Source organism: Bos grunniens, chromosome 10, assembly GCF_055505025.1.
Source record: "Bos grunniens cultivar Pamir isolate PY7600 chromosome 10, Bosgru_T2T1.0, whole genome shotgun sequence".
Lineage (NCBI taxonomy): Eukaryota > Metazoa > Chordata > Mammalia > Artiodactyla > Bovidae > Bos > Bos grunniens.
In genome coordinates this window covers 78,828,439-78,900,527 of record NC_141174.1, presented here as the reverse complement: position 1 = coordinate 78,900,527, position 72,089 = coordinate 78,828,439, and the positions used below count along the sequence as shown (strand labels likewise).

At 39.6% G+C, this 72,089-nt stretch overlaps 1 pseudogene and 1 gene segment (V, D, J or C); both read right to left on the bottom strand.

The window, feature by feature from the left end:
• Positions 1 to 36,913: 36,913 nt before the first annotated feature.
• On the bottom strand, positions 36,914 to 37,605 carry LOC147365065 (T cell receptor delta variable 1-like). The segment is given in 2 exon segments: positions 36,914 to 37,242; positions 37,454 to 37,605. Coding segments are annotated over 2 exon segments (363 nt in total).
• Positions 37,606 to 53,523: 15,918 nt separating this feature from the next.
• LOC147365064 (T cell receptor delta variable 1 pseudogene) lies at positions 53,524 to 54,170 on the bottom strand (annotated as a pseudogene).
• Between the last annotated feature and the right edge of the window lie 17,919 nt (positions 54,171 to 72,089).

Genomic DNA, 72,089 nt, shown 5'->3' with positions numbered 1-72,089 from the left:
GACACCTCTTTGTGCAATAATTCTGAGCTTCCTTTCCAAGGTAGCCTATTACGTGCCAGCCAAAATCATTGCATGTAAGATGTTACAAGAAAACATGAAGATACTTTTTGGCCAACCCAATATTTGTCGTTTGAAGTCAATCATTTTCACATCTGGTAGGCAAAGATGAAAAACCAGCCAGTTGTCCCGAATCTTCTCTCTCCTTTGATTTCTGCGTTGAGACTTTTACTGACTTTGGTTGAACAATGGCAGCCCCTATTGTGACTAGCGTGCATGCGTACATGCTCAGCCTCTCAGTCTCTGAAACCTTTGGACTGTAGCCACTCAGGCTCTTCAGTCCATGGGATTCTCCAGGCACATAATACAAGTGACTAGGTTTGCCCGCAATTTAATCCATGATCACTAGAGGGCGGCAAGGAGCCCAGGGTAAGCGTAACAAAAATTTAGCAGGACACCAGCTGGCAGTGCTTCCGCTTTCATTCTTGCTACGCAGTTGCTGGAGCCTGATTCTCTGGGAATGCAAATAGTAACATTAAGATAAAGCAGTCACAAAGGTGTGACATTTGAGTTTTCAGAGGTGCACCATGTAAATGTTTCGAGGGATAGCGTCACAGCAGAGAGGGCAAAGGCAAGAGGCACAGGTCTTGATATAGGGATATGCTTGGAGTGTTTAAGGAGTGAAATCTCTTCTTTTCCTGTAGCCTCTTGTTTTTCCAGGCACACTACAACTAATAAACTTGCTAAAGCATTTAGCACTTAACTGGATAGTGGATGATTTCCTCATCTACTAATCCTGGGGCAATTTGTACCTAGGTTTACCATCTTCTTTCCTAGTTGCCTTTAGTTTCCAGTTTAAACTAGTATAATGTCACCATCACTGAGACATCCAGCCTCCCTGTCTTAGATCCAAGTGCTTCTCCATACCCAAACTTTCTCTTCAGGAGCCCTCTAAGATGGTACACTCTGGAAGACAATAAAAGTTCGGGACGCTTTTCACAGTTAGAAAAGTTATGTCTCACTTCTCAAAGATTAAAAGAAATGGAACCTGTCTTATAGGGTTTTAACACTTAAATTAGGTAATGAATTGTAAATTCACCCATGCCTTACTATATTATAGTAAAGCTCAATAAATATCAACTTTCTTTATTCTACTAAAGAATACCTTTCCTTCAAAGTCCACTTCTGTGACCTACTTCCCCCGCCACACACACATCAGTTCAGTAATGGAAGCTTCCAGGATATTTACTTAATCACTCACTTTCCTGGAGATAGTCATTATTTTTCCTTATCCTTTTGGTGTCATATACATCTAGCTACATTGATACACTCAGGCTGAAAGGACACGGATGGAACAGATGAGGTTTGATCTTTGTTTCTGTAAAAACAGTAAAATCAAGGTCATATTGCATGTTTACTATGTATTGGATATAATATTTCTGATTTCGATCTCCAAAATTTTGCTATTCTTATTAGCTATTTTCTCTTCTTATTGATTTATGTGCTTTTAATATATCCTGCATTTGAGTCCTTTTTCAGGACTGTGTATTGCATACATAGCCTTCCAGTCCGGCCTTGACTTTTCCCTGTCTTTGCAGTGATTTTTAACAAACAAAAACAACTTTAAAATATACTTGTGTCTTCATAAGAAGCTCTTGAAACTTTGATGTGTTTGTTTTCTTAGAAATGTTTACCTTTTGTGACTGTTATTGCCTGTGATAAGTCAGGTATCATTATTAATGATGTTTCCCAGAATATAGCATATCAATTTCCCCTGAGTATTAGTAAGAGTTTACCCACTAAAATAGACACTTGAATTTGTCTTCAATGCTTTGCAAACTTCTGCCAAAACCACAGAGGTGGACTTGCAGAAGTCCTTATTCATCTTTATTACTTTACATATAGCATTGTTCCTGAATAAGGAGCTTGTTTTATATGAAGTTAAGTACAACAGTGAGTGGAGATTCTTGCTATGAGCAGAGATTATAGAATAGGTAATGCAGGAGGTAGTTATAAATACCAGTTACGACCTTGTGGCCATTTGCAGTAACAAAAAATATAATAGTTATGAAATTACTTTCATTTTATATGAATATATTTATGTATACATTAACCATTTTTAACTTCCATCTCCAGTTTTCCTGCCTGTAGTAGCATAAAATGTGTTACTGCTACTGCTAAGTCATGTAAGTTGTGTCCGACTCTGTGCGACCCCATCGACGGCAGCCCACCAGGCTCCTCCGTCCCTGGGATTCTCCAGGCAAGAACACTGGAGTGGGTTGCCATTTCCTTCTCCAATGCATGAAAGTGGAAAGTGAAAGGGAAGTCTCTCAGTCATGTCCGACTCCTAGCAACCCCATGGACTGCAGCCTAGCAGGCTCCTCCGTCCATGGGATTTTCCAGGCAAGAGTACTGGAGTGGGGTGCCATTGCCTTCTCTGATAAAATGTGTTACTGCAAGTTAATTTTTATCTCTTTGTAGCTCAGTAGTCAAGTTAAAGAATTCAATGGATCCTCTGATTCAGCTATCAGAGGGAAGAGCATTTAGGGGTCTAAATGGATAAATGAACTTGGTATTCTCTTTGAGGGAGATAGGTTGCTTTGGTTGATTGAAGAAATAATTACATCATGTTGACAGGAAGCATAATTTTCCTGTTGTCCTTATTAAAAAGTAGTGTTGTTCAAGGAGGTACTGATGAATACTTAGTTAACAAGGAGGGAAGTTAACTAGTTAAGGTATTATGGTAGCTTTGTACTGTTTCACCTTAACTATCTGGAAATCTATTTCCTTGAATTTGCTTCCCTTTTATATTCTGGGTTAGGCTTGGCCATGAAAGAGATTTGTATAAGTTTTGGAAGGTACTTGTGATGAAGTAGCCATATTTTTATGTTCCGCGGGTTATTGCAGAGCTCCAGGGACTGGCAATACATAATGTTGCTGGTGATCTGATAGTTCAACTTATTATTGACTCATAACTCCTCTACCTCCCATCAGATCTCTTACTCATGTTCTCTTTGTATTGGACCAAGTATGCATGTAGCATGATGGCAAATGGCATCCACTTCTCCTGAAGGCCCCCCACCACTGTGCAACTGAAGGAGGTAAGAGACGGACAAGTTTCAGTGTGTCTTGTGGGTTCTGTTGTCCTCATACACTTCCACACATGTCACAGTTTCTCCATACTTATGTCCACATCCAACTTTCCTTCACAAATGTTACTCTAGTTGACTTACACTGAATTAAACTCAACACCAAATACAAATTAACCATTTTTATGGACTCTTCCACCAGCTCTACCTGTTGCCTGTGTTCTAATCCTTATAACTAATCTCTTACTCTACATCACTGGTGGTTCTCTTTCTCTAATTGTGCCCCGACACAAAATCTGAGAGGAGAGGACTTAAGGAAATTATTTTCATGACGATTTCAGCTTCTAGACCCAGATTTGTGATGTGAGGATCTTTAGGTGAAACTGCCATTTTATATTCTTTTGGGGCAAGTTTTCAAATTTAGACAACTTTATACATGCTCTGGATGGTTGACTTAAAAGTCAAAAATTCAAGATGAGAATATAGGAGTAGAAAGTTACCCTGGACACCTGCTTCCAAATGACATGGAAGGAGCCTTCTTTTAGTATTAAATCTTCTGATCCAGACCACAGATGAAACAAGCACAGGACTATCATCTCTTGTCTGGGGTCTGCAGGTGTGTATTTTGGCGGTAGTCCTGCACCGGGGGTAGGAAGGGGTGGGGTTGTGGGGGAGGGGGGTCTTCTCTCTTATCCAGCTCAGAAGTTTTTGTTCAGCTTTTCCTGTCACTTCAACCACTGTGAGTTCCCAGAGAGCACAGAAGTACTTTGCAGAGTCTTCCAGCTTTAAGGCTGAGATAATGAGGCTGATGGCTTTATGTGATTTCTGAAAATTTATGGAGTAGCGGCCATCCCTTGCATTCGGGCTGTAAGAATTCTGACCAATAAGGTAAATCATCTCTCCACTGGGAAGCTGCTTATACCAAAAAATGTTATAACTGTTCCAACTTGTCTCATACTGACAGTTCATGGTGGCTGACTTCCCAACTTGACTGGATATTTCTGGCTGGTCTTGAGTAACTTTCTGGGCCACGCCAGATCCTGTGAAAAAAATCAGAAAACAGAGATGAAGCAGTGAATAAAATAGTGTAGGAATTAGACTCATTTAGGTCTCCAAAAAGAAAAACCAAACTGAAATCCTAAGATGCCTGCTTTTCCCCAGTCCTCCTTTCCTCCCCAAGTCCCTGTGAAGCTCCACGTGCCTGTGTGCAGTCCTTTCACCCTGAACATGCGCACCCATGCTTGGAAGCCTCCCTACCAGAGAAGGTGAAGGCCAGGAGCACCCAGAGCAGACTGGAGAGCGGCATGAGGCATGGAATCCCCTGCTCAAATGTGCTCAGTTCTGCCTCAGGCTGAGAGTTCAGTGTCTTTGAGTGCCTGGCAGCACATATACATAGTAACTGGTTCCTGTGTCACTCTTACAAACAGGAAGTGGGGTTTGTCATGTTCATAGGTAATGTGGTCTGTGCACAGATGGGGAAAAAAAGTGTGATTCACCACAAACCTTTACTTTGTCTATTTTTTTCACCATAATTAAGTTACACTGAGTCTGAAAAAAGGGCTTCCCTGATAACTTAGTTGGTAAAGAATCTGCCTGCAATGCTGGAGACCCTGCTTCAGTTCAAGCCTGAAAGAGGACTTTGCAAAAGCAGTTATTAGTAAAGATATGAGCTGAGGGGTATTGAAGAACAAACAAGTTGACATTCATTGATGATTATTCAACAGAAAAATTTTGCCATCCCATCTAAAGTAAGATTTGTTTTTAAAATTGTTATTGGAGTATGGTTGATTTACAATGTTGTGTTACGGCAAAATGAAATGTCCATGGACAGAGGAATGGATAAACATGTGGTACATATGTACAATGAAATTGTTGTTGCTCTTTAGTTTCCAGTCCCCTCAGACTCTGTGACCCCATGGACTCTAGCCCATTAGGCTCCTTTGTTCATGGAATTTCTCAAGCAAAAATAATGGAGTGGGGTGCCATTTCCTTCTCCCAGGGGCTATACCTGACCCAGGGATCGAACCCACGTCTCCTGCTTGGCAAGCAGATTCTTTACCACAGAGCTACCAGGAAAAACGCAAAATGAAAGCACTCAGCCATGAAAAAGAACAAATTAATGACATCTGCAGCAACATGAACAGACCTAAAATAAGATGTAGTACGAGCTATGAACTCTTCTTGTAATCTACTTACTTACTGGTCATTCATTTAGCCTACGCTTACATTTCTCCATCCAAAATCTAAATACTCTATTTAAAAATTCACAGACTTTGGTCTTGGAGAAAGGCAGTCTTATCCAAAATTTTTGATAAATTTTTTTCTGGGTTTTAGAGCTCTAAAATATTGTTAAAATACAAATGATAACCTGATACCTCAGCTTTATATGCACTCTTTTTTATGCATAGCTCTGTGAAATTTTGTCACAGGTGTAGGTTTTTGTACCACCACTAAAATCATGATACAGAATTGTTCCGTCTCTCTAAAGATAACCATTTTTCCTGCCCTCCCCATCCCTGCAACTGGTGATGACCCCTAGCAGATGCTGATCTTTTCATCTCTATATTTTGTCTTTATGAGAACTCTATATAAGTAAACTCATACAGCATGTATACAATCATAAAAATATGTTAAGTGTAATCATCTACCATGTAGTCTTCTGAGACTGACTTTTTTTTCACTCAGCATTGACATCCATCTAGGCTATTGAGTGTATCAATACTTGGTTTCTTTTAATCACAAGAGACTGTGTCTAACTTATGATGAATCAACTTAGGATTTTTGACTTTCTGGTTTAGAGAAAGCTATGTATGCATTCGCTAGAAACCATACTTTGAGTTTTGAATTTTGATCTTTCCCCATGCTAGCAACATGCTGTATTACATCCTCTGATGGTTCTTGGTAGCAACTGTGAGCTAAGCTCTCAGTCAGACCCAGGAACAGGAAGGTAAACAACTGATCCACTTACAGCCATTCTGTTCCCGTACAACCGTTATGTGTTTCACTTTCAGTATAATACCTTTAAGGTAGGCCAGGCGAGGCTCTGACTCACAGTAGGGTAAGTATATTAAATGCATTTCCCACTTACTGATATTTTCAACTTAAAATGGTTTATTCAGACTTAACCCTATTGCAAGTTGAAATAGATCTATAAATTATATTTTATTGTATGAATGTTCAGTTCAGTCACTCAGTAGTGTCTGACTCTGTGACCCCATGGACTGCAGCAGGCCAGGCTTTCCTGTCCATCACCAACCCCTGCAACTTACTCAAACTCATGTCCATAGAGTCGGTGATGCCATCCAACCATCTCATCCTCTGTCATCCCCTTCTCCTCCCGCCTTCAATCTTTCCCAGCATCAGGGTCTTTTCCACTGAATCAGTTCTTCCCATCAGGTGGCCAAAGTATTGGAGCTTCAGTTTCAGCATCAGTCCTTCAATGAATATTCAGGACTGATTTCCTTTAGGACTGACTGGTTGGATCTCCTTGCAGTCCAAGGGACTCTCAAGAGTCTTCTCAAGCACCACAGTTCAAAAACATCAATTCTTCGACGCTCAGCTCTCTGTATAGTCCAACTCTCACATCCACAGATGACCACTGGAAAAACTATCACGTTGACTAGACGGACCTTTGTGGGAAATGTAATGTCTCTACTTTTTAGTATGCTGTCTAGGTTGGTCATAGCTTTTCTTCCAAGGAGAAAGTGTCTTTTAATTTCATGGCTGCAGTCACCATCTGCAGTGATTTTGAAGCCCAAGAAAATAAAATCTGTCACTGTTTCTACTATTTCCCCATCTATATGCCATGAAGTGATGGGACTGGATGCCATGGTCTTAGTTTTCTGAATGCTGTTTTAAGCCAACTTTTTATTCTCCTCTTTCACTTTCATCAAGAGGCTCTTTAGTTCTTCTTCACTTTCTGCCATAGGGTGGTGTCATCTGCATATGTGAGGTTATTGATATTTCTCCCAGCAATCTTGATTCTAGTTTGTGCTTCATTTAGCCTGTCATTTCGCATAATGTACTCTGCATATAAGCTAAATAAGCAGGGTGACAATATACAGCCTTGACATGCTCCTTTCCCGATTTGAATCAGTCCATGTCCAGTTCCATGTCTAGTTCTGTTGCTTCTTGACCTGCATACAGGTTCCTCAGGAGGGAGGTCAGGTGGTCTGATATTCCCATCTCTTTCAGAATTTCCCACAATTTGTTGTGATCCACACAGTCAAAGGCTTTGGCATTGTGAATAAAGCAGAAGTAGATGTTTTTCTGGAAGTCTCTTCCTTTTTCCATGATCCAGTGGATGTTGGCAATTTGATCTCTGGTTCTTCTGCCTTTTCTAAAACCAGCTTGAACATCTGGAAGTTCATGGTTCACGTACTGTTGAAGCCTGGCTTGGAGAATTTTGAGCATTACTTTGCTAGCATGTGAGATGAGTGCAATTGTGCAGTAGTTTGAACATTCTTTGGCATTGCCTCTCTTTAGGATTGGAATGAAAACTGACCTTTTCCAGTCCTGTGGCCACTGCTGAGTTTTCCAAATTTGCTGGCATATTGAATGCAGCACTTTCCCAGCATAATCTTTTAGGATTTGAAATAGCTCAACTGGAATTCCATCACCTCCACCAAGTTTGTTCGTAGTGATGCTTCCTAAGGCCCACTTGACTTCGCATTCGAGGATGTCAGGCTCTAGTTGAGTGATTCCACTATCATGCTTGTCTGTGTCATGAAGATCATTTCTTATATAGTTCTTCTGTGTATTCTTCCCACCTCTTCTTTACATCTTCTGCTTCTGTTAGATCCATACCATTCTGTCCTTTATTGTGCTCATCTTTGCATGAAATGTTCCCTTGGTATCTCTAATTTTCTTGAAGAGATTTCTAGTCTCTCCCATTCTATTGTTTTCCTCTATTTCTTTGCATTGATTGCTGAGGAAGGCTTTCTTATCTCTCTTTGCTATTCTTTGGAACTCTGTGGGACCAGTAAAATGACTATCAATAAAGTTTATTCCGATTTTATGAAAAATACTGGCATTTCTCAATTTTTAGAGGATGCAAAGTGCACCTTTTCCCTGTTCGCTGAAATATAATTGTTTATACCACATGAATGGCAAATTGTCACTTTCTCAAAAAAATTTTAAAAGCTCCTTGTTTTGTGAATAGCCATTCTAGTTTCAGACATTACATTATAATAGAGATGTCCCCGTAGACACAAAAATGAATTACAAAGATATATAAAGACAACACTCTTTATGATACCACAGCAATGGAAACAATTATTTATTAATGGAAAGTCAATTAATGACAGAATGTCTCAGAGTACTATATGGGCATTGTAAAGAATGAACTGGACCTCTTCCCAGGTGGCACAGTGGTAAATAATCTGCCTGCAGTGCTGGAGACAAAAAAGACCAGGTGTGATCCCTGGGTCAGGATGATCCCATGGAAGAGGAAATGGCAACCCACTCCAGTATTCTTGCCTGAAAAATCCCTTGGACAGAGGAGCCTGGCAGGCTACAGTTCTTGAGGCTGCACATAAAAGAAGCCTTTGGAACAGGAGAATTATTTGTACTTTTCTCACTTGTAGGTTGAGACTAACACACTGGAACCAACATTTTATTGATACAAGGAAGAACCATGACAAATTGTTCTTGCTTCTCACTTTATTTCTGTGTTGCAATTAGGATTCTTAGCAGCCATATAATTCTTCTCAGCCACATCAACCAATGAAGCACCACTTCCTTGTCTCCTTTTATCTTTTCTTTATCCATCTTCTCCTCTTCTCCTTCCCTTCATTTTCCTCATCTCTTACTGCTCTCTGACTCTCCTTCCAGGCGACTCTAGATTTGCTCTCCTGACTGCTCCCCCGCTGTGTACCCTCTTCTGGCCACCAGAGAGACACTGCACAGGTGCAGCCCCGTCTGTCCCAGTGTGCCTCTCTCAGGACGCAGTAGTACACAGCAGTGTCTCTCAGGGTGACCTAGGGCAGGACCAAGGTGCTGCACTTTCTGTTGGAAGCTGTGTTCAGAGAGGCCATGCTGCTGTTCATGGTGCTTCATAAGTCATGAATGACGTACTGTGGACTCTGATTGGTATTTTGCTGAACCAATGTATATAGTCATTTCCACCAATGGTATAGTTATTACAAGGCAGATTTACCTCTTCTCCTTAAGCACAATCCATGGAGCTGGGCTGGGTGGTCTTAGCATCAATCACAGTCCCTACATGGTTAAGAAATCAAATTAGCTCCAGAGCACAAATCAGTGTAATTGTATGGATCAAAGTCACAACCCTCCCATAATCCCTACTCCACTAACCCCTACTCCACTGTTTCTGTTTATGTCCTGCAAAAATATTATTGGTGTTCATTATTGGACTGCAAGGAGATCAAGCCAGTCAGTTTAAAAGAAATGAACCCTAAATATTCATTGGAAGGACTGATGCTGAAACTGAAGCTCCAATACTTTGTTCACTTGATGACAAGACCTGACTCATTGGAAAATATCGTGATTCTGGGAAAGATTGAAGGCAAAAGGAGAAGGGGGTGGTAGAAGATGAGATGGTTAAACAGCATTACTGTCTCAGTGGACATGAATTTGAGCATACTCCAGAAGACAGTAGAGGGCAGAGGAGCCTGGCATACTGCCATCCATGTACGTAAAAAGTGTATACAACTTAGTGACTGAACAACAACTTCAGTCTTAGAGACCGAAGATGTGGCAAGAATCAGAGATCCATAGGCTTTGTTCCATAGGTGGTTGGCTCAACAGACACAGATTTCCTACAACCTGCTTACTGCTAAGGACTCGTCTCGAATCATGGCCATGATTTAACCTGTCATGTAGAAATCTGTCCTCTTTAGCAAATCCACAGATAATTTCTCAGTTCCATCATTATAATGCTGAATAAAGCACAGGGAGAGGAGTAGAGAGCAAATAACTTTGTGGCTCTTTGCCCTCAAGTCATCCCTTGTAGACAGAGAACACTCACCCAAGGTCAGAAACACAGTTACTCCAGTCACCAGCCTCATACTTAAAGGACAGTCTAGGACCATGGGCTCAGAGCTCAGGCTTGGGTCTGATCCTTGGCTTAAGGAGGTTCCAGAGAACAGAGGCAACAGCTGTTAGTAAAGACTTACAACGAGTGCAGATACCACTGTGTTGTTGCCAGGACCTTCTCAGCCAATGATCAAGCATTTCCTTATCTAGGTCTTCCTCCCCTGTTTTAGTCATGTCCCCAAAAGATGGTGAAACATTCCCAGCTCACTGTGCAATCATCTATGAAGTTTAATGTCTGGTTCTGGCAAAAGAACACCAATCACAGTGATGTGTCTATGCACAACCATTGGTCTATCATTTGTTTCTTAAGAAACTGGCTGATGCTCCAAGAAGCGTGTGGAATGCAGTATTTAATCCCAGAAAAATGCACTGAGCTCTGTGTTGTAAGATGATGAAAATTCCCATCCACGTTTCAGAAAATCTTTGGGAGGTTCAAAAGTAGGATGTAGTCTGGGAGATGGAAAGATTAACATTGAGACTAAAAGCTACACATCCTGGAACTCGGAGCTCTTGTAAGTGTTCTTGGAATCATGCATCTGTCACCATCTAGATAGAAAATTTTCATGCTCTGTTCTTAATATACTAACTGATTGACATAGATGGTGTTCACCTCATCCTCCTTGAACAGTGGTCCATAATCCTCATGTCCCCTATGCCAATGCTTGTGGCTGTTGTGCAGCAAGGATGCTAAGGCAGAGGAATAGACAGAAAGGCAAACCAAGTGGGGTTCAGGTGGAGATGAGTGTGAGTGGTAAAAAAAAAAAGTTGGAGGCTGGGAAAAAGATTTTAAGGAATAGAAAGGTGAAGGGATAATCAGAGCAGGGAAATGGGAAAGCAGTGTTTAGGGCGGTACATGGAAAGGGCTTAGGCTATTGGGCTAAGACCCCCTGAATCCTTGACCACACACATTGAACAAGGAATAATAAAGCACAAGTTATTTAAAGAAGATGAAAGCATGTCATTTTTCCTTTTTTGGGCACATCAATGGAAAACAAATTTCCCTTCCCTTCTCCCAGAAACAGTTTTCAGATGAAGCAGCCCCGTCTTGTGACTGAATAAAAGAACTGGAGAGCTAAACCCAGACCCAAAGTCAACAAGCAACTATTTGAAAAGTTCCTCAGGTTTGAAGGTAAATAGGCTTCTCAGGTAACTCCCTGATGGTTCAGTTGGTAAATCCCACCTGCAATGTAGGAGACCCTGGTTCCATTCCTGGGTTGGGAAGATACACTGGAGAAGAGATAGGCTACCCACTCCAGTATTCTGCCCTGGAGAATTCCATGGACTATGGTCCATGGGTTCACAAAGAGTCAGACATGACTGAGCCGCTTTCACTTTCACTTCAGGTAACTCTAGAAAAGAACTCACCTACCAATGCAGGAGACTTAAGAGACACAGTTTCAATCCCTGAATTAAGAAGATCCCTGGAGAAGGGCATGGCAACCCACTCCAATATTTGTGCCTGGAGAATCCTTTCGACAAGGGAGCCTGCTGGGGTATAGACCATGCATTCACAGGGTCAGACATGACTGAAGCGACTTACCACACAGCACGCACATCTTACATGTAATACCTCTGTACTCATCAGTATTTTCTTGGTCCTAAACACTCTATAGAAGGTTTTAACTATCTTTGACTGCTTTATTGCAGTCATATGATTCTCACTTCTTGATCTCTTTAGTTTTCATTTGTATCCAACATTACCATATTTAAAATTTACTCAAAAGCCCATATAATTCAAATGTTTATAAGAGAGGTTGGTACAGACTAGACACTCAAGAATTATCTGTTTGCTGAATGAGCCAATGGATTTATTGAATTTAATGAAAATGTTATGTTGAATACTGTTTAAATTATTTAAATTAAGGGATTTGATTTAGGTTGTACCTGAATGGCCTATTGGTTCTCCAGCCTTTCTTCAATTTAAATCTGAATTTTAAAATAAGGAGCCCATGATCTGACCACAGTGAGCTCCAGACCTTGTTTTTGCTGACTGTAAAGGCTCATCTCACATGCTAGTAAAGAGATGCTTAAAATTGTCCAAGCCATGCTTCAGCAATACATGAACCATGAACTTCCGAATGTTCAAGCTGGCTTTAGAAAAGGCAGAGGAACCAGAGATCAAATTGCCAACATCCGCTGGATCATCGAAAAAGCAAGAGAGTTCCAGAAAACATCTACTTCTGCTTTATTGACAATGCCAAAGCCTTTGACTGTGTGGATCACAACAAACTGTGGGAAATTCTGAAAGAGATGGGAATACCAGACCACCTGACCTGCCTCTTAAGAAACCTATATGCAGGTCAGGAAGCAACAGGTAGAACTGGACATGGAACAACAGACTGGTTCCAAAAAGGAAAAGGAGAACGTCAAGGCTGTATATTGTCACCCTGCTTATTTAACTTATATACAGAGTACATCATGTGAAATGCTGGGCTGGATGAAGCACAAACTGGAATCAAGATTGCCGGGAGAAATATCAATAACCTCAAATATGCAGATGACACCACCCTTATGGCAGAAAGTGAAGAAGAACTAAAGAGCCTCTTGATGAAAATGAAAGAGAAGAGTGAAAATGTTGGCTTAAAGCTCAACATTCAGAAAACTAAGATCATGGCATCTGGTCCCATCACTTCATGGGAAATAGATGGGGAAACAGTGGAAACAGTGTCAGACTTTATTTTTCTGGGTTCCAAAATCACTGCAGATGGTGACTGCAGCCATGAAATTAAAAGACGCTTACTCCTTGGAAGGAAAGTTATGACCAACTAGGTAGCATATTGAAAAGCAGAGACATTACTTTGCCAACAAAGGTCCGTCTAGTCAAGGCTATGGTTTTTCCTGTGGTCATGTATGGATGTGAGAGTTGGACTGTGAAGAAAGCTGAGCACCAAAGAATTGATGCTTTTGAACTGTGGTGTTGGAGAAAACTCTTGAGAGTCCCTTGGACTGCAAGGAGACTCAACCAGTCCATTCTAAAGGAGATCAGTCCTGGGTGTTCATTGAAAGGACTGATGTTGAAGCTGAAACTCCAGTAGTTTGGCCACCTCATGTGAAGAGTTGACTCATTGGAAAAGACTCTGATGCTGGGAGGGATTGGGGGCAGGAGGAGAAGGGGCTGACAGAGCATGAGATGGCTAGATGGCATCACTGACTCAATGGACATGGGTTTAGGTGGACTCCGGGAGTTGGTGATGGACAGGGAGGCCTGGCGTGCTGCAGTTCATGGGTTTGCAGAGTCGGACATGACTGAGCGACTGAACTCAACTGAAAGAGTTTCTCCATCCTCGACTGCAAAGAATATAACCAATCTTATTTCTGTATTAACCATCTGGTTATATTCAAGTGTAGATGGTCTCTTGTGGTGTTGGAAGAGGGTATTTGCTATGACCAGTGTGTCTTCTTGGCAAAACTGTATTAGCCTTTGCCCTGCTTCATTTTGTAGTCCAAGTTCAAACTTGCTGAGATAAGTTTGCATTGCTTCCTGAGTTTGCATTCTAATCCCCTGTGATGAAAAGAGCATCTTTTTTGGGTGTCAATTCTAGAAGGTACTGCAGATTTTAATAGAACCATTCTTCATAGATCTCTTTAGGTTCCATTTTAACCATAGTGTCACCATCACTGAAACATCCATTCATCCTGTTCTGGGTCAAGTGATTCCTCATACCCAAATCTTCTCCAAGGAGCCCTCTAAATGGTACACTCTAGATGACAATAAAAGTTTGAGACATTTTTCACAGTTTGGAAAGTTATGTATGTCTCATTTCCCAAAGATTACAAGCATTGGAACAATAAAACCTGTCTCATAGGGTTTTGATATTTAGATTAGATAATGAATCGGAAATGCATTCTGCAGTTCCTGACATATAGTAAGTTCAGTAAATATTAACTTTCTTTATTCTACTAAAACTTGCCTTTCCTTCAGTGTCCAGATCTGTGATCTGCTTTCCCCCCACCCGACCCACACCGCCCCCCCCACCCAAACAACATCAGTTCAGGGATGGAAGCTTCTAGGACATTTACTTAATCTCTTATTTTCCTGGAGACAGTCATTATTTTTCTTTATCTTTTTGATATCATATACAACTAGCTACATTTATACATTGATCCACTCAGGGTGCTGAAAGGACATAGATGAAAGGGGTGAGGTTGGATTTTGGTTTTCCTAAAAATAGTAAAATCAAGGTCATCTTGCCTGTTTACTACCTATTGGATATAATATTTTTGATTTGGATCTCTAAGATTTTGCCACTCTGGTTAACTGTTTTCTCTTCTTATTGATTTATGAGCTTTTAATATATTCTGCATTTGATTCCTTTTTCAGAAATGTCTTTTTCATATATTGCCTTCCACGCTGGCATTGACTTTCCACTCTCTTAGCAGTAATTTTCAACAATGACAGAAAAAAAAGCAATTTAAAAATATACTTTCATGCTCATAAGAATCTCCCTTGCAAGTTTTATTTGTTTGGTTTCTTTAGAAAATTTATAAATTCTTTCCTTTGTGACTGCTCTTGCTTGTGATGATAGTCAGGTATCACTCTTAATGATATTTCCCAGAATACAATGCATCAATTTCCCATGAGTATTAGCAAGATTTTTTTCCCACTAAAATAGACCCTTGGATTTGTCTTCAGTGCCTTTCAAACTTCTGCTAAAACCATACTGGTTGACTTGCAGAACTTCTTATTCATCTTTATGACTTTCCACATAGCAATGCTCCTGAATAAGCAGCTTGCTTTATAGGAAGTCAAGTACAATAGTGAGTGGGTTCTTGCTATGATAGCAAGTGGTTCTTGCTATGATAGAGAGCTTATGGAATGGGTAATGAATTGAGATAGTTATAAATCCTAGTTACAATCATGTGGTCATTTGCAGTAACAAAAGCTATAGTAATTATAAATTATTTTAATTTTATATGAATATATTTGTGTATACATTAACCATTTTTAACTTCCCTCTCCTGTTTGTCTGCCTATCATAACATAAAATATGCCACTACAAATTAATCTTTATCTCATTGTATCTCAGTAGTTAAGAATCAGGATTCAGTGGGAGAGTGTGATTTAGCTAGAAGAGGAAAGAATCTTAAACAGATAAATGAATTTGGTATTCTCTTTGAAGGAGACAGCTTGTTTTGGTTGAATGAAGAATAATTGCATCATATTAACAGGAAGCATAGTTTTCCTGTGGTCCTTATTAGAAAGTTGTGGTATTCAAAGAGGTACTGATGAATGCCTAGTTAACAAGGAGGGAAGTTAACCAGTTAAGCTGTTATGGTAGGTTTCTACTGTGTCAACTTAACAATCTGAAAATCTATTTCCCAGGATTTGCTTCCCTCTATTGTTCTGGGTTAGGGTTGGCCATGAAAGAGATTCGTGTAAGTTTTTGAAGGTACTTTTGGTGAAGTAGCATGTTTCTATGTTCCTCAGGTTGGTGCAGGGCTCCAGGCACTATGGCAATACATACTGTTGCTGCTGCTCTGATAGTTCAATTTACTGTTGACTTAAAACCCCTTGACCTTCCACCAGATATCTTACTCATGTTCTCTTTGTATTAGACCAAGTATGCATGTAGCATGATGGCAAATGACATCCACTTCTCCTGAAGTTCACCCACTACTGTGAGCCCTAAGGAGGTTAGAGACAGACAAGTTTTAGAGTGTCCTGTGGGTTCCATTGTCCTCATATATTTCCATACATGCCACAGTTTCTCCATGCTTATGTCCACATCCAACTTTCCTTCACAAATGTTACTCTAGTTGACTTACAGTGAATTCAACTCAATTCCAAATGCAAATGTAACAGTTTTTATGAACTTTTCCACCAGCTCTACCTGTTGCCTGTGTTCTAATCCTTATAATTTATCTCTTACTCTACATCACTGGTGGTTCTCCTCTGATTGTGCCCCAACACGAAATCTGAGGGGAAAGGACTAAGGAGATGATTTTCATGACAATTTCAGCTTCTAGATCCAGATTTGTGATGTGAGCCTCTTTAGGTAAAACTGCCATTCTATATTTTTATGGGACAAGTTTTCAAATTTAGACAACTTTTGCACATGTTCTGTGTGGCTGATTTAAAGTCAAAAATTCAGGAGGAGAATATATCAGTAGAAAGTTACTCTAGGCACCTGCTTCCAAATGACATAGAAGGAGCTTTTATTTAGAATTAAATCTTCTGATCCAGACCACAGATGAAGCAACCACAGAACTACCATTTCTTGTCTGGGGTCTGCAGGTGTGTATTTCAGCCTGGGTTCCACAGCAGCGGGGCTCTCTCTTATTAAGCTCTGGGGTTTTTGTTCAGCTTTTCCTATTACTTCAAGCACTGTGAGTTCCCAGAGAGCACATAAGTACTTTGCAGAGTCTTCCAGCTCTAAGTCTGAAATCGTGAGGCTGATGGATTTACGTGATGTCTTAAAATTTACAGAGTAGCGGCCATACCTTGCATTCTGTCTAGAAGAACCCAAACCAATAAGGTAAATTATCTCTCCACTAGGAAGTTGTTTGTACCAAAAAATGTTGTAACTGCTCTGAGTTGTCTCATATCGACAGCTCAGTGTGACTATCTCCCCAACTGGACTGGAAATGTATGGCTGGTCTTGAGTAACTATCTGGGCTACACTGGATCCTGTGGGGAAAATCAGAAAACAGAGATGGAGCAGTGAATAAAATAGTATAGGAATTAGACTAAAAAAATCGAAGCTGAAATCATAAGATATTTGCTTCTCTTTTAGAATACCTACCAGAGAAGATGAAGGCCAGGAACACCCAGGGCAGACTGGAGAGTAGCATGAGGCATGGATTCCCCTGCACAAATGTGCCTAGTTCTGCCTCAAGCTGAGAGTTCAGTGTCTGAGTGCCTGGCAGCGCATATACATAGTATCTGGTTCCCGTATGACTCCTTCAAACAGGAAGTGGGATTTGTCGTGTTCATAGGTGACATGGTCTATGCACAGACAGGAAAAAAAGTCTAGCTCACCACAAACCTTTCTTTGTCAATTTTTTCCTCCACAGGTAATTAAAGTAGGCTATGCCTGAAAGGGGGCTTTCCAAAAGCAATTATTTTAAAGGTTTGAACTGAGTGGAACTAAAGAACAAACAAGTTGATTTTCACTTATAATTATTCCACAGAATAATTTTGCCATCCCATTTAATATAGGATTTTTGTTTGTTTGTTTGTTTTACATTTTTATTGGTGTTTGGTTACAGCAAAATGAAATGTGCCTTGACAGTTCAGTTCAGTCACTCAGTCATGTCCGACTCTTTGTGACCCCTTGAACCGCAGCACGCCAGGCCACCCTGTCCATCACCAACTCCCAGAGACCACCCAAACCCATGTCCATTGACTTGGTAATGCCATCCAACCATCTCATCCTCTGTTGTCCCCTTCTCCTCCTGCCCTCAATCTTTCCCAGCATCAGAGTCTTTTCAAACGACAGAGGAATGAATAAAATGTGTTACTTATGTACAATTGTTGTTCTTTAGTCACTAAGTAGTGTCTGACTCTTTGGATCCATGGACTGTATCCTGCTAGGCTCCTCTTTCCATGGGATTTCCCAGGCAAGATACTGCAGTGGGGTACCATTTCCTTTTCCAAGGATCTTCCTGAGCCAGGAATCGAACCCATGTGTCCTGCTTGGCAGGTGGATTCTTTACCGCAGAGCCACTGGGGAAACCCCACAATGAAATTGCTCAGCCATGAAAAAGAACAAAATAATGCTGTTTGTAACAAAATGAGCAGAACTAAAATAAGATTTAGTATAAGCAATGAACCCTTCTTATAATCTACTTATTTATTAGTCATTCATTTAGCCTATACTTACATTTCTCCATCCCAAATCTAAATACTCTATATAAAAACTCACATACTTTCGGTGAAAGGCAGTCTTATCCAAAATTTTTAACATATTTTTTATAGGTTTTAGGGCTCTATTTGGTTTTTTCAATACATAAAACCATTTTGACATAAAATGATAAAATATCAGTCCTTCTAACTTTCAGAATCTATTCTCTTTTTTATGTTTGTATGAATTTATAACAATAATAAAATAATTATTCTTTTGAAACTTGATATTGAACCTTATTTATCAGACTTTAAGGAGGATCAGGATATTCAGTCCCGTTCCTTCCACAAGTAGAATTGTACTTCTTAGATCATGAGTCTTAGAATTGTCCTCATGTTATTTTTTCTGTCTCACTGGCCCAAAGTGTTCAGTCTCACTAGTTAGTTGCTTGTTATTTTTTGGTTTTGTTAAGTAAAATTAAGATAAGCATGCCAGTTCTTTCTGTGCCAGAATACTATAATGCACTCCAACAAAACTTGGTATCTACAGACTCCAAGCACACACTATACCTCTACAGCACAGAAGGCGATGGCTGAAATTTTGTAAACTGTTGCCTGTTCATTTGAATGTAGCTGTCAACTTTCCATTTGGTTTTACCATTTTAATGGATGAATTAATATAAAAGAACCAAAGGCAAAAAAATACCAAAGAAAAGAAAGTACAGACAAGGTCTCTAAAACAGTGCCAACTCCTTGCTTTTAAGTTGCTTGAGTGGTGGTGTTAATGACTGATGCATGGAGGAGAGTGCACGATTAGTTGAGACATCTCCTCTGTCCCATTTCATCTCTGAGTGTTGACAGGCAGCTGATATATGGTTTGCATTACCAAACCTAGTTGTATTTAAGTAGAAGAGATCATGAATGTCCACAGCAACTGGGCAGCAGCATGGTATTGTATATATAGGCATATATAATAATAGATATTATATATATACCATAAAATTGATACTGATAAAGTATTACTAAAATACAGATGATAATCTGATATATTAGCTTTATATGCACTCTTTTTTTATGCATAGCTCTGAAATTTTATCACAGGTACAGGTTTTTTTTTTTTTTTAAACTTTACATAATTGTATTAGTTTTGCCAGGTTTTTGTACCATCACTAAAGTCATGATGCAGAATTGTTCCATCTCTCTAGAGCAAACCACTTTCACACTGCCTCCACCTCTGCAACTCATGATAACTCCTAGCAACTATTGATCTTTTCATCTCTATATTTTGTCCATTCTCAATATATATTGAGAATGCTGTATAAGTAAATTCATACATTATGCATGCAATTGTAATAATATGGTGTGTAAGCATGTATCATGTAGTCTTCTGAGATCCTTTTTTTCACTCAGCATTGAGATCCATCTAGGCTGTTGCATGAATCAATAGTAAGTTTCTTTTAATCACTACAGACTGTCCCCAACTTGTGATGAATCAACTTAGGATTTTTCAAGGTACAGTAGTGAGAAACCTACATAAGCACTCACTAGAAACTATGCTTTGCATTTTTAGTTTTTATCTTTTCCCATGCTAGCAACATGCTGTATGACCTTCTCTAGTGATGCTAGGCAGCAACAGCAAGCTGAGCTCTCAATCAACCCTGGGATCATGAGGGTAAACAACTGATCCACTTACAACCATTCTGTACCCATACAGCCATTGTGTTTTTCACTTTCAGTACAACACCTTTAAATTAGGCCAGGCAAAACTCTGATGCACAGTAGGTTAAGTATATTATATGCCTTTTCCACTTACAACATTTTCAACTTAAAATGGTTTATTTAGACTTAACCTTATCGAAGTTGAGATAGATCTATGAATAATATTGTACTGAATGGGTGTACCACAGCATATTTATCTATTCACACAATGAAGAATGTTTGGCTGGGTTCCAGTTTTTGGCCATCACATATATAGTTTCCATGAATATCCAAGTACAAATTTTGTGTAAGCATAAGTTTTTCATCATTCCATTATAAATGCCCATAAAGGAGTGTGATTGCTGAATTGTAAGGTGAGTGAATATTTAAGTTTATGTGGAACTGCTAAGCTGACTTCCAGAATGACTGTTCCATTTACCTACCAGCAATGTATGAGTGATCCAATTTCTCTACATCATTGCCAGAACTTGGTATCATCATTATTTTTCATTTTAGCCATTAAGAAAGATGTGGAGTGGTATTTCATTGTGGTTTTAATTTACATTTCCCTGATGGTTAATGATGTTGAACATCTGTTTACATGCTTATTTCCCTAACACATGGCTCTTCCACAAAATGTCTGGGTGAACCATTTTCCATTTGGACTACTTCTTTTCTTCCTGCTGAGTTAGTCATTGTATTCTAAATACCATCCTTTGATGAAAATACATTGTGAAAATATTTCCTGCCATTCTGTGGTTTGTCTTTTCCATTCTGTTAATAGTATCTTTCACAAAGCAAGCATTTTTACTCTTGATGAAATATTTTAATTTTTATGGATTATGCTTTGATGTCATGACAAAAATCATTTTGTCCAACACTTGGTCCTGAAGATTTTTTTTTTCAAAAAGATTTATAGTTTTAGATTTTACACATGGATGTATGGTCCATTTTGTGATTTTCCTCAAATTTTTGTGTAAGGTGTGAAATTTAGGCCAAGATTTAGTTATTTGCCTAGGAATATCCAATTGTCCCTAAATCACTTGCTCATAAGACTATCATTTCTCCATTGAATAGTCATTGCACCTTCGCCAAAAAAATCAGATTTCCCCACTTTCTTATATCCCCACTTGGGATGAACAGTAGCATTATCCTGTTAATGATTTTTTTATTATCTCTTTTTATTGAACTTTTTGTCTTATATTGGAGTATAGCCAATTAGCAATGTTGTGATAGTTACAGGTGAACAGCAGAGGGACTCTATCCTTTTAACACTGTAGTGTCTATTGTTTACTTTTTCATTCTTTATATTTAACGATAAAGATGTTGGCTAATAAATCTCATTGACTGCATAGCATGCCACAGTGTTTCAGGAGCCCTTTAATATTTAAGGATATGACAGGTACTGTTCATTGTCTACAAGTAGATTTACTTCTTCATCCTTACCAGAATCCCAATATTCTGTTTGTTAGCAATGTTCCTAGAGAAAAATGCTTAACTTCCCCAGACTTTCATTGCTTGGGATCAGCTTGAACTCTGTTGTAATCAATAAGATGTAAGCATCTTGAGCGATTTATCACCCTTTCCTATTCACTAGAGTTTTCTACTTTTCCTGATAATGCCAAATGTCAACGTGTTGGTACCTTGATACTACATGCGTTTCATGTGTGCAAAGTCACTTCAGTCATGTCTGACTCTTTCTGACCCTATGTACTGTAGCCCTCCAGGTTCCTCTGTCCATGGGATTCTCCAGGCAAGAATACTGGAGTGGATTGTCATGCCCTCCTCCAGGGGATCTTCCTGACCCAGGGATCGAACCCGAGGCTCCTGCAGTTCCTGCATTGCAGGTGGATTCTTTACCACTGAACCACAAGTCCTGATACCAAAGATCAAAATCACACATTTGTACCTCAGATAGATGAAAAAGACAAATGACACATTTCTCATCTATGATCTATTAATAGAAAGTCAATGCTTACACATGGTCAGAAGTCATGCTTGTTTCACAAATGTGTTCTTACTTAAATATTTCAGTAGCAGAAAAGGAAAACTAGAATGAAAGCACCTAGAAATTTTAGTTTTAGTTTATTGTCACCTTATAACTAAGAATTAATAAGAGGTCATCATGTATCATTTTAGTTTTTATTGGAGTTTTATATTCATATAAGAAAATGTAATATAAGGGCCAGTTCACTCAGCATGGTAAATTTTCACAGAAGCAACACCCTTATAACCAGCACTCAGATCAAGAAACAGAGCATTACCAGCCCTTCAGAGCTCCCTTTATGATACTGACCCATTTATAATAGTATTCTGATTTCTACCAGTGTAAATTAGCTATATCAGCTTATGCACCTTATGGGAATGACATGTTTATTGACCATTTGAATATCTTCTATTGTCAAATGCCTACTTCAGACTTTTGTCTTTTATATCAGTTTGTTCGTTTTATTGTTGATTTGAAGGAGATATTTTGAAATCAAAATGAGCCCTTTGATAGTATGATAATATATTTTATAGCTAATCTTTGCTAATATAATATTTTTATGATTAATAATATTAACTTTGATAACATAATAGTACTGTAAATATATTCACTGCTGCTGCTGCTAAGTCGCTTCAGTTGTGTCCAACTCTGTGCAACCCCATAGAGGGCAGCCCACTAATTACCCTTTAATAGATTTTCTAGCTATCCTTTTAACTCTTGAATACTTTTAATGGCAATTTTAATATACATCAGTTTTTAAAGGGTAGTTGGTTTACAATGTTGTGCCCATCTCTGCTATACAGAAAGGGACACGGAAAATGAATGTATATATGAATATAGACTTCGAAGAAGGCAATGGCACACCACTCCAGTACTCTTGCCTGGAAAATCCCATGGACGGAGGAGCCTGGTAGGCTGCAGTCCATGGGGTCGCTAAGAGTCGGACACAACTGAGCGACTTCACTTTCACTTTTCACTTTCATGCATCGGAGAAGGAAATGGCAACCCACTCCAGTGTTCTTGCCTGGAGAATCCCAGGGACGGGGGAGCCTGGTGGGCTGCCGTCGATGGGGTCGCACAGAGTCGGACACGACTGAAGAGACTTAGCAGCAGCAGCAGCATGAGTATAGACTACTTTTGATGCTTAGCCATGTTTGTGTCCTGTTTAAGAAATGTGTACCTAACACAAAGTAATGAACAAGTTTCGTATTTTTTCCATTAACTTCATACATTATTCTTATATTCAGATCTGCATTCTGACTGCTATTTATATATGATCTGAAGGCCATAATACACTTTCCCATAGGAAAAATGATGGAATGTCACTTATTGAAATGAAAGTCCTTTATCCTTGGTGCATAAAGGCAAATGTTTTCCAATTTTTAGTGTAACACAATTTCAGTATTAATTTTACCACAAAATTTTACTTTGTCACTCTCTCCATCTGCTTATATTGTTCTCCTTTATTTCAGTTTTTCTTCTGTTTGTAGAATTTTTTAAAACGTTTTATAGTTATCACATATTTATTACTTGGATGCAGTTTTCTAAACTTTCGTTCTAGTTACTAAAATGAATTATTTTCAGAGGTTTTCTCCTCCTCTTTGAGCCCAGGGTGCTTTCTTTTCCATGTGCTGTATTGTGTGTACACTTGTTATTAGTTAATTTGAGAATCACTTAGTATGTTGCCTGTTTTATGTAATTCTGGTGTAACAAATGAATTAGATATTCTTCTTATTTTAGATTCAGTCCCTCAGATGAGCAAACAGGTAGAATTTGCAAAACGTTAGACTCCTCAGTGTGCACTGCTAACAGTCTCTTCCTGATTCAATTTATTAAAGTATTAGTTGTAGGGAAAAACAGTTAAAAGACACAGTGAGCCAATGGAGCTCCAAGTTCCTAACTCGGGTATTTTTCTTGTGAGATCATCTGCTCATGGTGAATCTCTATTGGTAGAATTAGTGATAGAACTAATGACAGTTCTATTAAACAGTACTCATTAATTCTGTGATTTCTAAAGATACATTTGGTAAAAGGTTTTAAAGCAGGACACATTTGGTATAAGGATAGCACATGATTTTTTTTTAATTGGTAAGGATTATTTCTGAACGAAGATGAAAAAAGCAGGAATAATAAAAGGCTTTTTAAAATCTGTTCACTATGTTTGGGTTGGCAAGCACTGTGTTTCCAATGGCCATGGGTTGCTGAAATACCATATGGACTTTTAACACCTTTGTTGGCTTCTAGTTATGGAAGATGATATGAATGAGAATACCAGTTGATATCCAAATAACTATTTTTTGTATCCATTTTTCTAAAATTAGGAGAATTCCCTGCCTCACTGGGGGAATGAGTTAAGCACAATTTAAATCTTTAAAAATATCTGGTGTTAACCACTTTACGAGAAATGCAATGTATTGGGAATTTTAATGGAAGAAAGAGTTTTGTGTTGGAATAAACTAAAGCTTCACAGGAAGACCTTAACAAAGTACTTGGGGACCTATCTCACTAACAATGATAGGAAAGAGGAGTAAAGACAGGAAAGAAGAAAAAGAAAGAGGGAGGGTGGAAGGAAAAGAAAGGAAAATAGAAGGATAGGATTAATGTGTTTATGAATGAATAAGTACTTTCAAATATACCCATCTTCATTGTGAAATCCGTGTGATGTTGACTTTCTCTTCTATTTTTTAAAAAGATATAACTCACCCTTTCAATATTTTATTGCATTCCTAGCAATGAGCGCCAAAGAATTGATGCTTTTGAACTGTGGTGTTGGAGTAGACTCTTGAGAGTTCCTTGGACTGCAAGGAGATCCAACCAGTCCATCCTAAAGGAGACCAGTCCTAGATGTTCATTGGTAGGATTAATTCTGAAGCTGAAACTCCAATACTTTGGCCACATGATGCAAAGAGCTGACTTATTTGAAAAGACCCTGATGCTGGGAAAGATTGAGGGCAGGAGGAGAAGGGGACGACAGAGGATGAGATGGTTGGATGGCATCACTAACTCAATGGATATGGATTTGGGTGGACTCCGGGAGTTGGTGATGGACAGGGAGGCCTGGCGTGCTGCGGTTCATGGGGTCACAAAGGGTCAGACATGACTGAGCAGCTGAACTGAACTGAACTGAACTAGCAATTATTAGTAACATCAGTCATAAATATTTCTTTACTCAATAAATATTTGTTGAACACTTACTATTTGTTGGGTACTGTGCTGATTACTGAGAACTTCAATAAACAAAAGGAATGAAAAGATATGTTTCAGGAAAAGTGAAGTAAGGAAACAGAAAGTGAGCTCAAAGGCTGTGAAGAGGAGGAAATGAGTGAAAAAATGACTGGAGGGATATGCTGATATTTGGAAAATGCTACAGCACCTCTCATTGTACTTTCCAAGATTGAGTACAAGTATCTGTTCCTTCATCTCTGACTCACAAATCAAAGCAATTTCCAAAGCATAAACACAGCAGTATACGTTTAGGTACACATCCTGTGCAGCAGGATAGATTTCTCAGTCTTTTTGATGAGCCAAGAACATTATGTTAGTGATGCCACTCACATCAAAGGCCAGAATGCCTCCCTATTACTTTCTCTGTCTTGTGCTCTAATTTCCTCTATATCTTTTCTCTTGGGGAAAATGTGTGGCTAATAAGGAGCTAGGGATGTTTCAGAATCCTGCTACAATCAGTAAAAGATATTTCTACTGCTATTTGGATATTTAGAGGACTAGCATGTCTCTTTACAGAATTAAGGATTATTGCTTTTCTTGAGTCACAACATATGCCTTTTGTTCTAACACTTGACATTTTACCCTAAAATGTGTGTCACTTTCAGCTATGGGAATTGTGATTCATTCCACTGACTTTCCAGTTGACTCATTATTTCAGGGCTTTCTTCTTACTGTTGCTTCCAGAAAGGCCAGATTGAACTACACATGCTGAGATTTTGGAGCTTGACATTGGCAGATTTAAAAATAAATATCACAGTGGGTCTAAGACATATTAAGACAAAGATAGGCAACTTTTAAAATCTCTTTGTGGCTTAGCTTTCTAAGAGGTACCATAGATCTCAGAATAACTCCCTAAATGGTAACGAGGATTAAAAGGTACATTTAGGGCTTTCTAAAAGACACTGATTTTAAAGCTAAAAAGAAATAAATTTTTGATAGATTTGACAGTGTAAGAAAGGTAGTATGTTAGAATAAAACATACAAGTAAATATGAAAGTCAAAATATCATGTAAGATGTCAAAATAATTCTAGCAAACAGAAATAAAGCTAAGTTAATGGGAAAAAATGGTCAAAAGATGGGAACAAGCATATGAACAAGGTTGAATGACAGAGTGTCAATATACAGAGAAAAAGTTGCTCGAAAGCACTAGGGATCAGTAAGATGTCTATAGATAAAGTACATTTCAATTGTTAAAATGAAAAAGGCTGGTAATTCTCAATTTTTAGAGGGTGCAAAATACACCTTTTCACTCCCTGTTGGTTGAAGTATAATTGTTTATACGATTTGAATGGAAAGTTGTCACTTTATCAAAAAAAATTAAATGCACCTTGTTTTGAAAATAGCCATTCCAGTTCAGAAATTTCATTACAATAGACGTGTCCTCATATATACAAAAGTCAATCTACAAAGTTCTATAAAGACAACACTCTTTAGGATAGCACAGTAATAGAAACAAATACTTATTAAGGTAAGCATAATTAATAATAGAACGTTTCAGAGTAGTACACAAGCATTATAAAGAATGAATTGGACCACTTCCCAGGTGGCACAGTGGTAAAGAATCCTCCTACAATGCAGGAGACAAAGGAGACCAGGTTTGATCCCTGGATCAGGAAGATCTTCTGGAGAAGGAAATGGCAACCCATTCCACTATTCTTCCCTGGAAAATCCCAAGGACAGAGGAGCCTGGCAGGCTACAGTTCTTGAGGTCTCAAAGAGTCGGACATGAAAGAAAACTTTGGAACAGGAGAATTATTTGTATTTTTCTCACTTTTAGGTTGAGACTAACACACTGGAACCAACATTTTATTGACATGAGAAAGAACCATGAAAAATTGCTAATGCTTCTCACTTTATTTGTATGTTGCAATTGGGATTCTTCGTATTCCCATAATTCCCAAAATTCTTCTCAGCCACGTCAAACAATGATGCACTTCTTCCTTGTCCTTTTCTTCTTTTCTTTATCCATCTTCTTCCCTTTTCCTTCCCTTCATTTTACTCATCTCTTACTGCTCTCTGACTCTCCTTCTAGATGACTCTAGATTTGCTCTCGTGACTGCTCCCCCACTGTGTCCCCCCTTCTTCCCACAAGAGAGGTGCTGCACAGGTGCAGCCCCGTCTGTCCCAGTATGCCTCTCTCAGGATGCAGTAGTACACAGCGGTGTCTCTCAGGGTGACCTGGGGCAGGACCAAGGTGCTGGACTTTCTGTCTGAAGCTATGGTCAGAGAGGCCATGCTGTTGTTCACTGTGCCTCGTAAGCCACGAATGACATACTGTGGACTCTGATTGGGATTTTGCCGATACCAATGTATATAGTCCTTTCCACCAATGGTAGAGTGGTTACAAGGCAGGGTTACATCCTCTCCTTCAGCACAATCCATGGAGCTGGGCTGGGTGGTCTTAGCATCAATCACAGTCCCTAAAGGGTCAAGAAAATAAAATTATCCCCTGACAACAAATCAGTGTAATTCTGTGGATCAAGGGCACAACACTCCCCAAACTGTCTGGACCTACCCCCTACTCCAGTGTTTTTATCTATGTCCTGAGAAATATTATTGGTGCTTATTTTATAGGGACCAAAGACACACGGCAAGAACCTGAGAACTCTATAGGCTTTATCTCGGGGTCCTTGGCTCAATAACCCCAGAGAGTTCTTCCAACCTGCTTACTGCTAAGGTCTTTTCCGCATCATGGCTATGAATTAACCTGTCATGTAGAAGTTTGTACTCCCTACCAAATGCATAGATCTGTTCTCAATTCCATTGCTATAATGCTGAATAAAACACAGGGAGAGGAGTAGAGAGCAAATGACCCTTATGGTTCCTTGGCCTCAAAGTCATCCCTTGTAGACACAAAACACTTACCCAAGGTCAGAAAAACAGTTATTCCCTTCACCAGCCTCATATTTCAAGGACAAATCAGGATTGTGGGCTCAGAGCTCACACTTGTGTCTGCTCCTAGGCTTGTTTCCAGAGAACAGAAACAACTGCTGCTGTTAGAGACTTACAACCAGTGCAGGTATCTGTTGCAGTGTGTTGTTGCCAGGATCTGTTAGCCAATGATCAAGCAGTTCCTTGTCTAGGTCTTCCTGCCCTATTTTAGTAATGTCCCCCAAAGAAGGAGAGACATCCCCAACTCACAGGGTGTGTGCTGCCATCCTCTGTGAAGTTTAAAGTCTGGCTCTGGAAAAGGAAAACTGATCATGATGGTGTGCCTATCCAGAACCATTGCTCTTTCTTTTCTTCTTCAAATACATTTTCTAATGTTCCATGAAGCTTGTGGAAAACATTGTTTGATCCCAGAAAACTGTACTGAGCTGTGCATTGTAAAGAGATAAAAATTCCCATCCATGTTCTAGCAAATGTTTGTGAGATTTCAAAGTAGGCTGTGATTGCTCTGAGGGACAGGAAATATTAATAACATTGGGATAGAAAACTAAACATCTTCAGCTCGGACATTGGATCTCAGCATCCTGAAAAGGTCCTTGGAATCATGCATCTGTCTCCATCTAGGCACACATTTCTCAATACATCTGTTCTTGATATAGTAACTGATGACACAGATGGTATTCTCCTCATCCTCCTTGAACAATGGTCCTTAATCCTTATGTCCTCTCTGTCCATGTTTGTAGGTGCTCTGCACCAAAGATGCTGAGACAGAGAGAAAAGACAGAAGGGAAAGCAAACTCTCTGGGGTGGAGAAGGGTGGAGGTGGATGATCCTGGCAGAAAAAGAGGAGTGAAGAGAAAAGAGCGTAAGGAATAGGGAAGGGAAGAGTTAACCAGGGGTGGGAAATGGGAAAGCAATGTTTAGGGAGGTACATGGAAAAGATTTAGGCTACCACATGCACTAAACAAAGGATTATAAAATCAAGTTGTCTAAAGATGATGAAAATCTTTTTTTTTTTTTTCACTTTTCTGTGGAACATCAATGGAAAACATAAACTTCTTTCCTTGACAGCCAGAAAAGACCGCTGTTTCCAAATGACGCAGCCCCCTCTACTGACTGAATAAATGAACTGCAGAGCTAAACTCCCACAGGATGTCAACCTTTTGAAATGTTTCTCAGATTGAAAGGTGAATATCCCAAGCACCTCCTACAGCTCAATTCCAGAAAAATAAACGACCCAATCAAAAAATAGTCCAAAGAACTAAATAGACATTTCTTCAAAGAAAACATACAGATGGCTAACAAACACATGAAAAGATGCTCAACATCACTCATTATCAGAGAAATGCAAATCAAAACCACAATGAGGTATCATTTTACGCCAGTCAGAATGGCTGTGATCCAAAAGTCTACAAGCAATAAATGCTGGAGAGGGTGTGGAGAAAAGGGAACCCACTTACACTGTTGGTGGGAATGCAAACTAGTAGAGCCACTATGGAGAACAGTGTGGAGATTCCTTAAAAAACTGGAAATAGAACTGCCATACGACCCAGCAATCCCACTGCTGGGCATACACACTGAGGAAACCAGAATCGAAAGAGACACGTGTACCCCAATGTTCATTACAGCACTGTTTATAATAGCCAGGACATGGAAGCAATCTAGGTGTCCATCAGCAGATGAATGGATAAGAAAGCTGTGGTACATATACACAATGGAGTATTACTCAGCCATTAAAAAGAATACATTTGAATCAGTTCTAATGAGGTGGATGAAACTGGAACCTATTATACAGAGTGAAGTAAGCCAGAAAGAAAAACACCAATACAGTATACTAACACATATATATGGAATTTAGAAAGATGATAACAATAACCCTGTATATGAGACAGCAAAAGAGACACTGATGTATAGAACAGTCTTTTGACTCTGTGGGAGAGGGATAAGGTGGGATGATTTTGGAGAAAGACATTGAAACATGTATAATATCATATATGAAACAAGTCTCCAGTCCAGGTTCGATGCACGATACTGGATGCTTGGGGCTGGTACACTGGGACGACCCAGAGGGATGGTACAGGGAGGGAGGAGGGAGGAAGGTTCAGGATGGGGAACACGTGTATACCTGTGGCAGATTCATGTTGATATATGGCAAAACCAATACAATATTATAAAGTTAAAAAAAATAAAAAATAAATCATTAAAATATCCTAGGGGAAAAAAAAAAAAAGAAAGGTGAATATCCCTGGTATCTCAGTTGGTAAAGAATCTATCTGCAGTGTAGGCAATGGGAATTCGATCTCTGGATCAGGCTAGCTTCCTGAAAAGGAATTGGCTACCCACTCCAGTATTTTCGACAATCGAGTGGATGTTGGCAATTTGATCGCTGGTTCCTCTGCCTTTTCTAAAACCAGCTTGAACATCTGGAATTTTATGGTTCAGGTATTGCTGAAGCCTGGCTTGGAGAATTTTGAGCATTTACTAACATGTGAGATGAGTGCAATTGTGTGGTAGTTTGAGCATTCTTTGCATTGCTTTTCTTTGGGATTGGAATGAAAACTGACCTTATCCAGTCCTGTGGCCACTGCTGAGTTTTCCAAATTTGCTGGCATATTGAGTGCAGCACTTTCACAGCATCATCTTTCAGGATTTGAAATAGCTCAACAGGAATTCCATCACCTCCACTAGCTTTGTTCGTAGTAATGCTTTCTAATGCCTACTTGACTTCACATTCCAGGATGTCTGGCTCTAGGTGAGCGTGAGTGATCACACCTTCATGATTATCCTGGTCGTTAAGACCTTTTTTATACAGTTCTTCTGTGTATTCTCGCCTCCTCTTCTTAATATCTTCTGCTTCTGTTAGGTCCATACATTTCTGTCCTTTGTTGTGCCCACCTTTGCATGAAATGTTCCCTTGGTATCTCTAATTTTCTTGAAAAAATCTCTGCTGCTGCTACTGCTGCTAAGTCACTTCAGTCGTGTCCGACTCTGTGCAACCCCATAGACAGCAGCCCACCAGGCTCCACCGTCCCTGGGATTCTCCAGGCAAGAACACTGGAGTGGGTTGCCATTTCCTTCTCCAATGCGTGAAAGTGAAAAGTGAAAAGTGAAAGTGAAGTCGCTCAGTCGTGTCCGACTCTCAGCGACCCCATGGACTGCAGCCCACCAGGCTCCTCCGTCCATGGGATTTTCCAGGCAAGAGTACTGGAGTGGGGTGCCATTGCCTTCTCTGGAAGAGATCTCTAGTCTTTCCCATTCTGTTGTTTTCCTCTATTTCTTTGCACTGATCACTGAGGAAGGCTTTCTTATCTCTCCTTGCTATTCTTTGGAACTCTGCATTCATTTGGGTGTATCTTTCCTTTTCTCCTGTGCCTTTCACTGCTCTTCCTTTCACAGCTATTTGTAAGGCCTCCTTAGACAGCCATGTTGCTTTTTTGCATTTCTTTTTCTTGGAGATGGTCTTGATCCCTGTTTCCTGTACAATGTAACAAACCTCCATCCATAGTTCATCAGGCACTCTATCTAACAGATCTAGTCCCTTAAATCTATTTCTCACTTCCACTGTATAGTCATAAGGGATTTGATTTAGGTCATCAAAATAGCAAGAGAGTTCCAGAAAAACATCTATTTCTGCTTTATTGACTATGCCAGAGCCTTTGACTGTGTGAATCACAATAAACTGTGGAAAATTCTTCAAGAGATGGGAATACCAGACCACCTGACCTGCCTCTTGAGAAACCTGTATGCAGCTCAGGAAGCAACAGTTAGAACTGAACATGGACCAACAGACTGGTTCCAAATAGGAAAAGGAGTTCGTCAAGGCTGTATATTGTCACCCTGCTTATTTAACTTCTATGCAGAGTACATCATGAGAAACACTGGGCTGGAAGAAGCACAAGCTGGAATCAAAATTTCCAGGAGAAATATCAACAACCTCACATATGCAGATGACACCACTCTTATGGAAGAAAGTAAAGTAAAGAGCCTCTTGATGAAAGTGAAAAAGGAGAGTGAAAAAGTTGGCTTAAAGTTCAACGTTCAGAAAACGAAGATCATGGCATCTGGTCCCATCACTTCATGGCAAATAAATGGGCAAACAGTGGAAACAGTGTCAGACTTTATTTTTCTGGGCTCCAAAATCACTGCAGATGGTGACTGCAGCCATGAAATTAAAAGACACTTACTACTTGGAAGAAAAGTTATGACCAGTCTAGACAGCATATTAAAAAGCAGAAATATTAGCTTGCCAACAAAGTTCCATCTAGTCAAGGCTATGGTTTTTCCAGTGGTCATGTATGGATGTGAGAGTTGGACTATAAAGAAGGCTGAGCACCGAAGAATTGATGCTTTTGAACTGTGGTGTTGGAGAACTCTTGAGAGTCCCTTGGACTGCAAGGAGATCCAACCAGTCCATTCTAAAGGAGATCAGTCCTGAGTGTTCATTGTAATAACTGATGTTGAAGCTGAAACTCCAATACTTTGGACACCTGATGCGAAGAGCTGACTCATTTGAAATGCTCCTGATGCTGGGAAAGATTGAGGGCAGGAGAAGGGGACAACCGAGGATGAGATGGTTGGATGGCATCACCAACTCCATGGACATGGGTTTGGGTGGACGCTGGTGGTTGGTGATGGACAGGGAGGCCTGGCATGCTGCGGTTCATGGAGTTGCAAAGAGCCAGACATGACTGAGCAACTGAACTGTGCTGAACTGAACCCACTCCAGTATCCTGCCTGGGTAAATCCATGCACAGAAGAGTCTGGTGGTCTGCAGTCCATGGTGTCCCCAGAGCTGGACACGACTGAGATACACACATCTTAGTTGTATGACCTCTGTTTTCATCTGTGTTTTCTTAGTTTTAAACCACTCCACAAATTGTTTTCATTGTTTCTGGCCACTTTCTTTGTCACACATCCTCAGTTGTTGGCTTCTTTGTAGTTTTCCTTTTGTCTTTTATCTTCCCATATTTAAAGTTTATTCAATGTTTATAAAGAGAGGTTGGTACACTTAAAGCACTCAAGAGTTATCTGTTTTCTGAATGAATAGATGAGTTGTTATTCATGAACTTAGTGAAAGAAGTTATGCTGAACAACTCTTGAAATTATTCCAAAAGCAATATTTCAATACTATAGAAGTCAAGTTAAACAAAAGACTCCAACAGGATAAATAGAGGGTTATATTTGTGGACAAAATTCAAGAACAGATAACAAACATCACAAGTCTAGGATAGAGGAAAATTAAACCAATGATATGGGAATAAATATTATTCCCATATAAATATTTAACAAATATTCATAAATATTCTTTGGTAGTCTGTTATGTGGCAGATCACACACACACAAGTCAACACCCACTACTATTGAAAATATAGGAACAACTAAAAATGAATTCATTTGAGCTATGTAGGAATATATTATTTTACTATATTAGCAAAAGGTAGAAAAAAAACAAACGTTTTTGTTTCTTGGGTTCTTTGACTTTATTTTTTGAGAAGGCTGTACGAAACATTTCAAAGTGGCATTTTAAATAATAACAAAAACTAAAAAAATGGAAACCAAAATATGAAGAATCTAAAAATAAGTTTTTTAGCCTATTGGCTCTTTTCAGAATTCTTAATTTTAGAAGATTATATCTTGACCATATGAGGTGAAGTGATCTTTCTTTGCTTGATGAAAACCAAAATAGTGTACTTTACTTACTTTTAAAAAGTCAAGAGAATTTGATGAAAGGCTAACGTCTCTGCATGATGAATATTCCCAACAATCCAAAAATAAAAGAAAAATTCCCAAATCTAATAAAGGGTATCAATGAAAATATCAAAGTCAATATTACTCCCTACAGGATCACAAACAAGACAGGTACTTCTATTCACTACTTCTATTCACTGTCCTAATGGAGGGCCTCGGATCAAACCAGGGAAGGAAATAAGATATATTAAGTTTGAAAAGGACAAGCAGAACTATTTTAATTTACAGATCATAAGTTTATACATGTAGAAAATACAAAGTACCTCTAAACAAGCTGTTTAAGAGCTAGAACCTGTTAGTACATTGATACAATCACCAAACACAAAAATCAATTTTATTTCTACTGCTACTGCTAAGTCACTTTAGTCGTGTCTGACTCTGTGCGACCCCATAGACAGCAGCCCACCAGACTCCCCCGTCCCTGGGATTCTCCAGGCTAGCAAAAGCATTAGAAAATGCAATTAAAATGTCATTTATCAAATGCTTGGGAACTAATTTAATATAAGGTATGCAAGACCTCTTCTTGATTCCTCTCCAATAAGTCTAGAATAGTTTTGATTTGACAGATAAAAATCACATAGGAGATGACAAATGTCCTCACTTCTGAGGTCTGGGGTAACTAACATAAATCATGGCCTGGTACTCAGTGGTGACCAGTCCTTGCCACCTACAGACACTAATGTCAGGAAAGACCATTTCCTAAGGCTGCTCAATGAAATAGTGTTTTCAAAACCCCAAACAAGAGGTTGGTACCATCTGTTTGGCTGTTGAACTAAATCTGTTCTCATATTGACAGGTATCCTAGCTCTGTTCTGGCTATTTCAGGGCATAATTAATTCCCTGTATCCACATTTTTCTTAACCCAATTAGTCCTAGCTCTGGATTTGATGCTGGGCATTTAGGTCAATTAAAGTAAAAAAGCTATATGAAATAAAAGATAAAATTGTTATAAGTAGCCCTGCTTCCCAGGTGGCTCAGTGGTAGAGAGTCTGCCTGCCAACCAGGTGGACTATTTTTATTTACACATCATACGTTTGTACATGTAGAAAATACCCCTGCATTGGGAAGATCCCCTAGAGAAGGGAGGGGCAACTGACTCCAGTGTTCTTGCCTGGGAAATCCCACGGACAGAGGAGCCTGGCGGGCTACAGTCCATGGGGTCCTAAAGAGTTGGACAGGACAGAGACTAAACAACAGCAACAATGCAAGTCCTCTACAAAAATCTTAACATTAAAAAGATTAGAGAGGACCTAAATTAATGAAAGAAATTAGAGAGGACATAAATAAAGAGGTTATGGATCTAAAGAATCCATATGTTAAGATGTCAATTGTCCTAAATGAATTTATAAATTCAACACAATCCCAATCAAATTACCTCAATCTCTTGTAGTAGAAGCTATTCTATAACTTATGTGGAAGTGCAAAGACCTAGAATAAGCCTTGAATAAGACAAAGAAAACATGACTTGCATTTCCAGATTTCAAAGTGTGTATGAAGCCCCAGTAATTAAGATAGAATGGTCTGTTGATATGAGGATAAAATAAAGAAGTCAATAAACAGAATCAAGTCCAAAAAGAGGTCATAATACATGTGCCATCAATTTTTTTTTTTCTCTAAAAGTGCCTATGCAGCTCCACTGGGGGAAAGTTGGTCTTTCTAGGATAATAGCTAGAATAATTGGCAATTTTTGTTTTTTGGAAGTAGCATTGTTTTGTAGCTTTCTGTGTATAAGTTCTGTACATGTTTTCTTAGATTTATGCCTAAGGATTTAGGGTCTTTCTTGAGCCATTGTAAATAGTATTATATTTTTAATTTAGGTATCCACATGTTTACTGATAGTATATAAAAATGCATTTTATTTTATGTGTTTACCTTATATATCCTGAGACCTTCTGAACCCACTTAATGGTTGTAGGAGTTTTGGAGGGCATATTCTTTGGGATTTTCTACATAGATAGTAAATAGTGGTGATTTGACTGCCTTTCTGGCTTAAAAGATTGTTTATATATTTATTTGCTTTGCTGCACTGGCTACAACGTCCAGCACTTGCTGAAGCAGAGTGATTAAAGTAGATATTCTCCCTTTGTTCCCTTCCTTAGGGAAAAGTATAGTCTTTTACCAGTAAACATGCTAAGAGCTGTTGAGGAACTTTTCCATTATTCCTGTGTTTCTTAGAGTTTCCACTATGGTTGACTATTGGATTTTGGCAAATGCTTTTTCTACAAATTGCTACTGCTGAACTAGCTCATCTTATTGTTGACTCATAACTCCTCCACTTCCCGTGAGATGTCCTCCTCATCTTCTTTGTCTTGGGCCAAGTATGTGTGTAGCATGATGGCAAATGACACCCACTTCTCTTCAAGGTCACCCAGTATTGTGAGACTGAAGGAGGTGAGGGACAGACAAGTCTGTGGGTTCCAGTTGTCCTCATAGTTCAAGTGTGACTTTGTCTGTCACGGTTTGTCCACACTTTTGTCCCCATCAGACTTTCCTTTACAAATGTTGCCTTCAGTTCAGTTTTGTTCAGTTCAGTTGCTCAGTTGTGTGCGACTCTTTGTGACCCCATGGACTGCAGCACGGAAGGCTTCCCTGTCCATCACCAACTCACAGAGCTTACTCAAACTCAGGTCCATTGAGTCAGTGATGTCATCCAACCATCTCATCCTCTTTCGTCCCCTTCTCCTTCCACCTTCAATCTTTCCCGGTTTCAGGGTCTTTTCCAATGAGTCAGTTCTTCGCCCCATGTGGCCAAAGTATTGGAATTTCAGTTTCAGCATCAGGCCTTCCAATGAATATTCAGGACTGATTTCCTTTAGGATGGACTGGTTGAATCTCCTTGCAGCCCAAGGGACTCTCAAGAGTCTTATCCAACACCACAGTTTAAAAGCATCAATGATACTCTAAGCTGACTTAAAGTGAATTCAGGCTCAACACCAGATACGAAGATAACAACTTTGTACAGACTCGTCCACCAGCTCTAGCCATTGCCTGAGTTCTAATCCTGAGAACTAATCTCTTATTCTACATCACACATGGTTCTGCTTTTCTGATTGTGCCCTGACACAAAGTCTAAGAGGAAACGATTAAGGAAATAGTTTTGATGGTGATTCCACACAACTAGACCCAGGTTTGTGATGAAGTAAAACTGCCAGTTTAAAATATAATGGGGCACGTTTTCAAATTTAAACAACTTTACACATGTTCTGTACAGTTGATTTAAAGTCAAAAATTCAAGTGGAGAATATATTAGTAGAAAATTACTCTGGACACCTGTTTCCAAATAACGTAGAAGGTGCCTTTAACTGGAACTAAATCTTCTGATCCAGACCACAACTTAAATAACCACAGGACTATCATTTCTTGTCTGGGGTCTGTGGGTGTGCATTTCAGCTGGGGTCCTGCAGCAGGGGGGCTCTCTCTTACTAAGCTCCGGGGTTTTTGTACAGCTTTTCCTATTACTTCAAGCACTGTGAGTCACTGAGAGCACAGAAGTACTTTGCAGAGTCTTCCAGTTTTAAGGCTGAAATGGTGAGGCTGATGGATTTATCTGCTTTCTTAAAGTTTACAGAGTAGCGGTCTTTCCTTGCATTTGTCACTTCTGAACCCTGACGAATAACGTAAGTCATCTGTCCACTGGGAAGTTGCTTGTACCAGTAAAGGTAGTAAGTGCTCCAACTTGTTTCATACCGACAGTTCAGGGTGACTGACTGCCCCACATGGCTGGATACATCTGACTGGTCTTGAGTAACTTTCTGGGCCACACCAGATCCTGTGGGGGAAAAAAAAATCAGAAAACAAAGATGGGGCAATGAATAAAATAGTGTAGGAGTTATTTAGGATCCAAAGGCAAAAAATTGAAATCATAGATGTCTGCTTTTCTCCAGTCCTCCTTTCCTCCCCAAGTCCCTGTGAAGCTCCACGCGCCTGTGTGCAGGCCTTTCACCCTGAACACTCCCACCCATGTTTGGAAGCATCCCTACCAGAGAAGGTGAAGGCCAGGAACACCCAGAGCAGACTGGAAAGCGGCATGAGGCATGGATTTCCCTGCGCAAATGTGCTTAGTTCTGCCTCAAGCTGAGAGTTCAGTGTCCTTGAGTGCCTTGCAGCACATATACATACTACCCAATACCTGTGTGACTCCCCTCAACAGGAAGTGGAGGCTGTCATGTTCACAGACCACGTGGTCTGTGCATGCATGGGAAAAAGTCTGGCTCACCACAAACCTTTACTTTGTCTGCTTGTCTTTCCCTGGTCATTAAATTAGGCAGATCCTGAAAGAAGGCATGAAAAAAAGCAATCAGCATTAAAATTTGAGCAGAGGAGAGCTGAATATTAGACAAGTTGATGGCCATTGATAATTTTTCAGCAAAATAGTTTTGCCATCCTGTTTAAGATATAATTTACTATAGCCTATGAAACTTTCTGTAATCTACTAACAGGTCATTCATTTAGACTATTCTTACTTTTCTCCATCCAGAAGGTAATGACTCTTTTAAAAAAACTTGCAGATCTTAGGCTTCTTGGCGAATGGAAATTTTATTCAAAATCAGTAATATATCACTGTCTTTGTATTGAGTTTTGTGACTCTATTTAGGTTTTTCAATAAATAAAATTACTTCACCATGAAATGACAAAAAAATCAGTTCATCTGACTTTCAGCATCTATTCAGTTTTAAATTTTGAATGAAATTATACAGGAATAAAATATTCTTTTGAAATTGAGTCTTATTTATTAGACTTTGAGGGAGATCAGGATATTCAGTCCTGTCCCCTCCACATATAGAATTGCATTTATTAGACCATGTGTCCTGGAGTTGTCCTGATGTCACATTTTCTATGTCATTGGTCCAAAATTTTCAGTCTCACTTGTTAGTGGCTCATTATTTTTCTCTTTGTAAAATAAATTCAAGATAAGTATGCCAGATCTTTCTGTGACATAATGCTATAATGTTCTCCTACAAAACTTGGTATCTACAGGTTTTAAACACATTTTTGTTGTTGTTCAGTCACTAAGTCATGTCCAAACTTTGTGACCCCATGGACTGCAGCACCTGATGCTACACTGTACTTCAATATGTCCCAAAGTTGCTCTAATTCATATGCATTGTGTCAGTGATGCTATCTAACTACCTCATCCTCTGCTGTACCTTTCTCCTCCTGCCCTCAATCTTTCCCAGCATCAGAGTTTTTCCAATGAGTCAGTTCTTTGCATCAGGTGGCCAAAGTATTGGAGCTTCAGCTTCAGCATCAGTCCTTCCAGTGAATATGCACGGTTGATCCTATTAGGACTGACTGGTTTGTCCTCCTTGCAGCCCAAGGGACTCTCAAGAGCTTTCTCCAGCACCACAATCCAAAGGCATCAATTCTTCATCATTCAGCCTTATTTATGGTCCAATTCTCACACCACACATGACAACTGGAAAAAACATAGCTTTGATATTACAGACCTTTGTTGGCAAAGTAATGTGTCTGCTTTTTAATATGCCATCTTAAGCTTCTTGGGGACACAAGTGTTTAAGAACACGCCTGCAAACTCAGGAGACATAAGAGATGTGGGTTTGATCCCTGGGTCAGGAAGATCCCCTGGAGGAGGGCATGGCAACCCACTCCAATATTCTTGCCTGGGAAACTCATGGACAGAGGAGCCTGGAGGGCTACGGTTCACAGGGATGCAGAGCCAGACACGAGTGAAGCAACTGAGCCCACCTGCTGGTTTGTCATATCTTTTCTTCCAAGGAGCAAACATCTTTTAATTCCATGGCTTCAGTCACCATCCATAGGGATTTTGGAGCCCAAGAAAGTAAAATCTGTCATTACTTATATTTTTTCCCCTTCTATTTGCCATGGCAAACAAGTAGAAAAGGAAGTATAGACACAGTCTTCAAGACAGTGCCAGTTCTTAGAATTTAAGTTCAAAAGAACTCATTAATGAGTGATGCAGGGAGGAGAGTTTATATGAGGTTGAACCATCTATTCTTCTGTCCCATATGAACTCTGAGTGACAGGCAGCTGATTTCCTGGTTTCTAATTATTTACAAGGAAGCAGGGGAGACCACAAATGCCCAGAGCAGTCTGGGGAACAGCAAGATAATACATATATTATATCTGTCAGTATATTATATTTATCACATGTTTTATATCCACCTTTTTATGCATAGTTGTGAAATTGATCACATTTGTAAATTCTTATTACCACCACTAAAATTAAGATACAGAACCATTCCACCACCCTAAAGAACTTGCTTTGCCAGCCATCCTCACCTCTGCAACCCTTGAAAACTGCTGATGCCTTGGTTTCCAATTATTTGTAACTAGGCAGAAGAGACCACAAAGGCCCACAACAGCCTGGGGAGCAGCTTGATATTCTAAAATATATATGCTAATATAATAATTACATATGCATACCAGGAAATTTATACTGCCAAAATTTTATTAAAATACAGATTGTGATCTGATACCTCAGTTTTATATGCACTTTGGTTTTGATGCATAGCTCTGTGAAACTTTATCACATGTATAGGCTCTTGTTACCACCATTAAAATCATGACATAGAATTGTTCCATCTCTCTAAAGAAACCCTCTTGGCACACCCTCCTGAGGCCTGCAATTCTTTACAATCCAGGTCACTACTGATCTCCTTTCATCTCTGTATTTTGTCCTGTTGAGACTGTTGAATAAGTAGAATCACACTATGTATACAATCATAATAATCCAGTAAGTGTAATCATACACCATGTAGCCTCTGAGGTTGATTGTTTTTTACTCAGCGTAACATCCTGAGATCCATCTGCTGCTGCTGCTAGGTCACTTCAGTCGTGTCCGACTCTGTGCAACCCCACAGATGGCAGCCCACCAGGCTCCCCACTGGGATTCTCCAGGCAAGAACACTGGAGTGGGTTGCCATTTCCTTCTCCAGTGCATGAAAGTCAAAATTGAAAGTGAAGTCGTTCAGTCGAGTCCAACTCTTCGCGACCCCGTGAACTGCAGCCCACCAGGCTCCTCCGTCCATGGGATTTTCCAGGCAAGAGTACTGGAGTGGGGTGCCATCGCCTTCTCCATATATGCAATCTTCTCCATTGCATATATCGATAATGTTTACCTTTTAATCACTACAGACTGTCCCCAACTTAATTTAGGATAATTCAATTTAGGATTTTTGACTTTACAGTAGTGCCAAAATGGTATGAATTCAGTAGAAACCATACTTGGAATATTGAAGTTTTACCTTTTCCTGGGCTAGCAACATGCAGTGTTATGTTTCCTGGTGATTCTGGGCAGCAGCAGTGAGCTGAGCTTCTGGCCAGCCTCAAAATCATGAATGTAAACAACCAACACATTTACAGCCATCTCATACCCATATAACCATTCTGATTTTCACTTTCAGTACAGTACTCAACACATTCATAAGATTTTCATCATTTTAGTATAAAATAGACTGTGTGAGACAATTTTTTCCCAATTGTAAGCTAATGTAAGTATTGGCCACATTTAAGGGATAGCTGAGTTGGTAAAGAATTTGCTGCAAAGCAGGAAACCCTGGTTTGATTCTTGGGTTAGGAAGTTCCTCTGGAGAAGGGATAGGCTACCCACTCCAGTATTCTTGGGTTTCCCTTGTGGCTCAGCTGGTTAAGAATCCACCTGCAATGCAGGAGACCTGTGTTCGATCCCTGGATTGGGAAGATGCCCTGGAGAAGGGAAAGGCTACCCACTCCATTAGTCTGGCCTGGAGAATTCCATAGACAGTCCACAGGGTCACAAAGAGTTGGACATGACTGAGCAACTTTCATTTTCAAGGAAGCTAGGTTAAATATATTATTAGATAGGTTATCATTTTTAAAGGTTTAATTTATTTTTATTGAAGTATAGTTTCTGCAGTGCAGCAAAGAAAATCTGTTATACATGTATACATTTATCTCCATTCTTTTTTAGATTTCCTTCCCATATTAAGTGAACTTTTGACTTCCTACTGTTTCAACTTAAAATGACATTGCAAAATAACCCTACTGAAGTTGAGAAAGATGTATAAGTAGTATCTCATTGTGTAAATGTACTACAGGATATTTATCTGTTCATTCAGTGAAGATCACTGGTTAATTTCCAGTACTAATGTACATATTTTTGTGTGAACATAAAGTTTTCCTTTCTCAAGCATAAATACCAAGGAGTGTTATTTCTGGGTTGTTCAGTAAGTGAATATTTAAGTTTATATGAAACTCTTGGATTGTTTTCTAGAATGACTGGGCCATTCACCCGCCAGCAATGCATGAGTGATCCAATTTCTCTGCTTCCTTGCCAGAACTCGGTATTGTCAGTAATTTTCATTTTAACCCTTGTGATAGATGAGAAGTGGTTTCTCTTTGTAATTTTAATTTGAATTTCCCTAACTTAGATAGCATATTCAAAAGCAGAGACATTACTTTGCTAACAAAGGTCCGTCTAGTCAAGGCTATGGCTTTTCCTGTGGTCATGTATGGATGTGAGAGTTGGACTGTGAAGAAGGCTGAGCACCGAAGAATTGATGCTTTTGAACTGTGGTGTTGGAGAAGACTCTTGAGAGTCCCTTGGACTGCAAGGAGATCCAACCAGTCCATTCTGAAGGATATCAGCCCTGGGATTTCTTTGGAAGGAATGATGCTAAAGCTGAAACTCCAGTACTTTGGCCACCTCATGCGAAGAGTTGACTCATTGGAAAAGACTCTGATGCTGGGAGGGATTGTGGGCAGGAGGAGAAGGGGATGACCGAGGATGAGATGGCTGGATGGCATCACTGACTCGATGGACGTGAGTCTGAGTGAACTCCGGGTGTTGGTGATGGACAGGGAGGCCTGGCGTGCTGGAATTCATGGGGTCGCAAAGAGTCGGACACAACTGAGCAACTGAACTGAACTGAATATAATTTTAGGGGTATATTCCTTGGATTTTCTACATAGATAATCATGTTACCAGCAAATGGTGGCAGTTTTACTTTTTCTTTCAATTCTATTAGATTGTTACATCTACTTTCTTTATTGCACTGGCTCCAACATCTAGCACTGTATGGAAGGAGTGATGAGAATGGACACTCTGGTTTTGTTCTCTTTATTAGAGAAAATCATAGTCTTTTACTAGTAAGAATACCATTAGCTGTTGAGGAGATTCCCCACTCTTCTTGTGTTGCTCAGAGTTTTCACCATAACTGACTACAGAATTTTTGCAAATCCTTGTTTTATGACTAGATTAATATGATGATATGATTTTTCTTTTCTACCCTGTTAACATGGTGAATTCCATACATTGATTTTCAATATTAAAATGTCTTGCACCCTTGCACTTTCACTTTTCACTTTCATGCATTGGAGAAGGAAATGGCAACCCACTCCAGTATTCTTGCCTAGAGAATCCCAGGGACAGAGGAGCCTAGTGGGCTGCTGTCTATGGGGTCGCACAGAGTCGGACACGACTGAAACGACTTAGCACCAACAGCAGCAGCAGCACCCTTGAAAGAAATTACATTTGTGCTCAGTATGTTATTCATTTTATATATCAATGAATTTTACTTGCTAAAATATTTTCAGAAATTTGTGTCTATCTTCAAGATAAAAGATATTTCCCTGTAGTTTTTGGTTCTTTATGGTCTTTGTCTGATTAGGGTATCAGGGTAATATTAGCCTCATAAAATGAGTGAAGAACTATTTTCTTTCTATTTTCTGCAGGAAATTGTGTATAAGTCAATGTTTGACAGAATTCTTCAGTAACACAGAGTCTGGGGATTTTTTTTTTAATTAAAACTTCAATTTCTTCATAGACATCATGACTTAAGCTATCTCTGGCCCCTGCTCTGAGGAGAGATGAGGAGGAGCGATCGCTGGAGCCCACAGTGAGGTTTGGGGACAGGCAGCAGGTGCTTCCAGAGCACTGTGCCCTGCGCAGAAGTAGGTTCCTGCATCTGAGAGCTGGGCAGCCGTGAGGTGCAGGGAGCTGTGCTGTCTGGTCTCTCCAAGCCGATCTGTCAGTCTCTGCTCTGTCTTCACTTTTCCACCCTTAGCTATTATCATCAAGAGGGCAGGACTGCCCCCAGGGCTCTGCTTATACCACCGTAAATTTTAAAATGTGCTTGAGGAATTGCAGTATGTGGTGAAGTTCTCTCCTTCTTGCAGAAGCAAGAATTCAGGAAAATGCTATATCTGTTATCCATTCATTTCTGTTCAGAAAAGCAATGAGAAGTAACAGAGAAAGTCTGTTTAGATGTTTATTCTCTCAGCTATAATGGTCTCTTTCATTCTTCTTGTGTATTTTCTCCTTCTTTCCACATCTCCTTCCCCAACTCCCTCTGTCTCCCTCCCACATTTTAGTTGTTATGTTTTTCTCAACATCCTGTTCTCAGTCAGAAAATCCCACTCCTACAGTTGCCTGCAAATAAGATTCCTCTGTGCTGAATTTTCTGGGATCAATCAGGGAAACCCCAAACTCACGTGATAGTTGTATCCATAAGATCAACACTGGTGCTAACAGTAGCATCTCCCTTTTCTTCCTCTTCGGAAAGAGTTGCTGAATCTGCCTGCTCCTAAAAGGGTTTCCCTTGTATCAGCTTCTTCCAGACCTATAGAAATGTATTCTATACTGCCTTTTGGAAAGAAAATAGAAAAGAGTAATTACAACTTGAGACAGCCAATCAGACTTACTACCTTATAACCTGCCCGTCTTCCCCAAGGAGTGTCTATGTTTGCAGATGCTGCCCCCCTGTGACTGGATCAATAATTGCTGATCCAGTAATACCTGGTAAATAGTGGTTACTCAAACATTTGTTGAATGATAAATAAATGTGTATGTTTGCATATGTGAGAATTTGAATGCAAATGTCCCAAAGAGCAATTTAAAAGTGCCCTTCCATGAATGTAAACAGTCAGGAGTTGCTTGTAGCTATTTAGAAATGTTACCTTTGGAAAACTGTGTGAGCCCCAGTAGCCCTAGTTCTCCCATAACAAATCACTACAAATTCGATGGCTCCAAAAAACAAGAATCGGTTCCCTTCAAGCTGGAGGACAGAAGTCTGACAACAAGGTGTCAGCAGGAACATACTCCTTCCAAATGTTCTAGGAGAGACTGCTTCCTTGCCTCTTCTGGCTTCTGGTGGCTCCATGTGGTCCTTTGCTTGTGACTGTGTACTTCCAACCTCCTCCTCCATCGAGAAGACTTCACAAGGACTTCCTGGTGAGGAAGGACACGCTTCTCACCTGTGTGTCTCTTAAAAGGACACTTGTCACTGGATTGAAGCCCCATCAGGACAATCCTGTATGATTGGATTTTGATACCCTTTGCTTAATTACATTTGAAAGGTTCTTTGTTAAATTTAAGTTCACATTCACAGTTTCTGTGGGTTAGGATGTGAATGTATCTTTGGGGCCGCCCTCCAACCCACTATAGGGTCCTTAATGTCTTTGAAGTGTTGCCATGTAATTATATGAACAGTAGAAATCTCAAAACTTTCAAGTAAAATCTGAATCTGAATTATTTTATATATAGAAACAAAAAGAGAAGCAGGTTTAGGATGTAATGGAAAAGGAAAATCCCATGAGTTAACAAAGTCCTTTGAAATGCACATCATTGGGATAACTTTTCCTTTTCAGGCATGTTGGATTTGAACTCCAAATGAAGACAAATCTAGGAATGCTGTGTTGGTGAAGGCTCCACTCCCACCCTAAAAGAGCAAGGGGTCTGGAGCAGCATTTGGGGATGTTTTAAAAGTTCCCTGGTCTTCATGCAGATCAGGAGCCCTGCTGCAGTTTACACAGAAGGATGTAAACCAAGACAGAATAGTCACCCACTGGAGAAGGTTGCCCTTTCCCAACTCACACCATCATATTTACTATAGCCTATCTCTGGGTCTTGGAGATATTTGCTAAATGAACAGAAGAGAACTTGACTGTGCTTTGGTTTGTGGACTAAAAGGAATCTCTTCATGCCTCGTAGGAAACAGTTTGAATGAATATAAATATAAGATGGCCCTCAGTTGCAAATATTCCTGTCAAACCATCTTAAGAGGGGACCAGATCCAAGAATATTTATAATTAAATGTTAGCAATATTATCCTCTGAGATTTCACATAAGAAGTAATGTTGCTTGACCTGGGCTGTAAAGGTTGAGTACATATAAGTGGTTTAAACAAGTACTGGGGAAAAACCATTCTGACCAAAGAGGACAGCATCTGCAAAGGTTCAGATTAAGGAAAGAGCTTAATACTAGCATAAATGGTTTTATTTTAAAGTGGCTGATGTACATCTAGAGTATGTGGCAGAGAAGGGTGAATGAGAAAACTAGAAGTAACTCGGGGGAAAACTGTACATTGCCTTGTAATTCTTAATATAACATTTGATCTTTACAATTTCTGATGGTTCCTCATTATCCAAAGATGAGCAGGAAGCAAACTAATTATAGGAATTGTATGTGCATATATATATAATATATATATATATACACATATATATGTTATTGTTGTTCAGTCGCTAAGTAGTGTCCAATTCTTTATGACCCCATGAACTGCAGCAAGCCAGGCTCCTCTGTCCATGGAATTTCCCAGGCAAGAATACTGGAGTGGGTTGACATTTTCTTCTCCAATACATATAGACACACATATAATATATATATAATAAGTCTTTGGTCATGTAGAAGTCAGATTCAAAGTGTTAAGAGTAAAGGCAGGAAGAGAGTTAAGAGGCCCTTGCAGTTATCCAAGTGAGAGGTGCTAAATGCTTGGATGAGGGGAGCTGCAAGGAGTATAGAGATGAGGAAGTGGGTGTGGGTGCTATTTGAGAAGTAAACTGACATGACCTTGATGATTATTAAGGTCTATGTGCTTCATTAGTACTCTGGTGCCAGTTTGTCATTTGGAACATGTTTATTATATCAGCTCATGTGGAAACTAGTGGACAAAGTTGCACACTAGTCACTCAGTCATGTCCAACTCTTTGTGATCCCATGGACTATAGCCTACCAGGCTTCTCTGCCCATGGAATTATCCAGGCAAGAATACTGGAATGGGTAGTCATTCCCTTCTCCAGGGTATCTTCCTGACCCAGGGATCGAACACAGCTCTCCTGCATTGTGGGCAGATTCTTTATCATCTGCGCCATCAGAGAAGCCCAATATGATATTAAACTGGTGGGTTATTTGGAAATCTGCAAAATGAGCATAGGACCATAAAATTGATCAGATTCATATACCTGGAAATTACTAAGTAAGAAACTCAGATTCTGGAGTTCTGTTACTTATTCATTATCACAGTTACAATATAAACTAGGGGAGAAACCAAGTTTAGTAATGAATTTCCCCTATCAATACTTCTTCCAGATATTAAAGCGATTTTTAAAAATGCAAACAGCCACATAGTAAAGAAATGAAATACAGATGTCCATGTAGTGGAAAGTTTGAACTAAAGCAAAACCAGAATCTCCAATGAGTTAAATGAGACAGAATTGACTGTTCTGGTATAAAACATGCAGACTTCCATACCATATGTGTAAGACAGCATATCCCCATATTACATTCATGCACATAAGGAAATACCATAAAGCTCTTAGGATGTAGCAACAGTGAAGGGTAACTATTACCCAAGCATAACCACATTATTTTAGAGAGGTTTGAGTACTATCCAGTTCACTTGGGATCATGGGAAAAGAGGAGGCTAGGAACTGGAATTAATGATATGGCCAATGTACTGGTGGCAGTGGAGATTAGTGATGTTTAGGAACAGTCCAGTTAGTTGAGGAAGCTACAGTGACTGGAATGCCTGTTTATGTATGTCTGCATTTCCCCCTGATTACCAAAAACACTGTCATTCATTGAATTTCCCTTTTCCTCCAGACAATGGCTCTTCATCAATGCTGGTCCCAGAGCAGCAGCAGGCATGGGTTTGGGTATGGGCTGCAGAGGGCTGAGGGGCACTGTGTGGAGGCACAGAGGTATGTGGTTGAGTCTTCAGGCTGGGATCTTCTGAGGTACATGGAGCTGTAGCCCTCCTTAGTATTCAGAGTGACTCTCACTCGTCCTTGCTTCTTTTCATCCCCATTTACACTTATTACAATCAAGTTCTTGGGGCCCTTTGCAGGTTTCCATATGTACCAGTGTAAAGCATAGAAAGAGCTGGAAGGGAAAGTGCAGGTGAAATTGGTGCTTTCTCCTTCCTGAACCCACAGCAAGAGAGGATGCTGTTCCACAGTCAAGAGCCTGCTCACTCCTGTTCAGAAAGACAAGGTCACACATACAAAGTGATGTCTCTACAGAGTGTTCATTGCCTTCACACATTCCCAAATATTAGAATCTTGAGGTGCCTGACTGCATCTCCCTCCTTCCCCATCACCACCCAGACTGTTCAGAATGTCTTCAGCAGCCCCAGGACTTATGGCCAAGATGAAGCCACAGAATCAGCCATGAGGCTGGCAAAGTGTTCCTCTCCATTTATCCTGATCAAGTATCCTCAGCAGAGGAACGTTCTGCAGCCTAGATCTGTGAAACATGCTTTTTCAGAAAATAGGTTTCTGTACCTGGTTGCCCAACCAATCAGAGACAAGACCACATACATGTGCTAGAAACACACCAACCATTTCTGCCCTAGAATCAGTTTCCTGTGGTTCAAAATGAGGGATCAAAGACTGCTTTCTTGAGACCAACTTCACAAACATTGAGATGAGCTCACTACACAAAGAGAACTGACAACCTTTCAGAAGTGGGCTGCTTATCATGGACTGCTACTATTCACCTTCAGAGAGTGGGATGGCAATATGTGACGTGAATCCCGCTTTGGTTAAGAATCTGTATATGTATTTTAAACAAAATTTTTAAAACTTTTAGATTCCCCAAATAGAAATGTTCACACATAATGTGCTGAATTTTGTTTTGCTTCATGTACATTATTCTAATATGAAAGTCACACAATAGAGTTAGTATTATTTCTAATTTACAAATAACAAAAACTGAAGCTCAAAGAGTTTGGGTGATTAACTCAAGGTGAAATATCAGGGAAATGGCATAGTAAGAATTAGAACACTTATCTATCTGGTATGGAGCCTATGGTGTTTGGAATCTGTCATGCCCCTATGTTTGTGATATTCTGTTAATATTTTAAATGTCAGAATAATATATTTTAAAAATAATAGGAGTCTGCTTGTTGATTTTCTTTCTTTTTTAAAACACTTTTGTTGATGTCAGTCATTTTTAACATCTTTATTGAATTTATTATATTACTTCTGTTTTTTTTTATGTTTTTGTTTTTTGGAGACAAGGGATATGGGATCTTAGGTCCCTGAGCAAGTATCATACCAGCACAGCACCCACTGCACTGGATAAGTACTTCAAGGACAATACAATACTGTATTAAGATCGAGAGTTACTCTTGGAATAAGGAAAGGCCTGTTCTCTAAATAAGGCATGGAGGGAGGGCTCCACTCTGACACTTACACTGCAACACCAGGCAAGGTACTGAACCTCTCTCATGTTTAATTTCCATTTCTGTGAATAGTCAGTATCCTTCTTCTGGGCACCGGGCTCACAGTGGCATTCATCATCTCATCCACTTCTCCTAAGAACCCTGCATGGTAGATTCTATCAATATCCACATTGCAGATGTGAGGAAACTGAAGCATAAAAATAATTAAGTGATACTCCCAAGATCACTCAACTAATGAGTGGTAGGTCTGGAAACAAAATCAAGTCTTCCATCTCAAGCACTGTTACACTGCCTCCCTAAAGTAGTGTGGACCCAACCAACTTGAAGGGTTAGGATAAGAACCGAGTGAGAACACATCTGAAAACCACCTCGGACAGCACTGCCCCAGCGTGGGCTCTCAGTCAGCTACAGGCAGCGCACAGAACGCTGTGGACTAGGAGCCAGACTCTCAAAGGAGTTTATCCACAATATAGAGCTTAATATTTTTGAGGTATATTTGGCAGTTTAAATGGTAGATTTCATGTATTTTCATAAGTTTCCATGGTTTATCATGTTCTTACTGTTCAGGGAAAATCAGTTCGTTAGGGTGTTATATTGAGAGATTGAGATGTTGTTGTTGGAATGAGTCTACCAAGCAGTGTTTACTAGGATTGTTTAGTTTTTTCCCCATTATTGAGTCTTGCTCCCATTCTCAGAATATTTCTATACTATATTACAAGAAAGGACAGAGGAGTAGAAACAATTTCACTTACCAGAAGAAGAAGAAAAAAAAAAAAAAAAAAACCCTTTGTGCAATACTTCTGAGCTTCCTTTCCAAGGTAGCCTATTACTTGCCAGTCAAAATCATCACATGCAAGATGTTACAAGAAAACATGAAGATACTTTTTAGCCAACCCAATATTTGTCATTTGAACTCAATTATTTTCACATCTGGTAAAGTAAAGTGAAGTCGCTCAGTCATGTCTGACTCTTTGCGACCCCATGGACTGTAGCCTACTAGGCTCCTCCATCCATGGGATTTTCTAGGCAAGAGTACTGGAGTGGGTTGTTATTTCCTTCTCCAGGGGATCTTCCCAACTCAGGAATTGAACCCTGTCTCCCGCATTGCAGGCAGAGGCTTTAATCTCAGCTACCAGGGAATCCTCATATCTGATAGGCAAAGATTAAAAACCAGCCAGTTCTCCCGAATCTTCCCTCTCCTATGATTTCTGCATTGAGATGTTTACTGACTTTGGTTCAACAATGGCAGCCCCAGTTGTGACTAGCATGAATGAGTACATGCTTATTCGTTCAATCTTTGAAACCCTTTGGACTATAGCCAGCCGGGGTCCTCAGTCCGTGGGATTCTCCAGGCGCATAATACACATGACTAGGCTTCCCCACAATTTAATCCATGATGACTAGAGGGCGGCAAGGAGCCCAGGGTAAGCGTCACAAAATATTTAGCAGGACACCAGCTGGTAGTGCTTCCGCTTTCATTCTTGCTACGCAGTTGCTGGAGCCTGATTCTCTGGAAATGCAAATAGTAACATTAAGATAAAGCACTTACAAAGGTGTGACATTTGAGTTTTCAGAGGTGAACCATGTAAATGTTATGAGGGATAGCGTCACAGCAGAGAGGGCAAAGGCAGGGGCACAGGTCTTGATATACAATATGCTTGGAGTGTTAAAGGAGTACTATCTCATCTTTTCCTGTAGCCTCTTGTTTTTCCAGGCACACTACAACTAGCAAACTTGCTGAAGCATTTAGCACTATTAACTGGCTAGTGGAAGATTTCCTCATCTACTGATCCTGGGGCAATTTGTACTTAGATTTGGCATCTTCTTTCCTAGTTGCCTTTAGGTTCCAGTTTAGACTTGTAATGTCACCATCACTGAGACATCCAGCCACCTGTCTTAGATCCAAGCCTTTCTCCATACCCAAATCTTTCTCTTGAGAAGTCCTGTAAATGGTACACTCTGGAAGACAATAAAAGTTTGAGACACTTCTCAGAGGAAAATTATGTCTCATTTCTCAAATATTTAAAAAAATTGAAATAGTAAAACCTGTCTCTTATGGTTTTTATACTTAGATAATGGCTGGGAGGGATTGGGGGTAGGAGGAGAAGGGGACGACAGAGGATGAGATGGCTGGATGGCATCACCGACTCCATGGACGTGAGTTTGAGTGAACTCTGGGAGTTGGTGATAGACAGGGAGGTCTGGCGTGCTGCAATTCATGGGGTCGCAAAGAGTCGGACATGACTGAGCAACTGAACTGAACTGAAAAATAGTGAAATCAAGGACATATTGCATGTTTACTAGCTGTTGGATATAATATTTCTGATTTGGATCTCTAAGATATTCCCATACTTATTAACTCTTTTCTCTCCTTATTGATTTATGAGCTTTTAATATATCCTGCATTTGTGTCCTTACTCAGGACTGTGTATTGCATATATAGCCTTCCAGTGGGCATTGACTTTCCACTTTCTTAGCAGTGATTTCTAACAAACAAAAGCAATTTAAAAATATACTTTCATGCTCATAAGAAGCTCCTGTGAAACTTACTTGTTTTCTTTAGAAACTTTAGAAATGCTTACCATTTGTGACTGCTATTGCTTGTAATGAGAAGTCAGGTATCATTCTTTTTTTTTTTTTTTTTTTTTACGTTTTCCAGAATACAACATATCAATTTCCCTCAGTATTAGCAAGATTTTTTTCCACTAAAATAGACCCTTGGATTTGTCTTCAAACCTCTGCAAACTTCTGCCAAAACTACAGTAGTGGACTTGCAGAATTCCTTATTTATCTTTATGACGTTCCACATAGCGTTGCTCCTGAATAAAGAGCTTGTTTTATAGAAAGTCAAGTACAACAGTGAGTGAAGGTTCCTGCTATGACCAAAGAGATTATGGAATGGATCCATTTAATTCTCCAGGGCAGAATACTGGTGTGGGCAGTTGTTCCTTTCTCCAGGGGATCTTCCCAATCCAGGGATTGAACCCAGGTCTCCCGCATTGCAGGTGGATTCTTTACCAGCTGAGCCACAAGGGAAGCCTGAGAATACTGGAGTGAGTAGCTTCTCCCTTCTCCAATGGCTCTTCACAACCCAGGAATCAAACTGGGCTTTGATGCTTTCCTGCACTGTAGGCAGATTTTTTAGCAACTGAGCTATCATAGAAGCCCAGATAATGGACGAGTTAGTTATAAACGCCATTTACAATCATGTGGTCATTTGCAGTAACAGAAACTATAATAGTTATGAAGTTATTTACATTTTACATGAATGTATTTATGTACACATTAGCTATTTTTTACCTTCCCTCTCCTGTTTGCCTGCCTGTAGTAATAGAAAATGTGCTACTACAAGCTAATCTTATATCTTACATTTTATCTCAGTAGTTAAGATACAAGATTCAGTGGGAGAGTGTGATTCAGCTAGAAAGGAAAGAACATCACCCATATATGGGTAAATGAACCTGGTATTCTCTTTGAAGGAGAGAGCTTGTTTTGTTTGAATGAAGAATAATTGCATCATATTAACAAGAAACACAGTTTCCCTGTAGTCCTTATTAAAAGTTGTGCTGTTCAAAGAGGTACTGATGAATGCCTAGTTAAGAAGGAGGGAAGTTAACTAGTTAAGCTATTATGGTAGCTTAGTACTGTCTTAGCTTAACTATCTGGAAATCTATTTCCCAGAATTTACTTCCCTCTATTGTTCTGGGTTAGGGTTGGCCACAAAACAAATTTGTGTAAGATTTGGAAGGTACTTGTGATGAAGTAGCCATATTTTCGTGTTCTGCAGGTTGGTGCAGGGCCCCTGGGACTATGGCAACTCATAATGTTGCTGCTGCTCTGATACTTCAACTTCTTGTAGACTCAGAACCCCTCAAACTCCCACCAAATCTCTTACTCATTTTCTCTTTATATTAGACCAGGTATGCATGTAGCATGATGGAAAATGACATCCACTTCTCCTGAAAGTCACCCACTACTGTGCGACTGAAGGAGGTAAGAGACAGACAAGTTTTAGAGTGTCTTGTGGGTTCCATTGTCCTCATATATTTCCGTACACGTCACAGTTTGTCCATGCATTTGTCCACATCCAACTTTCCTTCACAAATGTTACTCTAGTTGACTTCCAGTGAATTCAAGCTCAACACCAAATACAACAGTTTTTATGAACTCTTCCACCAGCTTTAGCTATTTCCTATGTTCTAATCCTTATAAATAATCTCTTGCTCTACATCACTGGTGGTTCTCCTTCTCTGGTTGTGCCCCAACACAAAGTCTGAGGGGAAAGGACTAAGAAAATGATTTTCATGACAATTTAAGTTTCTAGACCCAGATTTGTGATGTGAGCCTCTTTAGGTGAAACTGCTATTCTATGTATTATGGGGCAAGTTTTCAAATTTAGACAACTTTACACATGTTCTGTGTGTTTGATTTAAAGTCAAAAATTTAGGAGGAGAATGTATCAGTAGAAAACTACCCTGGACACCTGCTTCCAAATGACCTGCAAGGAGCTTTCTTTTAGTATTAAATCTTCTGATCCAGACCACAGAGGAAGCAACCGCAGGACTACCATTTCTTGTCTGGGGTCTGCAGGTGTGTATTTCAGCTGGGATCCCATAGCAGGTTCTCTCTTATTCGCTCTTATTAAGCTCTGGGGGTTCTCTTATTAAGCTATAGGGATTTTGTTCAGCTTTTCCTATTACCTCAAGCACTGTGAGTTCCCAGAGAGTGCAGAAGTACTTTGCAGAGTCTTCCAGCTGTAAGTCTGAAATGGTGAGGCTGATGGCTTTACGTGATTTCTGAAAATTTATGGAGTAGCAGCCATCCCTTGCATTCAGGCTGTAAGAACCCTGACCAATAAGGAAAGTCATCTCTCCACTGGCAAACAGCTTGTACCAAAAAATGTTGTAACTGCTCCAGCTTGTTTCATAGCGACAGTTCAGGGTGACTGCCTCCCCAGCTTCTCTGGATATGTCTGGTTGGTCTTGAGTAACTTTCTGGGCCACACCAGATCCTGTGGAAAAAATCAGAAAACAGAGATGAAGCAGTGAATAAAATAGTGTAGGAATTAGACTCATTTAGGACTCCAAAATAAAAACCAAACTGAAATCATAAGACGCTTGCCTTTCCCCAGTCCTCCTTTCCTCCCAAGTCCCTGTGTGCACACCAGCACCTGTGTGCAGTCCCTTCACCCTGAACACTGGCACCCACGTTTGGAAGCCTCCCTACCAGAGAAGGTGAAGGCCAGGAACACACAGAGCAGACTAGAGAGCGGCATGAGGCATGGAATCCCCTGCACAAATGTGCTGACTTCTGCCTCAAGCTGAGAGTTCAGCATCTCTGTGTGCCTGGCAGCACACATTCATAGTACCTGTTCCTGTGTGACTCCTTCAAACAGGAAGTAGGGTTTGTCATGGTCAAGGTAACGTCGTCTGTGCCCAGATGGGAAAAATAGTCTGATTCACCACAAACCTTTACTTTGTCTATTTTTCTTTCACTGGTGATTAAGTTAGACTGAGCCTTAAAGAGGGCTTCACAAAAGTAGTTATTAGTAAAAATTTGAGCTGAAGGGTATCATAGAACAAACAAATTGATAATCATTAATAAATATTCAGCAGAATAATTCTGCCATCCCATCAAAAGTAGGATTGGTTTTTTAACTTTTTGTTGGAGTTTAGTTGATTTACAATGTGTTACAGAAAATGAAATGTCCATCAGCAGAGGAATGGATAAACATGTGGTACATATGTGCAATGAATTGTTGCTGTTCTTTAGTTGCTAAGTCCTGTCTGACTCTGTAGCCCATTATGCTCCTTTCTCCATGGGATGTCTTAGGCAAAAATGTTAGAGTGGGGTGCCATTTCCTTCTCCAAGGGATATACCTGACCCAGGGATGGAACCCACATCTCCTGCTTGGCAAGCAGATTCTTTACCACAGAGCTGCTGGGAAAAGCCCACAGTGAAGTCACTCAGCCATGAAAAAGAACAAAATAATGGCACCTGCAACAACATGAGCAAAGCTACAATAAGACTTAGTAGAAGCTATGGACCCTTCCTGTAATCTGCTTACTTACTAGTCACTCACTTAGCCTATACTTACATTTCTTCATCCAAAATCTAAATATTCTATTTAAAACTCACAGGTTTTTGGCCTTCTTGAAGAAAGGCAACTTATCCAAAATTTTTAATGAATTTTTCTGGGTTTTAGAATTTTAAAATATTATTAAAATACAAATGATAATCTGATACCTCAGCTTTATACGCACTCCTTTTTTATGCATAACTCTATGAAATTTTTTCACAGGTGTAGGTTTTTATACCACCACTAAAATCATGTACAGAATTGTCCCATCTCTCTAAAGATAACCATTTTCACACCCTCCCCATCCCTGCAACTGGTGATGACCCCTAGCAGATATGGATCTTTTCATCTCTATATTTTTTCTTTTTCAGAATTCTATGTAAGTAAACTTATACTTTATATATGCAGTCATAATAATATCTTAAGTGTAATCATCCACTATGTAGTCTTCTGAGACTGACCTTTTTCACTCGGCATTGAGATCCATCTTGGCTATTCAGTCAGTTCAGTTCAGTCACTCAGTCATGTCCGACTCTTTGCCACCCGATGAATTGCAGCACGCCAGGCCTCCCAGCCCATCACCAACTCCCGGAGTTCACTCGAACTCACGTCCATGGAGTCGGTGATGCCATCCAGCCATCTCATCCTCTGTCGTCCCCTTCTCCTCCCCAATTCCTCCCAGCATCAGAGTCTTTTACAACGAGTCAACTATTTGCATAAGGTGGCCAAAGTACTGGATTTTCAGCTTTAGCATCATTCCTTCCAAAGAACACCCAGGACTGATCTCCTTTAGGATGGACTGGTTGGATCTCCTCGAGGTCCAAGGGACTCTCAAGAGTCTTCTCCAACATCACAGTACAAAAGCATCAATTCTTCAACACTCAGCTTTCTTCACAGTCCAACTCTCACATCCATACATGACTACTGGAAAAATCTTGGCTATTAACATGTATCAATAGTCTGTTTCTTTTTAATCACAACAGACTGTCTTCAATTTATGATGAATCAACTTTTGATTTTTGACTTTCTGGTGTGGAGAAATCTATGTATGACTTCACTAGAAATCATACTTGGAATTTTGAATTTTAATCTTTCCCTTTGCTAGCAACATGCTGTATTACATTCTCTGATGATTCTTGGTAGCAACAGTGAGCTGAACTCTCAGTCAGACCCAGGAACGGGTGTAAACAACTGATTCACTTACAGCCAGTTCGTACCTGTACAACCGTTACATGTTTGACTTTCAGAATAATACCTTTAAGGTAGGCCAGGCGAGGCTCTGACTCACAGTAGGGTAAGTATATTAAATGCATTTCCCACTTACTGGTATTTTCAACTGAAAATGGTTTATTGAGACTTAACTCTATTGCAAGTTGAAATAGATCTATAAATTATATTTTATTGTATGGGTGTACTACAGCATAATTAGCTATTCATACAACAAAGAACATTTGGCAGACTTCCAGTCTCTGCCATCACAAATATAGCTGTCGTGGATATGCATGTAATTTTTGTGTGAGCATCTGTTGCTGTTCAGTCGCTCAGTCAGTCTGACTCTGAGGCCCATGGACCGCGCCACACTAGTCCATGGGGTCGCAGAGATAGTGAAGGTTCTCTGTCTTTCACTATCTCTCAGAGTTTGTTCAAACTCATGTCCATTGCATCAATGATGCCATCCAACCATCTCCTCCTCTGTCACCCATTCTCCTCCTGCCCTCAATCTTACCAGCATCAGGGTCTTTTCTAATGAGCTGGCTCTTCACATCAGATGGCCAATGTACAGAGCATCAGCTTCAGAATCAGTCCTTGCAATAAATACTCAGGGTTGATTTTCTTTGGTATTGACTGGTTTGATCTCCATACTATCTCATTAGCACATATGTGCAAAAGTTGTTCAATGTTTAGTGCAATATCTTTCCAGTGTTAATTTTATGACAGAATTTTACTTTGCCACCCTTTCCATGTGTTCATATCATTCTTCTTTATTTCAGTTTTTCCTCTACTTTTAGATTTTTCTATTCTTTTACAGTTATCATGTATTTATTACATGGATAAAGCAGTTTTCTAAACTTTTGTTATGATTACTGAAATGAATTATTTTCAGAAGTTTTCTCCTCCTCTTTTTGCCCAATATACTTTCTTTTCTATGTGCTGTATTGTGTATATATTTGTTATTAGTTAATTTGAAAATCACTTAGTATGTTGCCAGATTTATGCAATTCTGGTGTAATGAAGGAGTTAGATATTCTTCTCACTTTAGATTCAGTCCTTCAGATGTGCAAACAGGTAGAATTTGTGAAACATTAGAATCCTCAGTATGCTCTGCCAACAATCTCTTCATGATTCAATTTATTAATATATATTCAGTTCAGTTCAGTTCAGTCACTCAGTCGTGTCCGACTCTGCGACCTCATGAATTGCAGCACACCAGGCCTCCCTGTCCATCACCAACTCCCAGAGTTCACTCAGACTTACGTCCATCGAGTCAGTGATACCATCCAGCCATCTCTTCCTCTGTTGTCCCCTTCTCCTCCTGCCCCCAATCCCTCCCAGCATCAGAGTCTTTTCCAGTGAGTCAACTCTTCACATGAGGTGGCCAAAGTACTGGAGTTTCAGCTTTAGCATCATTCCTTCCAAAGAACACCCAGGGCTGATCTCCTTCAGAATGGACTGGTTGGATCTCCTTGCAGTCCAAGGGACTCTCAAGAAGTCTTCTCCAACACCACAGTTCAAAAGCATCAATTCTTCGGCGCTCAGCTTTCTTCACAGTCCAACTCTCACATCCTGTATGACCACTGTATTGACCACTGGAAAAACCATAGCCTTGACTAGACGGACCTTTGTTGGCAAAGTAATGTCTCTGCTTTTGAATATGCTATCTAGGTTGGTCATAACTTTCCTTCCAAAGAGTAAGCGTCTTTTAATTTCATGGCTGCAGTCACCATCTGCAGTGATTTTGGAGCCCCCAAAAATAAAGACTGACACTGTTTCCACTGCTTCCCCATCTATTTCCCATGAAGTGATGGGACCAGATGCCATGATCTTCATTTTCTGAATGTTGAGCTTTAGGCCAACTTTGTCACTCTCCACTTTCACTTTCATCAAGAGGCTCTTTAGTTCTTCTTCACTTTCTGCCATAAGGTGGTGTCATCTGCATATCTGAGGTTATTGATATTTCTCCCGGCAATCTTGATTCCAGCTTGTGCTTCTTCCAGTCCAGCGTTTCTCATGATGTACTCTGCATATAAGTTAAATAAGCAGGGTGACAATACACAGCCTTAACATACTCCTTTTCCTATTTGGAACCAGTCTGTTGTTCCATGTTGAGTTCAACCTGTTGCTTCCTGATCTGCAAATAGGTTTCTCAAAAGGCAGGTCAGGTGGTCTGGTATTCCCATCTCTTCCAGAATTTTCCACAGTTTGTTGTGATCCACACAGTCAAAGGCTTTGGCATAGTCAATAAAGCAGAAATAGATGTTTTTCTGGAACTCTCTTGCTTTTTCGATGATCTAGAGGATGTTGGCAATTTGATCTCTGGTTCCTCTGCCTTTTCTAAATCCAGCTTGAACATCTGGAAGTTCATGGTTCACATATTGCTGAAGCCTGGCTTGGAGAATTTTGAACATTACTTTACTAGAGTCTGAGATGAGTGCAATTGTGCAGTAGTTTGAGCATTCTTTGGCATTGCGTTTCTTTGGGATTAGAATGAAAACTGACCTTTTCCAGTCCTGTGGCCACTGCTGAGTTTTCCAAATTTGCTGGCATATTGAGTGCAGCACTTCACAGCATCATCTTTTAGGATTTGAAATAGCTCAACTGGAATTCCATCACCTCCACTAGCTTTGTTTGTAGTGATGCTTTCTAAGGCCCACTTGACTTCACATTCCAGGATGTCTGGCTCTAGGTGAGTGTGAGTGATCACACCTTCCTGATTATTTATTAATAAAAAGGCAATTACAATGTTTCAGCATGGTATTCTCTTTGAAGGAGACAGCTTGTTTTGGTTGAATGAAGAATAATTGTGTCATATTAACAGGAAGCATAGTTTTCCTGTGGTCTTTATTAGAAATCTGTGTTATTCAAAGAGGTACTGATGAATGCCTAGTTAACAAGGAGGGGCATTGACCAGTTAAGCTGTTATGGTAGGTTTGTACTGTGTCAACTTAACAATCTGAAATTTATTTCCCAGGATTTGCTTCCATCTATTGTTGTGGGTTAGGGTTGGCCATGACAAAGATTTGTGCAGGTTTTGGAAGGTATTTGTGATGAGGCAGCCATGTTTCTATGTTCCACAGGTTGATGAAGGGCTCCAGGGACTAAGGCAATACGTACTGTTGCTGCGGATCTGATAGTTCAACTTATTGTTGACTCAGAACCCCTCGACCTTCCACCAGGTTATCTTCCTCATTTTCTCTTTGTATTAGACCAAGTATGCATGTAACATGGTGGAAAATGACATCCACTTCTCCTGAAGTTCACCCACTACTGTGCGACTGAAGGAGGTAAGAGACAGACAAGTTTTAGAGTGGCTTGTGGGTTCCATTGTCCTCGTATATTTCTATACATGTCACAGTTTGTCCATGCTTTTGTCCACATCCAACTTTCCTTCACAAATGCTACTCTAATTGACTTACAGTGAATTCAAGCTCAACACCAAATACAAATAAAACAGTTTTTATGAACTCTTCCACCAGCTCTAGCCATTGCCTATGTTCTAATCCTTATAACTAATCTCTTACTGTACATCACTGGTGGTCTTCCTCTGAGAGTGCCCTGACACAAAATCTAAGGGGAAAGGACTAAGGAAATGTTTCATGACGATTTCAGTTTCTAAACCCAGATTTGTGATGTGAGCTTCTCTAGGTGAAACTGCCATTCTACATTATTATGGGGCAAGTTTTCAAATTTAGACAACTTTACACTTGTTCTGTGTGTTTGATTTAAAGTCAAAAGTTTAGGAGGAGAATATATCAGTAGAAAGTTACTCTGGGCACCTGCTTCCAAATGACATAGAAGGAGCTTTTATTTAGAATTAAATCTTCTGATCCAGACCACAGACGAGGCAACCACAGGACTACCGTTTCTTGTCTGGGGTCTGCAGGTGTGTATTTCAGCCTGGGTCCTGCAGCAGGGGGACTCTCTCTTATTAAGCTCTGGGGATTTTGTTTAGCTTTTTCTATTACTTCAAGCACTGAGTCCCCAGAGAGTGCAGAAGTACTTTGCAGAGTCTTCCAGCTGTAAGTCTGAAATGGTGAGGCTGAGGGATTTATGTGATCTCTGAAAATTTACAGAGTAGGGGACATCTGTTGCATTATAGGGTTCTTGCATTTATTGCAGGTAGAAGAACCCTGAAGAATAAGGTAAATTATCTCTCCACTGGGAAGTTGTTTATACCAAAAAATGTAACTGCTCTGACGTGTCTTATAGCGACAGTTCAGGGTGACTACCTCCCCAAATTGACTGGCAATGTCTGGCTGGTCTTGAGTAACTGTCTGGGCTACACTGGATCCTGTGGGAAAAATCAGAAAACAGAGATGGAGCAATGAATAAAATAGTATAGGAATTAGACTGAAAAAATACAAACTGAAATCATAAGATGCTTGCTTCTCTTTTAGAATACCTACCAGAGAAGATGAAGGCCAGGAACACCCAGGACAGACTGGAGAGCAGCATGAGCAGCATTCCCCTGCACAAATGTGCTCAGTTCTGCCTCAAGCTGAGAGTTCAGTGTCTCTGTGTGCCTGGCAGCACATATACATATAGTACCTGGTTCCTGTGTGACTCCTTCAAACAGGAAGTGGGGGTTGTCATGTTCATAGGTGACATGGTCTGTGCACAAATGGGAAAAAAAAGTCTATGTCACCACAAACCCTTACTTTGTCTATTTTTCTTTCACTGGTAATTAAGTTAGGCTGAGCCTGAAACGGGGCTTTGCAAAAGCAATTATTTTAAAGGTTTGAACTGAGTGGAACTGAAGAACAAACAAGTTGATATTCGCTTATGATTATTCCACAGAATAATTTGCCATCTCATTAAAATAGGCTTTAAAAATTTTTTTATTGGAGTTTAGTTGATTTATAGTGATGTGTTACAGCAAAATGAAATGTGCATTGACAGAGGAATGGATTAAAAATGTGCTATTTATGTACAATGATGTGTTTGTTCTTTAGTCACCACGTAGTGTCTGACTCTTTGGGATCCATGGACTGTATCCTGCAAGGCTCCTCTTCCATGGGATTTACCAGGCAAAAATACTGGAGTGGGGTGCCATTTCTTTCTCCAGGGGTCTTCCTGAGCCAGGAATAGAACCCCTGTGTCCTGCTTGACAGGTGGATTCTGAACCGCAGAGCCACCGGGGAAAACCCACAATGAAATCGCTCAGCCATGAAAAAGAACAAAATAATGTTGTTTGTAACAATAAGAACAGACCTAAAATAAGATTTAGTATAAGCAATGAACCGTTCTTGTAATCAACTTACTTACTAGTCATTCATTTAGCCTAAATTTACATTTCTCCATCCAAAATCTAAATACTCTATTTAAAAACTCACAGATTTTTGGCCCGTTTGGTGAAAGGCAGTCTTATTCAAAATTTTTGACATATTTTTTTCTAGGTTTTAGGGCTCTGCTAGGTTTTTCCAATACATAAAATTACTTTGGCAACAAATGATAAAATATCTATCCTTCTAACTTTCAGAGTCTATTCTGTTTTTTATGTTTGTATGAATTTATAACAAAAATAAAATAATTATTCTTTTGAAACTTGATATTGAGTCTTATTTATCAGACTTTAAGGGGGATCAGGATATTCAGTCCCATTCCTTCCACAAGTAGAATTGTACTTATTAGATCATGTTTCTTAGAATTGTCCTCATGTCATTGATTTTTATCCCACTGGCCCAAAATGTTCAGTCTCATGAGTTAGTTGCTTGTTATTTTTTCTTTTTGTTAAATAAAGCATGCCAGATCTTTCTGTGCCATAATATAGTATAATACACTCCAATAAAACTTGGTATCTACAGACTGTAAGCACGCAGTATATGTCTACAGCACAGAAGGTGATGGCTGAGATCTATAAACTGTTATCTGTTCATTTGAATGTAGCTGTGAATTTTCCAGCTGGTTTTATCATTTTAATGGATGAATTAATATAAAAGAATCAAAGGCAAGTGAATGGTAGAAAAGAAAGTACAGACAAGGTCTCTAAAACAGTGCCAACCCCTTGCTTTCAAGTTGCTTGAGTGGTGTTGTTAATGACTGATGCATGGAGGAGAGTGCACGTTTAGTTGAGACATCTCCTCTGTCCCATTTCACCTCTGAGTGCTGACGGGCAGCTGATGCCCTGGTTTCAATTACCAAACCTACTTGTATTTAAGTAGAAGAGATCGCGAATGTCCACAGCAACTGGGCAGCAGCATGGTATTGTATTGTAGCACATATAATATCTGTATATAATAATTATAGATATTATACATACACCAGAAAATTAATATTGATAAACTATTACTGAAATACAGATGATAATCTGATATATCAGTTTTATTATGCATATCCCTATGAAATTTTATCACTGGTACAGGTTTTTGTACCATCACTAAAATCATGATGCAGAATTGTTCCATCTCCCTAGAGAAAACCACTTTCACACTGTCTCCACCCCGGCAACTCATGATGACCTCTGGCAACTACTGATCTTTCCATCTCTATATTTTGTCCTTTTGAGAATGCTGTATAAGTAAATTCATACATTCTGTATGCATTTGCAATCATATGGTGTGTAAATATGTACCAAGTAGTCTCCTGAGATACCATTTTCACTCAGCATTGAGGTCCATCTAGGCTGTTGCATGGATCAATAGTAAGTTTCTTTTAATCCCTACAGACTGTCCCCAACTTGTGATGAATGAACTTAGGGTTTTTCACCTTATGGTAGTGAGGAGCATATATGCATTCACTAGAAACCATACTTTGTATTTTGAATTTTTACTTTTTCTCATGTTAGCAGCATGCTGTATGACATTCCATAGTCGTGCTGGGCAGCAACACTGAGCTAAGCTCTCTGTCCACCCTGGGATCGTAAGGGTCAACGACTGATACACTTAGGAATGTTCTGCACCCACACCACTATTCTGTTTTTCACTTTCAGTACAGCACCTTTGAGGTTAGACCAGGCAAAACTCTGACGCACAGTAGGTTAAGTATATTATATGCTTTTTCCACTTACATTTTCAACCTAAAATGGTTTCTCGAGATTAACCCTATTTCAGCTTGAGATAGATCTGTAAGTAATACTTTATTGTATGGGTGTACCACAGCATATTTATCTATTCACACAATGAAGAACATTTGGCTGGTTTCCAGTTTTTGGCCATCACAAATACAGCTGCCATGAATATTTCTGTACTGATATTTCTGTGAACATGTTTTCCATTTCTCAAGTACAAATGCCCATAAAAGAGTATAATTGCTGAGTTGTAAGGTGAGTGAATATTTAAGTTTATGTGGAACTGCTAAACTGTCTTCCAGAATGACTGCACCGTTTACCCACCAGCAGTGTATGAGTGGTTCAACTTTTCTACATCATTGCCAGAACTTGGTTATTTATCATTTTAGCCATTAAGCAAGATGTGGAATGGTATCTCATTGTAACTTTAATTTGCATTTACTTGATGGTTGGAGAAGGCAATGGCACCCCACTCCAGTACTCTTGCCTGGAAAATCCTATGGATGGAGGAGCCTGGTAGGCCGCAGTCCATGGGGTCACTAAGAGTCGGACACAACTGAGCAACTTCCCTTTCACTTTTCATTTTAATGCATTGGAGAAGGAAATGGCAACCCACTCCAGTGTTCTTGCCTGGAGAATCCCAGGGACGGGAGCCTGGTGGGCTGCCATCTCTGGGGTCGCACAGAGTCGGAAACGACTGAAGCGACTTAGCAGCAGCAGCAGCAATGATGTTGAGCATCTGTTTATATGCTTATTTCACTAACACATAGCTCTTCCATGATATGTTTGGATGAACCATTTTCCAATTGGACGACTTGTTTTCTTCCTACTGAGTTTAGACAATTCATTGTTTTCTGAATACCATCCTTGATTAAAATACATTGTGAAAATATTTCCTGCCATTCTGCAGCTTGTCTTTTTCATTCTCTTAATAGTACCTTTCACAGAGCAAGCATTTTTACTTTTGATGAAATATTTTATTTTTTATTGATTGTGCTTTAACGTCACTACAAAAATCATTTTGTCTAACACTTGGTTCTGAAGATTTTTTTTTTTTTCAAAAAGATTTAGAGTTTTAGATTTTACACTTGGATATACAGTCCATTTTGAGATTCTCCTCAAATTTTTGTATAAGGTGGAAGATTTAGGCCAAGATTCAGTTATTTGCCTAGGAATATCCAATTGTCCCTAAGTCATTTGTTCATAAGACTACCATTACTCCACTGAATTGTCATTGCACCCTTGCCAAAAAATCAAATTTCTCCACTTTCCCACATCCACACTTGGGATGAGTCAGTAGCATTATCTTGTTAATAATTTTTTATTTTCTCTTTTTATTCATTTTTATTGAACTTTTTATCTTGTATTGGAGTACAGCCAATTCACAATGTTGTGATAGTTTCAGGTAGACAGCAGAGGGACTCTATCTTTTTAACACTGTAACATCTGTACTATATTTTACTTTTTCATTCTTTATATTTCTAATTTGTGTTTTCTCTTTTTTTCACCATGATAATTCTATCTAGGAATATATAGTTTATTAATTGTTTTAGCAAACTTAACTTTGTATCTCATGGGTATTTCTATCATTTTCCTTCTGTTTTACCAACTTGACATTTTTATTATTTGCTTATTTCAGTTTATATTAGTTGTAATTTGCTCTTCTTTTTCTATCTTTTTTGTTGAAAGTTTAGATAATTGTTTTGCAGCCTTTTTCTGTAGAAATGTAAGTATTTAAAAAGATGAACTCCTCCTATGTAAAATATCACCTCTGAAATTGGAAGTAGCTCAGTCGTGTCCGACTCTTTGTGAGTACAGTTTATGGAATTCTCGAGGCCAGAGTACTGGAGTGGGTAGCCTTTCCCTTCTCCAGGGGATCTTCCCAACCTAGGGATTGAACCCAAGTCTCCCACATTGCAGGCAGATTCTTTACCAGAATCTATTATGAGATATTATATTGTGAGATATTACCTGTATCTCATAATATTTATATGTATATGTTCTCACTATATTTTCTTTCAGAATATTTTCTAACAGACAAGTAATTATTTCTATAATCTATGGGTTACTTTAAAACTTAATGCCTAGATTCCAAGTATTTGGGAGTTTCTAAAGATATCTTTTTGCTATTGATTTTCTAAGTCAATTCCGCTACTGATCAAAAAATAAATTCTGTATAATTTCAATTTTTTTAAAATATATTAAGCCTTCTTCTGCACAAACAAATTGTGTGCGTGCGTGTGTATTTAATCTACACAGCAGGGTGTATCTGGAGCCTCGGCTGCCTGGGGAGCACCATGCACTTGCTGCACAGAAGTAGGTGGCTGAGTCTCCAGGCTGGGAAGCTGTGATGTGCAATGAGAGCTGTTGGGCGCTCGTACTGAGGAAAACTGTTAATCTTCCTTTTTATTCACAACCAAATGTATGGCTATCAAGAATGCAGGGCCTTTACCAAGGTATTGTTAATAACATGGGAAGTAGTCAAATTCACCCCTCTCACAACTACAGTTCTGAATGGAAATCTCCCCTTCCTGGACTGTCCATGATTGAGGGCTCTGTTTGAGATTGAGAGCAAAGACAAGAGTCTATTTTTGCACGGGTGTGGTTGTGAAGAGAATGCTGTTCCCATCACTAAACTGGAAGTGTTTTAGATGAGAGAGAATAAGGATCAACTACAAGAGAGAGAAAGGTATTAAAAATGGTCAGTGTTTAGTTAAGGCCATGTGGAAGGAATTTTCACAAAGGCTATTGCTTCCTTAACTAACATGGAGTGTAAAGATAGTCATTCCAAAGCTCCTTTATAAATGTTCCCCTCCCTCTTCCATTTCACCAGCCTTTGAAATTCAAAGATAAGATGAACTCCCTTTTCTGTTTTTACAGCAAACCAGAACCATGCACTAGATTCTAGGACAAGGTTAATGATAAAGATGTTGGCTAATAAATCTCATTGACTGCATAGAATGCCACAGTGTTTCAAGAGCCCTTTAGTGCTTCCCCGGTAGCTCAGTTGGCAAAGAATCCGCCTGCAGTGCAGGACACCCCAGTTCAATTCCTGGGTAAGGAAGATCTGCTGGCAAAGGGATAGACTACCCACTCCAGTATTCTTGGGCTTCTCTTGTGGCTCAGCTGGTAAAGAATCCTCCTGCAATGCGGGAGACCTGAGGTCAAAACCTGGATTGGGAAGATTTCCTGGAGAAAGGAAAGGCTACCCACTTCAGTATTCTGACCCAGAGAATTCCATAGACTGTATAGTCCACGGGGTCTCAAAAGAGTCGGACACAACTGAGCGACTTTCACTTTCACCTTAATGTTTAGGTAAAAGGCTATGGCAGGTACTGTTCATGGCCTACAAATAGATTTACTTTTTCATCCTTACCAGAATCTCTATGTTCTGTTTTTCAGCAATGTTTCTAGACAAAAATGCATACCTTCCTCAGACTTTCATAGCTTGAGATCAGCTTGAACTTTGTTCTAATCAATAAGATGTAAGCATCCTGAGCGATTTATCGCCCTTTCCTATTCACTAAACTTTTCTACTTTACCTAATAATGCCAAATGCCAGTGGGTTAGTACCTTGCTAATACATGAGTGCATACGTGCTAAGTCACTTCAGTCATGAAGTGACTCTATGGACTCTTTCTGACCCTGTGGACTGTAGCCTTCCAGGCTCCTCTGTCCATGGGATTCTCCAGGCAAGAATACTGGAGTGCATTGCCATGCCCTCTCCAGGGGATCTTCCCGACCCAGGGATCGAACCTGAGACTCCTAAGGCTCCTGCATTGCAGGTGGATTCTTTACTGCTGAGCCACCAGGGGAGTCCTAATACTACATACCAAAGGTCAAAAGTCACATTTGTATCCCAGAGAGATGAAAAAGACCAATAACTCATTTCTCATCTATGGTTTACTAAGAGAAGCCTTACCCATGATCGGAAGTCATGCCTGTTTCACAAATGTGTTCTTACTTAAATATTTCAGGAGCAGAAAAGGAAGACTAGAATGAAAGCACCTAAATTTCAGTTTTAGTTCATTGTTACCTTGTAATTAGTAGGAGGTCCTCATGTATCGCTTTAGTTTTTACTGGAGTATTATATTCATGTAAGAAAATGTAATATAAGGGTACAGCCTGGTAAATTTTCATGTAACCAACACTCTTATAACCAGCACTCAGATCAAGAAACAGAGCATTACCAGCCCTTCAGTGGTCTCTTTATGATATTGCTCCACATGTAACAATATTCTGATTTCTGCCTGTGTAAATTAGCCACGTCAGCTTATGTATCCTATAGGAATGACATGTTTATTGACTATCTGAATATATTCTGTTGTCAAAAACCTACTTTAGACTTTTGTCTTTTCTATCAATTTGTTTGTTGTTGATTTGAAAGAGATATTTTTAAATCAAAATGATCCCTTTGATGATGTATGTGATAGATGATATTTGATAATATGTTATTTTTGATAATCAATATTAAATTTCATAAGATAATAATACTGTAAATATATTCACTAGTTATCCTTTAATAGATTTTCTAGTTATCTTTTTAACTTTCGAAATAATTTTAATATAAATCAGTTTTTTAATGAAGCATAGTTGGTTTACAATGTTGTGCCCATCTCTGCTGTACAGAAAAGTGACAAAAAATGAATGTATATATGAATATAGATTCATTTTGATGCTTAGAGATACTTGTGTCCTGCTTAAGAAATGTGTATATAACACAAAGTAATGAACAAGTTCTGAATTTTTGTTATTAACTTCATGCATTATTCTTACATTCAGACCTGCATTCTGACTGCTATTTATAAATCCTTTATCCTTGGCACATGGATGCAAATGTTTTCCAATTTTTAGTGTAATACCTTTCCAGTATCAATTTTATCACAAAATTTTACTTTGTACCCCTCCCCATCTGGTCATATCATTCTCCTTTATTTCAGGTTTTTCTTCTATTTTTAGAATTTTTCTTTACCTTTTATAGTTATCGTGTATTTATTACATGGCTGATGTAGTTTTCTGAATTTTCATTCTAACTACTAAAATGAATTATTTTTCGAAGTTTTCTCATCCTCTTTGTGCCCAGAATGCTTTCTTCTCTATGTTCTGCATTGTGTATACACTTGTTACTCGTTTATTTAAAAATCTTTTAGTGTGTTGCCAGTTTTATGCAATTCTGGTGTAATGAACAAATTAGATATTCTTCTAACTTTAGATTCAGTCCCTCAGATGTGCAAACAGCTAGAATTTGTGAAACATTAGAATCCTCAGTGTGCACTGCCAACAATCTCTTCCTGATTCAATTTATTAATGTATTAGCTACAGGGAAAAACAGTTAAAAGACAGAGTGTGCCAATGGAGCTCCAAGTTACTAACTCCTATTATTTTTCTTGTGAGATCATATACTCATGAATCTCTACTGGTGAATCTCTATTGGTAGAATTAGTAATAGAACTAACAACAGTTCTATTAAACAGCACTCATTAATTCTGTAATTTCTAAAGATATGTTCAGTAGAATGTTTTAAAGCAGGACACGTTTGGTATAAGAATGGCACTTGATTTTTTTTTTTTGGTAAGGATTATTTCTGAACAGAGATGAAAAAATAGAAATCAAAAAACGCTTTTTAAAATCTGTTCACCAATTTTGGGTTGGCAAGCACCGTGCTTCCTATGGGCATCAGTTCAGTTCAGTTCAGTCTCTCAGTCATGTCTGACCCTTTGTGACCCCATGAATTGCAGCATGCCAGGCCTACCTGTCCATCACCATCTCCTGGAGTTCACTAAACTCACGTCCATGGAGTCAGTGATGCCATCCAGCCATCTCATCCTCTGTCGTCCCCTTTTCCTCCTGCCCCCAATCCCTTCCAGTGTCAGAGTGTTTTCCAATGAGTCAACTCTTCACATGAGGTGGCCAAAGTACTGGAGTTTCAGCTTTAGCATCATTCCTTCCAAAGAAGAAACTCTCAAGAGTCTTCTCCAACACCACAGTTCAAAAGCATCAATTCTTCAGCGCTCAGCCTTCTTCACAGTCCAACTCTCACATCCATACATGACCACTGGAAAAAGCATAGCCTTGACTAAACAGACCTTTGTTGGCAAAGCAATGTCTCTGCTTTTCAATATGCTATCTAGGTTGGTCATAACTTTTCTTCCAAGGAGTAAGCGTCTTTTAATTTCATGGCTGCAGTCACCATCTGTGGTGATTTTGGAGCCCAGAAAAATAAAGTCTGACACCGTTTCCACTGTTTCCCCATCTATTTCCCATGAAGTGATGGGACCAGATGCCATGATCTTCGTTTTCTGAATGTTGAGCTTTAAGCCAAGTATTTCACTCTCCACTTTCACTTTCATCAAGAGTCTTTTTAGTTCCTCTTCACTTTCTGCCATAAGGGTGGTATCATCTGCATATCTGAGGTTATTGATATTTCTCCCAGCAATCTTGATTCCAGCTTGTGTTTCTTCCAGCCCAGCATTTCTCATGATGTACTCTGCATAGAAGTTAAATAAGCAGGGTGACAATATACAGCCTTGACGTACTCCTTAGTATACCCATAATTTGTCTCAGCCACATCAACCAATGAAGCACTTCTTCCTTGTCCTTTTCTTCTTTTCTTTATGCCTTTATGTCCTTCATTTCTTTGTTTTTCTTCTCCCCTTTTCCTGTTTTTCTTCTCCCCTTTTCCTTCCCTTCATTTTCCTCATCTCTTACTGCTCTCTGACTCTCCTTCTAGATAACTCTAGATTTGCTCTCATGACTGCTCCCCTCGCTGTGTCCCCTCTTCCTGTCACCAGAGATACTGCACAGGTGCAGCCCCGTCTGTGCCAGTGTGCCTCTCTGAGGACGCAGTAGTACACAGCGGTGTCTCTCAGGGTGACCTGGGGCAGGACCAGGGTGCTGGACTTTCTGTCTGAAGCGATGGTCAGAGAGGCCATGCTGCTGTTCACTGTGTCTCGAAAGCCATGAATGATATACTCTGGACTCTGACTGGGACTTTGCTGATACCAATGTATATACTCATTTCCACTAATGGTAGAGAGGCTACAAGGCAGGGTTACATCCTCTCCTTCAGGATAATCCATGGAGCTGGGCTGGGTGGTCTTAGCATCAAACACATTCCCTGGGGGGTTAAGAAATCAAATTAACTCCAGAGCACAAATCAGTGTAATTCTATGGATCAAAGGCATAACCCTCCTGTAAGTGTCTGGCCCTAACCCCTACTCCAGTGTTTCTACTTGTGTCCTGTGAAAATATTGTGGATGTTCATTATTGGATCGCAAGGAAATAAAAGCAGTTATCCTAAAGGAAATGAGCCCTAAATATTCATTGGAGAGACTGACGCTGAAACTGAAGCTCCAATACTTTGTCCACTTGCTGAGAAGAGCTGATTCATTGAAAAATACCCTGAATTCTGGGAAAGACTGAAGGCAAAAGGAGAAGGGGGCATCAGAGGATGAGATGGTTAAACAGCAGCACAGTCTCAACAGAGATGAATTTGAGCATACTCCAGGAGATGGTAGAGGACAGAGGAGCCTGGCATACTGACATCCATTTGGTCATAAAAAGTTGGATACAACTTAGCAACTGGACAACAACAAAATTATAGAGACCGAAGATACGTGGCAAGAATCAGAGATTCCACAGGCTTTGTTCCATGGGTCCTTGTCTTAATAAGCCCAGAGAATTCTTACAACCTGCTTACTGCTAAGGACTCTTCTGGTATCGTGGCTGTGATTTAAACTGTAATGTAGAAGACTGGCCTCTTTAGCAAATGCACAGATCATTTCTCAGTTCCATCACTATAATGCTGAATAAAGCACATAGGAGTAGAGAGTAAGTGACTCTTTGTGGCCATTTGGCCTCAAAGTCATCCCTTGTAGACACAGAACACTTACCCAAGGTAAGAAACACAGTTATTCCAGTCACCAGCCTCATACTTCAAGGACAAGCTAGGATGATGGGCCCAGAGCTCAGGCTTGCGTCTGATCCTTGGCTTGAGGAGGTTCCAGGGAACAGAGGCAACAGCTGTCAGTAAAAACTTACAATCAGTGCAGATACTGCTGTATTGTTGCCAGGACCTTCTCAGCCAATGATCAAGCAGTTGCTTATCTATGTCTTCCTCCCCGGTTTTAGTCATGTCCCCAAAAGATGGTGAAACATCCCCAGCTCACAGTGAAATCATCTATGAAGTTTAAAGTCTGGCTCAAGAAAAGGAATACCGATCACAATGATGTGTCTATGCACAACCATTGGTCTTTCATTTTTTTCTCAAGAAACTGGCTGATGCACCATGAAGCTTGAGGAACACAATGTTAATCCCAGAAAAATGTACTGAGCTCTGTGTTGTAAAATGATGAAAACTTCCATCCACATTCCAGAAAATTAATTGGAGATTCAAAAGTAGGCAGTGATGTGCTCTGGGAGACAGGAAAAGTTAATAACATTGAGACTAATAGCAACACATCCTAGAACTTGCAGCAGCTCTTGTAAGGGTTCCTGGAATCATGCATCTATTGCTAACTAGGTAGACATTTTCCATGCACTTGTTCTTAATAAACTAACTGATTGACATAGATGGTGTTCACCTCCTCCTTGAACAGTGATCCTTAATCCTCATGTTCCCTATGCCGATGCTTGTGGATGTTGTGCAGCAAGGATGCTATGGCAGAGGAATAGACAGAAATGAAGGCAAACAAAGTGGAGGTGGGGTGGAGGTTGGTGTGAGTGGTAGAAAAAGTAGGAGGAGGGAAAAAAGGGTATCAGGAATAGAAAAGGGAAGGGATAATCAGAGCAGGGAAATGGGAAAGCGTGTTAGGAAGGTACTTGGAAAGGGCTTAGGCTATTGGGCTAACCTGAATCCTTGACCACACACATTCAACAAGGGATAATAAGGC